The sequence below is a fragment of the Melozone crissalis genome, unplaced genomic scaffold (assembly GCF_028551555.1).
Source record: "Melozone crissalis strain CALT ecotype California unplaced genomic scaffold, PUWL_Pcris_2 ptg000096l_1, whole genome shotgun sequence".
In the NCBI taxonomy this organism is placed as follows: Eukaryota; Metazoa; Chordata; class Aves; order Passeriformes; family Passerellidae; genus Melozone; species Melozone crissalis.
Window position 1 is genome coordinate 1588709 of NW_026535873.1, and position 71252 is coordinate 1659960.

The following is a 71252-nucleotide window of genomic DNA, read 5'->3' on the forward strand; positions in this document are numbered from 1 at the left end:
GTCCTCCTCCTCTTCATCCTCCCCTCCTCATCCTCATCCTCGTCCTTGTCGTCCTCATCCTCATCTTTCTCATCCTCGTCCTCCTCATCCTCCTCATCCTCCTCATCCTCCTCCTTGTCCTCCTCATCCTCCTCATCCTCCTCGTCCTCCTCCTCGTCCTACTCATCCTCCCCCTCCTCATCCTCATCCTCATCCTTGTCATCCTCCTTTTCCTCATCCTCCTCCTCCCCCTCCTCCTCCACGCCCTCGTCATCGTCTTCGTCATCCTCCTCCTCCTCTTCCTCCTCCTCATCCTCCTCCTCCTCCTTTTCCTTTTCCTGCTCCTCCTTGTCCTCCTCCTCCTCCTCCTCCTCCTCCTCCTCCTCCTCGTCCTCATCCTCCGTCTGTCACCGACATCTTTTGTGAAAAATCCTTTCTTTAGGATTTTTCCCCCTTCTGAGAAGCTGTGGACTCAGCAACAAAATGAAAACCATGGTTATCTGCTGCTGTGGAATTCAACAGGTGGATCCGTGATTGGTCTCAGGACGACATTTGGATTTACTGACCACTCATGGCAGAGCTGGGTCTCACCCTCTGCTGAGACACAGAACTTTCTTATTCATTCCTATTGTATTCTTAGCTTAGCTAGCCTTCTGAGAATTTTTCCTTCTATTTCTTTTAGTAAAGTATAATGTAATATATATATCATAAAATAATAAATCAATCCTTCTGAACATGAGGTCAACATTCTCACCTCTCTCTTCATCCTGCAACCCTTGCAAGCCATGTGACAATTGGTGAACCCCAACTGAGGAGGACAAAACCATCAATTAGTGACCCCCAGAGGAGCAATTGCTGAACTGGGTAAACCCCGAATGTGTGGCATTGATGGTTGCTTCACTAGTGACCACAGAAGTGGATTCTAGCCAGGAGCTGAAAAACTGAAGATCCTGATTTGGACAGAGTTCACAGCAAGGCTGACCACAAAGAGAACCTACTGAAAAGCCTCCAGGAAGATGTTCGGACAGCTCAGCAGCACCATGGAGCTGGCCAGAGCATGCTGGACTCTTTCAAAAGGTATTGTTGGCTTTTCCCTTCCTGATGATCCCGGCCTTCCCAGGTTATGGCTGTAAAGGTGGTGGGGTATTCCCACCAAGGTTGAGGTTCCTTTCTTCCCTTCAGAGGAGAAACTTATTGCCCTCTGGCAAAAATGGAATGAAGAGGATGGAATTCTTGGAATTTTTCTGTCAGAAAGATATTTCTATGAGTTTTTCTGATGGGCAAACCTTTTTGGTTTTTTTACAAATGTGCTGTATGCTCTGGATGTTTTTGTATGGGAGGGCATGGAATCCATTTTCCAATTAGTTTTGGACCATGGGTTCAGACACCCCCGAATTTGCCTAACATTTAAGGCACTCTTTCCGGTCTTGGAACAAAGAGCAGATGCTTTTCCCTAGATTGCTAACTGCGATGAGCAAGCCCCATTTCCCCCGACTTCAGTGGGAGAAGACCCTTTGGAGGAAGACGACCTGCTGCTTCCCAGGCCCCCTGCATCCCGGTGGGGGGGGGAAAGTTTCAACTGGAGCCGAAGTTTTTTTTCTCTGTGTTTTCAGAGCACGCTCAGATGGAGCCATCCCTTTCTTCCCCTTCTCTCTCTCCGGGGGGATGGGAGTGGGCTGCGCCTCCCCTGATACCCCTGCAGGCCCCGCCCAGGCCGGCCTCCTTGACCCCACCCCACTCAGAGATGGGGGCGGCACCGGTCTCCGAGGCCCCCCTGCCTGCTGGGCCTGCGGGGCCGCCTCCCGGACCTGCCCTGCGGCCACCTCCCGGGCAGTCCCGCCTGCGCCTTCACCGGCTTCCACGCCTGCGCCTGAGAGCTCAGAAACACCGCTCTCTGCGCCTGCGCCGGTGTTGCGGGGCAAGAGCGATCCTCCGCCGCTGCCAGCTGCCCGCCCCAGCTGTTCCGCCGCCTCCCGTGCGCACTCCGCCGGCTTCTTTCATTGCGTCTCTGCAGCTAACCCCGGAGCCAGGGGCAGAAGACGCTGCCGACCCCGTGCCATGCCTGCTGCCACTCCCAGAGCCAAGCAACACAGCAGTGGCGTGTTCCCGCCTACCCCACCACCTCCATCGGCTGCCCCGGCAGTTCTGCCACCACTGGGGACTTTGTCCTCTGTATCTGCGTCACAGGCTGCCTTGGAACCGGCGGCAGGTTCGAGCTGGGACCGGCCTGGGCTGTTTGCCCTTGCAGCAGCGGCCCCGGCGGCTGGCCTCTCCTTCCGTGGAGGAGGCGGGGCTCGCCAGCTGGCTGTGGGTGCAGCCCGTCTGCTTGCGTTCAAAATAAGCATTCTCGGCGGGTTGGGGGATGTTTGGTTAGTTGCTGGCCCTTGGAGGTTGTCATCTCTGCCGCCCCTTGCGTGCCCCAGTGGCGAGGGGCAGGTGGGTCCCAAAAGTTCTGCCCTTGGTCCCCAGCCCAGAGGGGGTGGGGATGGTGCCGTGAGGCAGATGGGAGACACACCTGTTGCATTTGCATTGCAGAGGCAGAGGGCACAGCGGGAAGAGATCATGGCTTGCTTGCTGTGGGGAACAAACATTCCTAGACCCGAGATGAGGGTTCTTGGGGCTTCTTCTATTTCCCTGCTGCTGGCATGCCTTGGTGATTTTGGGGAAAAGAAGCGTCTCACCACCCGTTCTGCCATTGTACTGGCAGCAGGGTGCAGGCCTGTGGCAAGGCAGAGCCTGCCTCGTGAGTTGGGCCTGGGCTGTTGGGCTCGGGTCCCTGGGCCAGGGCCACCTCCTGGCCTCCTGATGGGTTTGGGGGTTTTGCTTTCCTCTTCTTGTCCTGGCCCACCCATTGTGGGCCAGATCTGGGGTTCCTGGTCCCTCTCCATGGGCCAGGGCCTCCCAGGGCCTTTCTCTGGCTACTCTGCTGCTGCTGCTCTTTTTGAACACAAAAAAAAAAAAAAAAAAAAAAAAAAAAAAAAAAAATTTAAATTAAATAAAGAGAGTTGAAACAGCTGGCCAGGACATTCCAGAAGTTGTCTCAAATGGTTTGAAACTGTTTGATGACTGTCAATGGACTTTTGATAACTATTGATGGACTTTTCTGCAGTGGACTTTCCTGCAGCAAGCCTGTTTCAGGATCAAAAAGGGAGTTTCAGAGACGGCAAAAAGGAACATGTTCAGTCCATGGACTTTTTCCTGAAACTCAGCTACAGTTTGGACTTGAATTTTCTTTGCAATGTTTTCGCATTTTCTTATAATGTAAGATTGTTGTGGTGATTTGATAGAATTGTATGTTCTTCAGATGAAGAAATTCCCTGTTCATTCCACACCAGGACTTGATTGAGATTTGGATTGGCAACAGATAACCTGTCAAGTGTTTGTTCTTTCTTCTGCATGTGCACAGCAGAGAAAATTACAAACATTTTTTCTATTTAATTTATAAAAATTTAAAGGGTGAAATGTCACCGACATCTTTTGTGAAAAATCCTTTCTTTAGGATTTTTCCCCCTTCTGAGAAGCTGTGGCCTCAGCAACAAAATGTAAACCATGGTTATCTGCTGCTGTGGAATTCAACAGGTGGATCCGTGATTGGTCTCGGGACGACATTTGGATTTACTGACCACTCATGGCAGAGCTGGGTCTCACCCTCTGCTGAGACACAGAACCTTCTTATTCATTCCTATTGGATTCTTAGCTTAGCTAGCCTTCTAAGGACTTTTCCTTCTAATTTTTTAGTACAGTTATACTGTAATATATATATCATAAAATTATAAATCAATCCTTCTGAACATGAGGTCAACATTCTCACCTCTCTCTTCATGTGCAACCCTTGCAAGCCCTGTGACATCTGTCTCCTCCTCGTCCTCCTCCTCCGCCTCGTCCTCCTACTCCTAGTACTCCTCCTCCCAGCATTCCTCCTCCTCGTCCTCCTCCTCCTCGTCCTCATTCTCATTCTCATCCTTCTCATCCTCCTGCTCCTCCTCATCCTCCTCCTCATCATGGTCTTCATCATTCTTGTCATCCTCCTCGTCCTCGTCCTCATCCTTGTCCTCCTCCTCGTCCTCATCCTCCTCCTCTTCCTCCTCGTCCTGGTCCTCCTCATCCTTTTCATCCTCCTCTTCCTCCTCATCCTCCTCGTCCTCGTCATCATCCTCGTTCGCCTCATACGCCCTGTCTTCCTCCTCCTCGTCCTACTCGTCCTCGTCCTCGTCTTCCTCCTCCTCCTCCTGATCCTCCTCCTCCTCCTCCGCCTCCTCCTCCTCCTCCTCCTCTTCCTCCTACTCCTCCTCCTCCTTGTCCTCCTCGTCCACCTCTTCCTCGTCCTCCTCCTTGTCCTCCTCCTACTCCTCCTCCTCCTCCTTCTCCTCATCCTCGTCCTCTTCCTCCTCCTCGTCCTCCTCCTCCTCGTCCTCCTCCTCCTCATCCTCCTCCTCATCCTTGTTCTCCTCATCCTCCTCCTCCTCATCCCCGTATTTCTCCTCCTCGTCCTCCTCTTCATCCTTATCCTCCTCCTCATCCTCCTCCTCCTTATCATCCTCCTCGTCCTCCTCCTTGTCTGCCTGCTCCTCCTCCTACTCCTCCTCCTCATCCTCGGCTTCCTCTATGTTCACCTACTCCTCCTCCTCCTCCTCATTCTCCTCGTACTCCTCCTCCTCCATGTCCTCATCCTTGTCCTCGTCCTCATCCAATGCCTCCGCCTCCTCCTCCTCCGCCTCCTCCTCCTCCTCTGCCTCTTTCCCATCATCCTCCTCCTTGTCATCCTTCTTGTCCTCCTCGTCCTTCTCCGTGTCCTTGTCGTCCTCCTCCTCCTCATCCTCCTTCCTGTCCTTGCCTTCCTCCTTCTCCTCCTCCTCCTCCTCATCCTCGTCCTCCTCCTCCTCCTCCTCGTCACTGGCCTAACCCTCCTTCACCTCCTCCTCCTCCTTGTCATTGTCCTCGTCCTCCCCGTCCTCCTTGTCCTGGTCCTTGTCCTCCTCGCTCTCCTCCTCCTCCTCCACCTCGTCCTCTTCCTCCTCAGCCTCCTCCTCGCCCTCCTTGTCCTCCTCCTCGTTCTCCTCTTCCTCAACCTCCTCATTCTCCTCCTGGTAGTGGTCATCGTCCTCCTCCTTCTCCTCCTCCTCGTTGTCCTCCTCCCTGTCCTTGTCTTCCTCCTTCTCCTCCTCCTCCTCCTCATTCTCCTCATCCTCCCCATCCTCCTCCTCATCCCTGGCCCCCCCCATATTTCTCTTTCTCTTCCTCCTCCTTGTCATCGTCCTTATCCTCGTCCTCCTTTTCCACCTCTTCTTCTTCGCCTGCCTCGTCCTCCTCGTAGTCCTTGTCCTTGTACTCCTCGCTCTCCTCCCTCTCCCCCGCCTCGTATTCCTCCTCCTCGTCCTCCTCCCTGTACTTGCCTACCTCTTTCTTCTCCTCCTCCTCCTTGTCGTCCTCTTCCTCGTCCTCCTCCTCTTCGTCCTCCTCGTACTTGTCCTCGTCCTCCTCCTCGTCCTCCTCGTCCCTGGCCTCCCCCTCCTTCACCTCCTCCTCCTCCTCCTTGTCATTGTCCTCGTCCTCCTCGTCCTCCTTGTCCTCCTCGCTCTCCTCCTCCTCCTCCGCCTCGTCCTCCTCGTCCTTCTCCTCGCCCTCCTTGTCCTCCTCCTCATCCTCCTCTTCCTCAACCTCCTCATTCTCCTCTTCGTACTGGTCATCGTCCTCCTCTTTGTCCTCCTCCTCCTTGTCCTCCTCCTTCTCATCCTCGTCCTCTCCCTTCTCGTCCTCATCCTCCTCCTTCTCGTCCTCCTTCTTGTCCTCCTCGTCCTCCTCCTCTTCGTCCTCCTCATGGTCCTCCTCATCCTCAACCTCCTCATTCTCCTCCTTGTCCTCGTCCTCCTCCTCCTTCTCCTCCTACTCGTCCTCTTCCCAGTCCTTCTCTTCCTCCTTCTCCTCCTCCTCCTCCTTGTCCTCCTCGTTCTCCTCATCCTCCTGCTCGTCCTCGTCGTGCTCCTCCTCATCCTCCTCCTCATCCTCCTCATCCCTGGCCCCAACATACTCCCCCCCTCCTCCTCCTCCTCCCTGTCCTCGTTCTCGTCCTCATCCTCGTCCTCCTCCTCCTCTTCCTCCTCCTCCTCCTCTTCCTCCTCCTCCTCCTCGTCTTCCTCTTCGTCCTCCACCCCTAGTCCTCCTCATCCTCCTCTTCCTCGTCCTTCTCGTCCTTCTCCTCATCCCCTTTTCCTCTTCCACATCCTCCTCATCCTCCTCCTCACCCTCTTTGTCATCCTCCTGCTCGTTCTGCTCCTTCTCCTTTTCCTCCTCGTCCTCCTCTACCTCGTCCTACACCACCCTGCATTCTGCATCCTCGTTCTCCTCGTCCTCCTCATCCTCTTCTTCCTCCTCCTCGTCATCCTCACACTCGTCCTCCTCCTTGACCTCTTCCTGCTTTTCCTGTCCTCCTCCTCGTCTCCTCCTCCTCCTAGTCCTTCTCCTCACCTCCTCCTCTTCCTCCTACCCCTCCATTTCGTCTTCCTCCTCCTTCTCCTCATCCTCCTTTTACTCCTCCTCCTCTGCGTCCTCCTCCTCCTCATCCTTCTCACACTCATTGTCCTCCTCCTTGCCCTCATCAGCCTCATCCTACTCCTCCACCTCGTCCTCCTTTTCATCCTATTCCTCCTTTTCCTGCTCCACGTCATCCTCGTCCTCCTCATCCTAGTCCTCCTCATTCTCCTCCTCCAACTCCTCCTCCCACACTTCCTCCTTCTCCTCATCCTCATCCTCCTTGTCCTTCTTGTCCTCCTTGTCCTCATTCTCCTCGTGCTTCTCGTCCTTCTCCTCATCCCCTTTTCCTCTTCCACATCCTCCTCATCCTCCTCCTCACCCTCTTTGTCATCCTCCTGCTCGTTCTGCTCCTTCTCCTTTTCCTCCTCGTCGTCCTCTACCTCGTCCTACACCACCCTGCATTCTGCATCCTTGTTCTCCTCGTCCTCCTCATCCTCTTCTTCCTCCTCCTCGTCATCCTCCTCTTCCTCCTTTTCCTCCTCTGCCTCGTCCTCCTTCTCCTCCTCCTCCTTGTCCTCCTCCTCCTCTATGTCCTTCTCCTTGTCCACCTCCTCCTCCCCTCGTCCTCCTCTTTTTCCTCATCCTCATCCTCCTCCTCGTCCGCCTCCTCCCCCTCCTTCTCCTCCTCCTCCTCCTCCTCCTCCTCCTCCTCCTCGCCCTGTACCTTCTCGTCCTCCTCCTCCTCGTCATCCTCCTCGTCCGCCTCATCCTCAACCTCCTCATTCTCCTCCTTGTCCTCGTCATCGTTTTCCTCATCCTCCTCGTCATCCTCTGCCTCGTCGTCCTCCTCCTCCTTTTCATTGTCTTCGTCCTCGTCCTCCTTTTCCACTTCCTCCTCCTCCTCCTCCTCTTCCTCCTCTTCCTCCTCCTCCTCCTCCTCTTCCTCCTCCTCTGCCTCCTCTTCCTCCTCTTTCTTGTCCTCCTCCTCATCCTCCTCCTCGTCCTTGTCCTCTTTGAACTCCTCATCCTCATCCTCATAATGCTTGTCTTCCTCTTGCTCCTCCTTCTCTTCCTTGTCCTACTCCTATTCATCGTCCTCCTCGTCTTCCTCATCCTACTCCTCGTCCTCCTCCTCCTCGTCTTCCACCTCTTCGTCGTCTTCTTCCTCCTCTTCCTCGTCCTCCTCCTCGTCCTCGTCTTCCTCCTCCTCTTTGTCATTTTCGTCCTTGTCCTCCTCGTCCGCCTCCTCCTCCTCGTCCTCCTCATCCTCGTCTTCTTCCTTGTCTTCCTCCTCCTCGTCCTCCTCGCCTTCGTCCTCATCCTCTTCCTCCTCCTCGTCCTCATCCGCCCCATCCTCCTCCTCCTCATCCTCGTCCTTCTCCTCCCTTGCTTCCTCCTCCTCCGCCTCCTCCTCTTCCTCCTCCTTGTCATCGTCCTTGTCCTCCTCCTCCAGCTTGTCTTCATTGACCTCCTTGTTCTCCTTGTCCTTGTCCTCCTCGCTCTCCTCCTCCTCCCCCGCCTCTTCCTCCTCCTCCTTGTCCTCCTCACCCTCCTTGTCCTCCTCCTCATCCTCCTCATCTTCCTCAACCCCCTCCTTGTCCTCCTCCTTGTCATAGTCCTCCTCCTCCTCCTCCTCCTCTTCCTCCTCGTCCTCATCCTCCTCCTCCTCATGCTCCTCCTCCTCTGCTCGTCCTCCTCCTCGTCTTCTTCCTGGTCATCCTCCTCGTTCTCGTCCTCATCCTCATCCTCGTGCTCTCCCTCCTCCTCCTCCTTCTCCTCCTCCTCGTCCTCTTCCTCCTCGTCCTCCTCCTCCTCCTCCTCTTTATCCTCCTCCTCGTCCTCCTCATCCTCAACCTCCTCATTCTCCTCCTCGTTCTCGTCATCGTCCTCCTCGTCCTCCTCCTCCTCGTCGTCCTCTTCCCCATCCTCAACCTTACATCGTCCTCCTCCTCGTCCTCTTCCTTGTCATCCTCCTCCTCCTCCTCCACCTCCTCCTCCTCCTCCACGTCCTCCTCCTCTTCCTCGTCCTCCTCCTCCTCTTCATCCTCCTACTCGTCCTCTTCATCCTCAACCTCCTCATTCTCCTCCTCGTCCTTCTCCTCATCTTCATCCACCTCTTTCTCCTCCTCCTCCTCATCCTCCTCCTTGTCCTCCTCCTCGTCCTTCTGCTTGTTCTCCTCATCCCTGCCCTCCCCGTACTCCCCCTCCTCCTCCTCCTCCTCCTTTTCATCGTCCTCATCCTCATCCTCTGTTTCCACCTCGTCTTCCTTGTCCTCCTCGTCCTCCCTGTCCTTGTCCTTCTCCTCCTCGCTCTCCTCCTCCTCCCCCACCTTGTCCTCCTCCTCGTCCTCCTCTTCCTCAACTTCCTCATTCTCCTCCTCGTCCTCCTCATCCTCCTCCTCCTCCTCGTCCTCTTCCTCCTCATCCTCCTCCTCGTCCTCCTCCTTCCTGGCCTCCCCCTTCTCCGTCTCCTTTTCCTCCTCCTTCTTGTCCTCCTCCTCATCCTCCTCCTCGTCCTTGTCCTCCTTGTACTCCTCATCCTTATCCTCCTTGTCTTCCTCTTGCTCCTCCTCCTCTTCCTCATCCTACTCCTATTCATCCTGGTCCCCATCCTCCTTTTTGTCCTCCTCATCCTTGTCCTCCTCCTCTTCATGGTCCTCGTCCTTCTCGTCCTCCTTTTCTGCGTCCTCCTCCTCCTCCTTTTTCTCCTTCTCCTCCTGCTCCTCTTCGTCCTCCGTGTCCTCGTCCTTGTCCTTCTCCTCCACCTCCAACTCCACCTCCTCCTACTCCTCCTCCTCCTCCTCCTCTTTGTCCTCCTCCTTGTCCCCCTCGTTCTCTTCATCCTCCTCGTACTCTTCATCATGCTCGTTCACCTCATACGCCTCGTCTTCATCCTCCTCGTCCTACTTGTCCTCGTCCTCGTCTTCCTCCTCCTCCTCCTGATCATCTTCCTCCTCCTCCTCCTCGTCCTCCTTCTCCTCCTCTTCTTCCTTCTCCTCCTCCTCCTCCTCGTCCACCAGCTCTTCCTCCGTGCCCTCCTCGTTGTGCTCCTCATCCCCGTTGTCCTCCTCTTTGTCTTCTTCCTCATCGTCCTGGTCCTCCTCCTCACAGGATCACGGAATCACAGAAATTCTAGGTTGGAAGAGACCTTTAAGATCATCGAGTCCAACCCATGTTCTAACACCTCAACTAGATCATGGCACCAAGTGCCACATCCAGTCTTTTTTAAACTCTTCGAGGGATGGTGACTCTACCATCTCCCTGGGTAGATGATTCCAGTATTTGACCACTCTTTCTGTAAAATACTTCCTCCTTAATTCTAGCCTATATCTCCCTTGGCGCAGCTTGAGACTGTGTCCTCTTGTTCTGTCTGTTGTTGCCCGGAGAAAGAGACTGACCCCCAGCTCACCACAGCCACCCTTCAGGAAGTTGAAGAGAGTGATAAGGTTACCCCTGAGTCTCCTTTTCTCCAGGCTGAACAACCCCAGCTCCCTCAGTCATTCTTCATATGGCATGTGTTCCAAGCCCCTCACCAGCTTCGTTGCTCTCCTTTGGACACACTCAAGCATCTCAACGTCCCTCCTAAAGTGAGGGGCCCAGAACTGGACGCAATACTCCAGGTGAGGCCTGACCAGTGCTGAGTACAGGGGAAGAATGACCTCCCTGCTCCTGCTGGCCACACCGTTCCTGATACTGGCCACGATGCCATTGGCCTTCTTGGCCACCTGGGCACACTGCTGGCTCATGTTCAGCCGACTGTCAACCAGCACCCCCAGGTCCCTTTCCACCTGAACACTGTCCAGCCACAACGTTCCTAGCTTATATCGTTGCAGGGGGTTATTGTGGCCAAAGTGCAGGACTCGGCACTTAGACTTGTTGAACTTCATCCCATTAGATTCTGCCCATCCATCCAACCGTTCCAAGTCCCTCTGCAAAGCCCTCTGTCCCTCTAACAGATCAACACACGTTCCCAGTTTAGTGTCATCTGCAAATTTGCTAATAAAGGACTCTAAACCCTCATCCATGTCATCAATAAAAATATTAAACAGAACTGGCCCCAGCACAGACCCCTGAGGGACACCACTGGTGACTGGTTGCCAGCTGGATGCAGCACCATTCACCACCACTCTCTGGGCCCGGCCATGCAGCCAGTTCTGAACCCAGCAAAGAGTGCTCCTGTCCAAGCCACGGCCTGCCAGTTTGTCTAGGAGAATGCTGTGGGAGACAGTGTCAAAAAAGGTGGTCATAAAAGGTGACCAGGTTGGTCAAACATGACCTACCCCTCCTAAATCCATGCTGGCTGGGTCTGATACCCTGGCCATCTTGTAAATTTTGTGTGATGGCGCTTAATAGAAACTGTTCCATTATTTTTCCAGGTACTGAGGTCAGGCTGACTGGTCTATAATTACCAGGATCTTCCTTTGCACCTTTTTTGTGAATGGGTATCACATTGGCCAGCTTCCAGTCATCCGGAACCTCACCAGTGAGCCAGGACTGTTGGTAAATGATGGAGAGTGGCTTTGCAAGCTCGTTTGCCAGCTCTCTCATTACCCTGGGGTGGATCCTGTCTGGTCCCATAGATTTATGAATATCCAAGCATTTCAGTAGTTCTATGATTGCCTCCTCTTGGATAATGGGGGGACTATTCTGCTCCCTGTCACCATCAACCACTCCAGGCAGGCAGGTGTCTTGAGGGCAAGTCATCTTCCCACTAAAAACTGAGGCAAAATAGGCATTAAGCACTTCTGCCTTTTCCTCATCTTCAGATACTAAGTTCCCTCCTTTGTCCAATAAAGAACAAAGGCTGGTCTTACCTTTCCTTCTACCATTAACGTATTTGTAAAAACATTTTTTATTATCCTTTACAGAAGTTGCCATTCTAAGTTCAAACTGAGCTTTGGCCTCCCTAATTTTTTTCTGCATGCTCTAGCAGCCTTCTTGAATACTTCCTTAGAGACCTGACCCTTCTTCCAACGCTGATACATCCTCTTTTTATTCTTAAGTTCCTCCAAAACCTCCTTGCCCAGCCAGGCTGGACGTTTACCCCGTTGACTGATCTTTCGGCACACAGGGATGGTCTGTTCCTGTGCCCATAAGATCTCTGTTTTGAGGTATGCCCACCCTTCCTGAACTCCTTTGTTTTTTAGGACTGCTTCCCAAGGGATGCTCTAAATAAGTCTCCTAAACAGGCCAAAGTCTGCCCTCTGGAAGTCCAATGCAAGAGTTTTACTGGTTCTCTTCCTGACTTCACCAAATATTGAGAACTCTATTATTTCGTGATCACTCTGCCCCAAGCGACCTCCAACCACCACATCTCCCACCAGCCTATCTCTATTTGCAAACAGCAGATCTAACATAGTCCCTCCCCTGGTGGGTTCACCCACCAGCTGCAACAAAAAGTTGTCCTCCATACATTCTAAGAATTTCCTGGACTGCCTCTTTATTGCTGTATTAAGTTCCCAGCAGATGTCTGATAGGTTGAAGTCACCCAAAAGAACAAGGGCTGATGATGTCCTCCAGCTTGTCTTCGTCGTCTTCCTCGTCCTCCTTCTCCTTGTCCTTGTCCTCCTCGCTCTCCTCCCCCTCTCCCGCTTCTTCCTCCTCCTCCTTGTCCTCCTCCTGGCCCTCCTTGTCCTCCTCCTCATCCTCAGCATCTTCCTCCACCCCCTCCTCGTCCTCCTTGTCCTAGTTCTCCTCCTCGTCCTCCTCGTCCTCGTCCTCCTCATCCTCTTCCTGGTCATCCTCTTTGTCCTCGTCCTCATCCTCATCCTCGTCCTCTTCCTCCTACTCCTCCTTCTGCTCCTCCTTGTCCTCCTCCTCGTCCTCCTCATCTTCAACCTCCTCATTCTCCTCCTCGTTCTCGTCATCGTCCACCTCGTCCTCGTCCTCCTCCTCGTCCACTTCCTCATCCTCCTCCTTACATCGTCCTCCTCCTTGCCCTCCTCCTTGTCATATTCCTCCTCCTCCTCCTCCTCCTCGTCTTCCTCCTCCTCGTCCTCCTCCTCCTTCTCCTTTTCATACTCCTCCTCGTCCTCCTCATCCTCAACCTCCTCATTCTCCTCCTCGTCATCATCCTCCTCGTCCTCCTCGTTCTCCAATGCCTCGTCCTCCTCCTCCTCGTCCTCCTCCCTGTCCTTGCCTTCCTCCTTCTCCTCCTCCTCCTCCTTGTCCTCATGTTCCTCGTCCTCCTCCTCTTCGTCCTCCTCATCCTCCTCCTCGTCCTCATCCCCCTCTTTCTCCTCCTCCTCCTCGTCCTCCTCCTCCTCGTCCTCCTCCCTGTCCTTGCCTTCCTCCTTCTCCTCCTCCTCCTCCTTGTCCTCATGTTCCTCGTCCTCCTCCTCTTCGTCCTCCTCATCCTCCTCCTCGTCCTCATCCCCCTCTTTCTCCTCCTCCTCCTCGTCCTCCTCATCCCTGGCCTCTCCCTACTTCACCTCCTCCTTGTCCTCCTCCTCACCCTCCTTGTCCTCCTCTTCCTCAACCTTCTCATTCTCCTCCTCGTACTAGTCATTGTCCTCCTTCTTCTCCTCCTCCTCCTCCTCATCCTCCTCCCTGTCCTTGTCTTCCTCATTCTCCTCGTCTTCCTCCTCGTCCTCCTCCACCTCCTCGTCCTCCTCCTAGTCCTCTTCATCCCTGTCCCCCCCATACTCCTCCTCCTCTATCCCTTCCTTGTCATCGTCCTCATCCTTGTCCTCCTTTTCCACCTCGTCTTCCTCATCTGCCTCGTCCTCCTTGTCCTCCTTGTCCTTGTCCTTGTCCTCCCTGCTCTCCTCCCTCTCCCCCGCCTCGTCCTTCTCCTTCTAATCCTCCTCCTCGGCCTCCTTGTCCTCCTCTTCCTCCTCCTCTTCCTCCTCCTCTTCCTCCTTGTGTTCCTCCTCCTCGTCCTCCTAGTCCTTGTCCTTGTCCTCCTCGCTTCCCTCCTCGTCCCCCGCCTCGTCCTCCTCCTCCATGTCCTCCTCCTCGCCCTCCTTGTCCACCTCCTCGTCCTCCTCATCTTCAGCCACCTCATTCTTCTCCTCGTCATCGTCCTCCTTCTCCACTTCCTCCTCCTCCGCCTCGTCCTCCTCCTTCTCCTCCTCCTCCTCCTCCTTCTCCTCCTCCTCCTCCTCCTCCCTATCCTTGGCTTCCTCCTCATCCTCCTGCTCATCCTCCTCGTCCTCCTCGTCGTCCTCATCTGCTTTTTCTCCTCCTCCTCCTTCTCATCCTCCTCCTCGTCTTCCTCACTGTCCTTGTCTTCCTCCTTCTCCTCCACCTCTTCCTCTTCCTCCACTCCCTCGTCGTCCTGCTGCTCATCCTCCTCGTCCTCCTCCTCGTCCTCATCCGCCTCTTTCTCCTCCTCCTCCTCGTCCTCCCCCTCGTCTTCCTCCTCGTCCTCCTCGTCCCTGGCCTCCCCCTCCTCCACCTCCTCCTCCTCCTTGTCATGGTCCTTGTCCTCCTCGCTGTCCTCCTCCTCCTGCAACCCGTCCTCCTCGCCCTCCTTGTCTTCCTCCTCATCCTCCTCATCCTCAACCTCCTCATTCTCCTCCTCGTCCTCCTCCTCTTCGTCATCCCCTTCCTTATCCTCCTCCTTACCTCGTCGTCCTCCTCATTCTCCTCCTCCGCCCCTCGTCATCCTCCTCCTCCTCCTTCTTGTCTTCCTCCTCCTCATCCTCCTCCTCATCTTCCTCCTCTTCGTCCTCCTCCTCGTCCTCCTCCTCGTCCTCCTCATCCTCAACCTCCTCATTCTCCTCCTCATCCTCGTCATCGTCCTCCTCGTCCTCCTCATCCTTTTCTGCCTCATCCTCCTCCTCCCTGTCCTTGCCTTCCTCCTTCTCCTCCTCCTCCTTGTCCTCCTCTTCCTTGTCATCCTCCTCTTAGTCCTCCTCCTCGTCCTCATCCCCCTCTTTCTCCTCCTCCTTGTCCTCCTCCTCCTTGTCCTCCTCCTCCTCATCCTCCTCGTCCCTGGCCTCCCCCTCCTTCACCTCCTCCTCCTCCTCCTCGCTCTCCTCCTCCTCCTCTGCCTCATCCTCCGCCTTCTCCTCCTCCTCGTCATCCGCCTCTTTCTCCTCCTCCTCCTCATCCTCCTCCTCGTCCTCCTCCTCGTCCTCCTCATCCCTGCCCTCCCCGTACTCCCCCTCCTTTTCATCGTCCTCGTCCTCCTTTTTCACCTCGTCTTCCTTGTCGTCCTTGTCCTCCCTGTCCTTGTCCTTCTCCTCCTCCTTGTCCTCCTCCTCCTCCCTCTCCTCATTCTCCTCCTCATTCTCGTTATCGTCCTCCTCGTCCTCCTCGTCCTCCTCCTCCCCCTCCTCCTCCTCTTTGTCATCGTCTTCGTTCTCCTCTTCCACCTCATCTTCCTCGTACTCCTTGTCCTCCTTGTCCTTTTCCTTGTCCTCCTTGCTCTCCTCCTCCTCCCTCACCATGTCCTCCTCCTCGCCCTCATTGTCCTTCTCCTCGTCCTCTTCATCCTCCTCGTCTTCCTGCGCCCCCTCCTCTTTCTCCTTCTTGTCTTAGTCCTCCTCCTCCTCCTCCTCCTCCTCCTCTTCGTCCTCCTCCTTGTCCTCCTCCTCATCATCCTCTTTCTCATCCTGCTCATCCTCCTCCTCTTCGTCTTCCCCCTCGTCCTCCTCATCCTCAACCTCCTCATTCTCCTCCTCGTCCTCGTCATTATCGTCCTCGTCCTCCTCATTCTCCTCCTCCTTCTCCGCCTCGTCCTCCTCCTGCTCGTCCTCCTTTTCCTCATCCTCCTCCTTGTCCTCCTCCTCGTCCTCCTCCTCCTCCTCCTTGTCCTCCTCTTTGTCCTTCTCGTCTTCCTCGTCCTCATCCTCCTTGTCTTCCCCCTCATCCTACTCCTCCTCATCCTCCTCCTCCCTGTCCTCCACCTCCTCATCCTCATCCTCGTCCTCCCCCTCCTCCTCCTCTTTGTTCTCCTCCTCGTCCTCATCCATTTCCTCCTCCTCCTTGTCCTCTTCGTTCTCCTCCTCGCCCTCCCTGTCCTCCTCCTCCTCCTCCTCATCCTCAACCTCCTCATTCTTCTCCTCGTCATCGTCCTCCTCATCCTCTTCCTCGTCCTCCTTTTCCTCATCCTCCTTCTCTCCCTCCTCCTCCTCGTTCTCATCCTTGTCTTTGTCCTCGTCCTCCTCCTCTTTGTTTTCCTCCCTGTCCTTGTCCTTGTCCTCCTCCTCCTGATTCTCATCCTCCTCCTCATCCTCCTCATCCTCCTCGTCCTCCTCATCATTCTCGTCCTTGTCCTCATCCTCCTCCTCCTCCTCATCCTCCTCCTCCTCCTCCTCATCCTCCTCGTCCTCCTCATCGTTGTCATCATTGTCCTCCTCCTCTTCCTTCTCCTCGTTCTCCTTGTCCTCCTCATCGTCCTCGTCCTCATCCTCCTCCTCCTCCTCATCCTCCTCATCCTCCTCGTCCTCCTCATCGTCGTCCTCCTCATCCTCCTCCTCGTACTCCTCCTCCTGATCTGTTTTCTTTGTTATTAAAGAAAAAAAAATTAAATTCTCAGCCTAACATTAGCTGTTCTTCAGTTTAGTCCCCACAAGCAAAAAGACGTTGTGAAACATGTCATTGTTTTTTACAAATTATCAAAAATACAAAGTCGTTTTCCCAGCAGAGTTCAAATTCCAGCTCTCCTCCACAATCCAAAGAACACGCCCCTTTCCCAACCCCTTTTAGCAGAGCTCCAGAAAGAGCGTAGTCCTTGACTGAGCCCTCCTCTCTCCCTCAGAGCAAAGCTCCAAAAAGGGCATGTTCTTTAAATGTCCCTACTCTTTTGCGGAGAAAAGAAGAAACCTCACAACTTTGTAAAAGTTGTAAAGCCTGGTATGCCTTTATTACGATGCGCGCCGGACACAAGCGCCCCCAAAAAGGCATGCGTACCTCTGAAGACCTCGGGTCTTCTTTTATCCCCCTTCCAAATGCATATGCATACAGTTTCACAATAAGTTCATACATATTCATTCCGCGTGACATTTAGCACCAGTTCTTCTTTATCAAAGGAATTTCTAGGTCGGGGCAGATTGACCTTGTGGTCATTTCTGTTTTTCTTTCTCTGTCTCCTTGTTGTCTCTGGAATGCGGCTTTTCCTTCAGCTTTGGCCCCACAGACCCCTCACCTCTTCCAGACACTTCACCTAATTCAGAATGGATCCCCACTCTGTCTCATTCCCCCCTTTCCTAGGAAATAAGTAAATTCTTTTACTTAAGGAAAACCTCCACAACAATAAGTGTCTTTTAACGCTTCACCATGTACGTTTGACAAAGAGGTTAGTACAGCTATTCGTTGTAGCATTCTACAGTTCCAAATTAACAATGTAATAGATAATCCTAAACTTATCCCAACTAATATTAGTAAAACTACAATGGGGTGGCACAACTTATTAAAGATTCCATTCGCAGTTGGTGACCACCCAAAGATCACATCCCACCAGTGATGATCCATATTTTGTTTTATTCTTTGTAGAACTCTGGTTATCTCCTTTGTATCATGTTGGACAGTAATTAAGGTTTTCTTTCCACTTTCTTGGATTTCTTTCAAGACTTCCAGTAGGTCTTTGTGCTTAATTAATTGTTTCACTAATGTAAGGTTCATCCCAATAGGGGGAGGTGGTAGTCTGTGATTCATTGTGTAATTGGCTTTAATCAGCTGGTGGGATGTTACTGGTACCAAATACGAAAAATCACACCCAATAATCTTAACAAAATTACAAATACAGAAATTAGAATGGTTTCTACTAGACAGAATAACATCATTGCTATCAATTTGTACAGCAGCACAAGCAGTTCTCAAGCATACACCCTTTTCCTGTATATACGAGCACAGTTTTCTGGTCAGTGACTGGATGAATTTCAAAGTGGCAAATACTCTTGTTCAGTGTCCAAACACACATCTTGGGCATTACGTATGGTAAGCACAAAGGCAGTGGCCATATTAGAAACAGGATCATAGGTGAAATTCACCATAGTCCACCAGGATTGAAACTTCCTTTCAAAATCAATTGCATTATCCCACACAATCTTCCGAATTTCAGCTGGAAAATTACCTTCAGTCCCTTCCCGTATGATCAGAGCTGCTGTTGCCTGCACCCATAACTGTGCTTGTATACAACTGAAGGCTAGAGACACGTTATCTTGAACTGTACTAAGTGCTTCTACTATTAGCTTGTAGTCTTGGTCCCCGGCCATTTCCCACTTTGACAGTACTTTTGAAATCTGCCACTGGCTAGTTCCTAATGCCAATAGAGATGCCTGTAAGGGTTGCTTCAATTTTGTTAGACTACCTGCTGCAGTGGCCAGTTTATTCATCAGTATTTCTGAATCAATTCCATTTAAAACTCCTAATCTTGTCCCTAATATGCCAGTTAGATGTTTGTTATGGGGAACAGGAACTGCTTTCTGTCCATGACCATCCCTCCCTGCCAGAGGGATGTGCTGGGCTCACACTGCAAATTCAGACACACTTCACAAGCATATCTGACAGAGGTTTAGGTCATACTTGAGGCAGATGTTTGTTCTGAAATGTAGAGACCTCAGGGAATCTAACCTCTCCTCCCCCCTCCAAAGCACCTGATTTCCCAGATGTGTGGCAAGCAGGAATGTCTCCCCTGGTCTACAAAACTTCACCCACCTTGCCCCTAGCTTCAGGTCCAAGCCTCAAGTAAATAATGAAGGGGAAATCTGAGAGAAGAGCCTAAATTCATTGCAGTGCCTCAGAAGAAACTGGGATCAGGTTTCTGCTGCTTGAAACACTCAGCACAAAAGTGATGCTCAAAATCCTACAGCCTGCTGCTGAGCTCTGAGGGGGGGTCTCTCTCTCTACCTCTTTTAAGCAGAATCCAACCGCCTCAGACTGGGACAATCACTGATCCAAATCTCAGTAGGAAAAGGGATAGCTATAAATAAAGAAAATCACCTTCCTTGCTTGGGTTAATTCACCACCTGCAGTTCAGCACCCTTTACCAGCCATTGCCTGAGTGTTCAGCCAACCAGCTTGGAAAATGACCTAAGGAAACTGATTTCCTGGTGTTCCTGGTTTTAGGCACCAGGAGAGCTGGCTCCTTCCTTTCTTGTTCTGCTCCTGAGATATGCCTGTTTTTGTAACCATGTTGTCCAGACCTCAAAGGAAATTTTTAGGAAGGAGGAGCAGGCTGGTTGGATTTTTGAGATGTTAATTTGCATTATCAACTCCACACATTTGAGAGACCATTCTGGATTGAATAATAGCTGTTGTTCAGTCACATTCTTTACTACGTTAGGTTCAAGTTTGGAGTTTGGGTAGAGTCTGAACTAGTATGGGGTGTATAAGGCCCTGCTGTGGTAAAGAGTGCAGTGTCCACTTTGAATTCAAATGAAAGTCTGATAGCAATTCGAGCTCAAAGGCAGGTCACTTCTACAGGCTGTATCAAGGTGAAATTACACCAACAGTCTGATTCGCTTAGGTTATCACAGACTTCCTGGTGTTCATATACACCAGGGGAGGTTCAGACACTAATTACATCTGGTCTCTCATAAGCCGTCCTATTGATGACCCAGCACTTTACTTTGATTTCTTCTCCTCAGATTCCTTGAAGTGTCCACAGTTCCTGTTCCTGCTATTCTTGCTCCTCACATACCTGATTCTCATGGATTACTACAGTAGAAATGTTTAACTCTTTTATCTCAGAAGGTTTTCCCATGGATCCAGTATACTGATTAAATGCCTGGGACCAAGGCCATTCAGCATTGCTTTGGGTAGAGGTACTCTCTAGTTCTAAAACTTCAGTTATAATTCCATACAAAACAATCCTGTAAACTAAAGTATGAATTACTCCCGACCGCAATATACTCATTTTGCCCAAGTAAGTTTTAGTCTCAGTTCATTGTCTCCTGGTGTCACTCTTGAAGGGGCTTCTGGGCCTTCTTCACCCGAGAGTGATGGATCCAGGCATTCTGCTTCTTGATTTTGATTGCAGTGAAGGTGGTGAGAAGTACTTGCAGTGGTCTCTCCCACTGTGGTTCCGAAGTCTTCTCTGTAAGAGACTTAACATATACATCATCCCCAGGCTATCTAACTCCCTGCTCCAGATGGCTATTAATCTGTTGCACTATTTTGGAAATGAAATGTGATTCTTTATCTGAGGATATTGTGGCTGGAACTCTGAAATGTGGTATTATTTCTTGTAAAAATAATCTGGTCACCTCTTGAGCTTTGACAGTTCTGGTGGGGAATGTTTCTGGCCACCCTGAAAATGTATCTACTAATACCAGTAAATACTGATACCCCCCTTTCCTTGGGAGTTCTGAAAAGTTGATTTGCCACTGCTGTACAGGCCCATGGCCTCTCCCAATCTGACCGAGTTTCGGCCGGGGGGTATTCTGGGGTTAGTCTGGAGGCAAGGATCACATTATCAGCTCACCTGAGTGATAGTGGCATATAAATTCCTGACAACGATACGATTCTTTCAATCAGATGTGTGTTCTAGAAAGCCTGTGGAAATTACTACTTCAAAGTCAACACTTCATTTCAATGCACTCTGCATCACTCGCAGCCTTGGTCATTTCGAGAAAGGAGCCACTCTATAAAAGGTTTTTAAGTAGTTAGGCCCTAGAGTGCTTTCTAGTGCCCTTCCTTCACTAGTAACCACGAAAATGGGAAGGGATTACTAGCTCTCTTTCAATGGTAGCCCACCCCTTGCAGTTGTACGTCCCTTTTGATTAGTATTATTGTATTATGGCTTACCTTCGAGGAAAATCTGTACCTCACCCTTTGCTGCTTTCTTTGTCTCTCCATCCGCCAGTTCATTTCTTTCCTCCAATTTTAAGCTCACTCTCTGGTGTGCCTTACTATGCCTTTTCAGGTAGCTGAAATGCTTCCAGCAGCTGGATTGTCTCTTCTTTCCCTGTGAGGTCAGCAGTCCCTTCTCCTTCCAGATGGCTCCATGTGCATACACAACTCTGAATGCCTTTTGCTGTTTCTAAGGCATGGGTCAATGCATTTATCTCAGCCTTCTGTGCAGAGGTCCCTGTTGGTAAGGGTCCAGACTCTATTACCTCTCTGCAGGTAGTCACTGCACGGTGAACTTTGCAATGTCGCTTTCCACTGGCAATGTAGGTGCTCCTGTAAGTGAACCAGGTCTCTGCATCGTCCGGAGGAGTGTCCTTTAAGTCTGGGCTGCTGGAGTAGGTAGCTTCAATGGTCTCTAGGCAATCATGGTGTACTGCTTCTTCTTGATTCCACTGAGAAAAGAAGCTGGGTTGACAAAATTAGTCACCACTATCTCTACATCATCTTGCTCTACCATGGTGGCCTGGTATTTCAGAAACCTCTGTGGTGAAAGCCAGTGGCCACCCTTTACTTCCAGTACTGCGGACACTGTGTGGGACACTAGCACAGTCATTTTTCTCCTAGGGTAGAATTGGGTGCCTCTTGAATATTCAGCACAACTGCTGCTACAGCTCTGAGGCAACCTGGTCATCCTTTGGCTGCTGCATCTAGTTGCTTAGACAAGTAAGCAACTACCCTCTGGTATGGACCCAAGTCTTGAGCCAATATTCCCAGGGCAATTCCTTGCGTGGAAAAATAGAAAGAATGCTTTACTTACATCTGGAAGTTTCAAAGCTGGAGCCGACATGAGGGCACTCTCTAGCTGGTGAAAGGCCCGTGTGGCGTCTCTTGTCCACTGGAGATCTCTGTTTCCATTGGCAATAAGAGCATAGAGGGGTCTGGGGAACAGTCCATAATTATAAACCCTCAACTGGCACTACCCTGCCATGCCTAAGAAGGTTTGGAGTTCTTTCATTGTCTGGGGTTTCAGGGTTTGGCATAGGGCTTCCATGCCTTAAAGTCTGCTGCTCAGCACTCACTTCTTACCACAGGTAGATTATCTTCCGTTTCACTACCTGTGCCTTTTTCTTTGAGACTCTGCGTCCTTGGAGTCCTAGGAAATTCAAAAGGCTTACCGTCCAGGCTTCTCTTGCTTCCCTCGTCCAAGTGGCTACTAGAAGATCATCCACGTACTGCAACAGCCTCCTTTCCTCTTGTGGAGCTTCCCGGGACTCTGGGTCTTTGAAAGCTGTTCTCCAATCGGAGTGGGGAATCTTGAAGCCTTCAGGCACATGGACTATGTGAGCTTGTGTTTGAATGCAAAAATTTTCTGGCTGGCTTCGTTGATAGGGAGGCAAAAGAAGGCATCTCTTAGGCCTAAAACAGTGAGCCAGGTTAGCTCAGGTGTTAAACAAGTTAGTAAGGTATATGGATTTGCTACCACAGGGTATAAATTCTGTGTTATCTTATTGACAGCCCTCAATCCGGTACTATCAATTATTGGGCTGATTCCTTCTTTATCTTCATTTTGAGGGTGCTACTAAACTCTCACTGGTTATGTTCTTTCCTTAAGCTTGATTACCATGGGGGGCATTTTTCACTCTCCCTGGTACAGCAGAGGCCCGTACTCTTGAAAACACTTATTTACTTATTCTAATATCTCCTTACTAATGTCTTTCTTAATTTCAGTGTCTGTTAATGTTAAGCCTAACATCTTTATATCATTTGCCTCCAGAGTAACCTTTCTCATTTGAGAATGTTTAGCGAATTGAGCGAATTGTACAAAAGATTCTAAGTACACATAGTACACATGTTACTTTAAAGGTTTGCACAAGTATGCCTTCTCAGACTGGCCAGTTGTTCAGTTGTTCCCCACACTACAACATAAACATTCTCCACAGGTACTAAAGCTTTATTTAAAACTGAATATATGGCCCTTGTGTAGACTAAAATTCTTCCCTTTTGGGGAGGTCATCTTTATCCTTCCTCCCTTTCCTTGGGAGGAGCCTTTAACAAATCATATGTACTCATTTTGTGAACTAATCGCTTTGCATTTCAGCATGATAATCTCTGCTTGACTTCATATGTTGCTATCTTATGCTCCATGCTGAACAACACGTTTGATTTGCTTTCTCTTTGCCTTGTTTTCCTTTTCAAGGGCCAAGACCAGAGGGTGGTCTGATCTCACAGTCTCTTTGCCATTCTGGGTGATTTCTTAAAACAAAAAGACATATCAGCATACAAAAAACCCTATCCCATTTATCTTCCTATTTTAAAACAGTACTAACTGCAATGAAGTATTATAAATCTTTTTATTTTCCTAGCTGTTCTTACTGGCAACCTTCTCCCAGTGAGCCCCTCCTAAAAGGGGCTAATTTAGGAACTTCTTTACTCTGGTCAGTTCTCATTATCTCTTTCTCCTTGCCCTATCTCACTTCCACTGCAACTTCTCTTTACAAAGCTTCAGAGTAGTTTCTCAGTCTTCCTCCTACACACACACAGCTCCAGGCAGCAGGTATCAGATGTGATTTCCACACACGAGCCTTAAGATCTTAGGTTCTGAATCAGCTTGATCAGAAACCTTTAATTTACACCTGGGGCATGTGCCCTGATGCTTATTAGAACAGCAATACCAGTGTTTCTAACAAACACTGCAGTGCAATAATACTTGCACATCCACCTTTTGCCCACAGGTCATTCCCATGTTCCTGGGGAAACAGGGCAGCCAGAGCTGTCCCTGTGCTCAGGGGACATCCACTGTCACCTCACGCAGTGTGCCAGCCTCTTGATGCACCAAAGGCTCCCCAAAATTGCCCGCAAAGGCAGGCTATTCTGTTTGTTACAGAGAACTTTAAATCCCTACAGCAGGCTGTTCCCAGTCCAGAGTTGCTATGGTAAACTAATTCATCTCTTCTATCTAAACTCTGCTTTACAAAATATCAGTCTTTTCTAGTTCTCTTCTTGCACAATATAATTAAGCACTGTGTCTACTTACACTTGTTTTACTGCCTTGCAAAAAGGCTGTGCTTGTCACAGCTGAAACTCTGATATGCCCACAGACACAGACACATATGCACTCTCCCCACCTCTATCACAAATTCACTAGAGCCAAGGCTTGAATTGCTGTGAGGGGGAGAATTCTTGGAATTCCTTTAATTCGCTTTATTGTAGTTAAGCATAAATCACCATACCATAGTCCTTCTGTGTAAAATGTTGCTTTTGTTGCAAACAAAATCTTAAAATCTTCACAAACACCACTATACAATCTGAGAATCAAATTACCACAATGCAGTGGAAGAAAATCACCACACAAAATCACTGGGAAAGGGCATATCTCTCAAAGTGCCCACTCTTCTCAACACAACACAGCATACCATAATTCAGCATTTACTCACATCAATTTTTCCTGGACATAATCAAAATAACAGCACACAGTCTAGAGATCATGTCCAAACATCCAGGGCAAAGGAACTCCCTGAGCTCGTACTCACGGTTAAAATGTACCAAATTTACACAAATCACTACATTTAAATACAATAAATACCATCACTGACCTTCCTCCACTCGCTTCTCCGCGGGGCACAACTCTCCCTACCCCCACAGCCTGCTGCAGCCAGTGCCTCAGGCCTCACCCGGCTGCTTCAAACACAGGTAGTACTGACCCCCCCGCACTGTAGGGCACTGTAGATCTACTCTTTTTTATACACCATGCACTTATACACTTGCTCGATTACAAACACAGTGCACTGACCACACAATGCATTAACCATACAGCGACACAGTGTCCGGACACCACACACACACACACACACACACACACAAACAAAAAACACATGGGCTCAGCAGCTCTGCTCTGTCAGAACAATGAACCCCCAATACATACATACACAGGTCCACCCGACCCACGCCTAGGGTCGCTAGCGGTCTGCCCTATCAGAACTATGAACCCTGTCTCTACTGTAGCTGCACCATCAGCTGTACCCAGATGTCTCTGAGTGATTTACTCCCTAACTCTCTTTTCTCCCGGAGGTCCCTCAGTACATACCATATCTTCCTCCGCAGGCCAGCAGGTCTTTGTCTGTCCTCGCAGGAGGCAAGTCGAGACGAGCAGAGCCCCACCAGGAAAAAAATCCTAGGGTGCGCCTTGGAGGTCCGCCTATCCCCCCTGCCCCTGCGGGGACAGAGAACTTCTGACTGGCTCGCCATAATGTTTTGCGGAGAAAAGAAGAAACCTCACAACTTTATAAAAGTTGTAAAGCTTGCTATGTTTATTACGGCGCCAGACGCATGCGGAGGATGCTCTCCTTAAAAGGCATGCGTACCTCTCAGGATTTCAGGTCTCCTTTTTTCTCCCCTTCCAAATACATATGCATACAGTTTCACAATAGGTTCATACATATTCATTCCGCATAACATTTATCGCCAGTTCCTCTTCATCAAAAGAATTTGTAGGTCAGGGCAGATCGACCTTGTGGTCGTTTCTGTTTTTTCTCTCTGTCTCCTCACTATCTCTGTCCTGTAGTTTTTCCCTTCAGCTTTGGCCTCACAGACTTTTCACCTCTCCTAGACATTTTACCTAATTCAAAATGGATTTTTACTCTCAGGTGTCTCAGGTAGTTCCAGAGAATCACAGAATCAGCAAGGTTGGAAAAGAGCTTGGAGATCATCAAGTCCAACCTGTGCCCTGACACTGCCTTGTCTCCCCTGAGCCTCCTCTTCTCCAGGATAAACAACCCCCCTCCCTCAGCTTCTCCTTACAGGACTTGTGTTCAGGATCCCTCACCAGCCTTGTTGCCCTTCTCTGGACACGCTTCAGCCCCTCCATGGCCTTCCTTAATTGGGGCCCAGAACTGGACACAGCACTCGAGGTGTGGCCTCACCAGTGCTGAGTGCAGGGGAAGAATCCCTGCCCTGCTCCTGCTGGCCACACCATTCCTGATCCAGACCAGTAGCCACTGGCCTTTTTGCCCACCTGGGCACACTGCTGGCTCATGTCCAGCCTACTGTCCACCAGTGCCCCCAGGTCCCTTTCTGCCTGGCCGCTGTCCAGCCCTCGGCCATCCTGTGGGTGCCCTGTGATGACACTCAAGGTGATCTGTTCCATAACCTTGCCAGGCATCCATAACCAGGTCAGGCTGACAGGCCTGGAGTTGCCCAGCTCCTCCTTCCAGCCCTTCTTGGGGATGGGCTCACATTGGCACCTCCAGTCCTCTGGGACCTCCCTGCTGAGCCAGCACTGATGGTAAATGATGGAGAGCAGCTTGGGGAGCTCGTCCACCAGCTCCCTCATTCCTCTGGGATGGATCCCATCTGCTCCCAGAGACACGTGTGAGCATCTGAGTGGCTCAGCAGGTCCCCAGCTGCTTCCTCCTGGATTACAGGGGGGCTGTTCTGCTCCCTGTGCCCATCCACCAGCTCAGGAGAACACTGAGGCAACTTTCACTTATTCTTGAAAATTGAGGCAAAGAGGGTGTTAAGTACCTCAGCCTTTCCCACATATTTGGTAACCATATCTCCCCTAATAATGAATGGATATTGTCCTTGTACCTCCTTTTGCCATTAATGTATTTATAGAAACATTTTTATTATCCTTCACAGAAGTGGCCTGGTTAAACCTTAAGCATTCACCTCTCTTCTTTCTGCATGACCTAACAACATCCCTAAACATTTCCTGAGTTACCTGCCTCTCTGTCCAAAGGTGATGCACCTTCTTTTTTGCCCCAAGTTCCTGCAAAAGGCCCATCACATACAGAATGTGATCTGTTGTCTAAATTATGCCTCCGAGGAGGAAAATACAAGAGTCTATAAATTAAAAGAGGGAAAGCAAGCTAGGAAAGTAAAAGAACAAGAGGCTGGGAAGGCTGACTCTCTTGACCACTTACCTCCTCCTACCCTTGCAGTACCTCAAATCCATCCTCCAATTCCTCTTTCTGTGGATCCAGTTCCTCCTCCTCTCCCAGCTGTCATTCCTTTACCACCTCCTACCCCAGTTATACCTCCACCATCTTCCCCTCAACCCTCTCCTTACTCTCTTTAGCTTCACTACTGTTCCCTTACCTCAACCATCTCATGCACCCCTTATTCACCAGCAAGTTCCTGTTCTGCCTCCCCCAGCACAAATGAGAAGCCAAACAACATCTCAGAATCTCATGCCCAAGAGTGAAGTTAACCAGTCAGCCTCCTCAGCTGATGTTGCTTTAGCCTATTAAGCCATGTTGCTGGGGTCTCGGCTTTTTCCTGGGTGCCGTCAAATGCTAACCTGGTATTACTCCCTCTAGGGACACCTGGTCCAAAGTGGCTAAAGTGGAAAAATTGTTCCCCCTCAGAGAAGTTCCCATGGGTGGGGTGGCCAGTGAGATTTGGTTTGTAAATGCTCCCTTGAATGCGTCCAAAGTTAGAAACTTTAAGAAAGAATTGTGAAATTTAGTGGAAGACTCAGTATGGAATAGCAAATCAAACTGATCCAATTTTAGCCCCTAATATTTATACATGGGGAGAACTGAACTCCATCTTTAATATTCTATTTTCCCCAGAAGAGACTCGATTAATAAGAACTGAAGGAATGAAAATCTTGGAGCGAGAAGACCAGCCTGGGCCCCCAGGTGACCAAAAAATGCCTTCAGTGGAGCCTGACTGGGGCCTTAATCAAGAAGAGGGGAGAAGGAATATGAGAGATTACAGGTCCCTGATGACCAGAGGGATGAAAGAATCAGTCCCTAGAGGGAGTAATACCAGGTTAGCGTTTGACGGCGCTCAGGAAAAAGCCGAGACCCCAGCACCATGGCTTAATAGGCTAAAGCAAAACTTCCAGATTTACTCTAATGTTGACCCAGACAGCCCAGAAGGACAATCTCAGGTTCCCTGTGGTCAGAGATGATTCTGAGAATCCTTTTTTCCCAGCCCGGTGTTTCGAAGAAGGAGTCTGAATTCTTTGGCTCTGGATTCCAAGGTTGTTTATTGTTTCTTACCTATGGCATTTTTTCTCTGGCCTACCAGAGGTCAGACAGAGGCCCACTCCCCATTCCAGGGCTGGTGTCTACATTTTATACTATGAACTTTGTGTACTTTATTTATCATTATTTTCCAGTACCTAAAGACACACAGCAGGGGACATTCAATCAAAACAAATGCACCTTTTATTGAGTGCCCACAGCAGATGTAACAGAAAGATTAGAAAGGAGATAAAGGACAGAGAGAGAGAGAAAGGAGGGTTGGCTGGGGAATAGCTACCAAAAGAGAGATGAAATCCTCATGGTCCAGCAATAAATCCGTCTGGTCACGTCGGGGAGAATCTCAAAGTCTTTGGTTAACTCAGGGCTCTGTTATAATCTACTGTGGGGAGGGGAGAAGGACGGCACTTCAAGGGCACAGTGGAGAAAATATCCATTGAGAACAGGTACAGACAGTCCAGTTCTGAACAGCACAAACCAGTGCCAGCCGTGAGCCGGGCCCGTTGTTTCAGGACTGGTTCCTTTGGGAAACCTCCCGCTTCCTATGGCAAACATCTCACTCCAGTCAGGCCAGCACCCCTGGGTGAGAATTATAAGTGTGTCATCTCAGTCCTTGGGGAGGGCTTAAATCTCTGTCCTTGCGGTTGTGAGGCAGATGAGGGATCTTTGGACCATCTCTTACAGAATGACATCCCAAAGCATAAAAAAATTATGCATTTTCCCATAAAATTAAATGTAATGAATGAATGATAACTAATTTTTCTTATTTATAATAGTATTATTCTATATTTGTATTACCAAATGTTAATATTTTTATTAAAAAATCCATACCGTTTTAGCAAGGAAAAAAATTATTGATCATTGTTTCTAAGTAACACAATTCCCTTCATTAATTCATTGACCAGTGTGCTATTGATTTCTCTTTCTTTATGGTAATTAGTCCTATTTTAAATTCTTTTGTCATCTTTTTTATCATTTTCACACACAGGGCAAAAGACACAACTTTGGGGTCCCTTGAGACATTTCTGGGGAAAATTTGGGGCAGTTTTGGGTCTGGGGAGGGAATTCTGAAAGAACTTGAGGGTATGGAAGACACTTGGGAGTCGAGTGGGCTCTTGGAGGGGCACTCAGGGATTCTGAGGGACAGTTCAGGGTTCAGGGCAGCACTTGGGGGTCAAGGGGGGCCCTTGGAGGTCAGGGAGGGGAATCTGGGGCCCTTCAGGGTCCGGGCGAGCCCCTGGGGGGCTCGAACGGGGCTGTCTGGGGCGCAGGGGGCAGGGGGTCATGGGAGTTGTAGGTGCGGGTATCATATAGTTTAACGGGGCCACGGAGCATCATGGGAGTTCTGTGCGCAGCTGCAATGGCTCTCGATGGGGTGCGGGGCATAACGGGGGATGAAGTCCCGGCTGGAATAGTGCTGGACGCGCACCGCAGAGCATGCTGGGAGCTGTAGTCCCAGAAATGGCTTGAACACGATGTTTGGGGGTCCGGGAAGGTGCTTGGGGGACACTTTTGCATCCGAGTCATGACTTGAGATCCTTGGGGGAACTTAAACAGTTCGGGAGTGCTTGAGGGGAGCTCGGGGAGCTCTAACCGGGCTCTTTAGGGCACGGGGCACAGCAGGAGTTTTAGGCGCGGGACTGTGTTCTGAGGGGCTCTGGGGCCGCAGGGGATGAGAGGAAATGAATTCCCAGAAGTGGCTGTACCGGACATCTGTGGGATTGGGAACACTCAGGGGGTCTGGGGACGCTTTGGGGGCTCCCGAATGGGCGCTGAGTGGGCATTGAGGGATCCTGGAGGATCTGGGGGACAATTATGGGACAGATGGGGGCGGATGCTGGGGTTCTGTGGAGGGCGGGGTATGACGGGCGTTGTATTTCCGGCTGCAATGGGGCTCAAATGGGCTGTGGGGCATGATGAGAATTGTATGCAAAAATAAAAGATGGCACTTACCTCAGGCACTGCCCTCAAAGCTCCATTCCCACCGCTGATTGGCTGATGGAAGTGAATGGCAGGACACTCGGCAAATGGGAGGTGGGAAGAGCCAACTCGGCTTCCTCCAGTCCCTCCCAGCACAGCCCAGTTTATTCCCAGTACAACCCAGTTTAACCCCAGTGCCTCTCCAGGCCTTCCCAGTACAGACCAGTCTCTCCCAATACACTTGAGTTTATTTCCTGTCCCTTCCAGTTCCCTCCCAATGTCATCCACAGGATGCCCCATGTGAGATGCAAAACTGTGTTTTGTGTCAGGTACAAGCAGGCGACGCGTGCACTTGTGAATGAGAAATGTGTGGACATCGATAATGGGACAGTTGCAAATTCTAATAATTACTGAGGAAAATAAAGCATGGAAAAAGGCCTTTGAACCTATCTTTTGTTTGCAATTAACCCTGGTTGATTTAGGAGCATTGGAACTTTTTGCTTGCATTTAATCCATAAAAAAGCTCTGCAATAATAACCTTTTAAAGTATAATTTTAGAATATTACTTGTATCCTTGAAACTACAGCTTTGGAATATATATAAAGGAAATATGCTTATCTCATGCCTTATTGTAGCAGAGAAAAACAGCTTGAGAAAGGCAGATGAACATCACCGCAAGAGTTTATGGTTTCGACCAAAGGGAAACTAGACATCACTGTTATGAGATTTATAATTAAATTAATTATAAATTAAAAAGTGGACACATCTGGGAAGCTGGACTCCACCAGATGGGATTCGTCTTTCTTCTTTCGGAAACTGGACCATCACCATCTGGGGATACTCCTTTCAGAATATATCCTGAGAATTAAAATCTCAATAGTGTATAGAATTGTGAGGTAAAAATTTGGAACAAAAATTGCTGATGAGTAAAAATTGGAAATAGAAACTGCTGAAAAAAACTGATGAGTACCCCTATAAATACCTGTAACCATCAATTATCAGTGTGCAGTTGGAGGGAAAACTTCCGCCACTGTACCCAGCGCTGTATTGCTCTTACTTTACCGTATAAAATAATAAATTGATTGCTGCTTGAATGTTGGCCTAGTCAAGCTTCTTATTCATAACAAATTTGGTGCATTGGCCAGGAATTTCCAAATCCATTTCCAAATCCCTGAGACTCCTGATCTCAGGGAGGCACCCCACCTTGGAGGCTTCTGCCTCCAAGGTAAATTATGAGCAAAGAATTTTGAGCTCCCAGAGTAGACTGCAGTAAATTCACCTGTAAAAACTTGTTCACAAAGACCCAGGCAAGAAAAGGAGGCTGTAAGTGTCACTTGGTGTGGTGGGATAAGAACGGGTGTAGGTGTGTAAGAGTGTGAATGGTGTGTGTATGAGACGTGACCTGGTCACGACACATATGTTTGTGGTAGAACAATCAGCTTCAGCCTGGGCCCCTTGGAGAATAGAATGCTGACCCAGCGGCAAAGAAGTTTCCTGTCTCCAGGGACATCCGCCCTATACCCTATCCCTACAGCCATGTAAGGCAATATCTTGTTAACCCTACTATTGGTCACTTATGGTCACTCTAACACCTTTGCCATTGGTCAGGATTGGATCTGGGCCAAGGGTATAAAAGTAGCATACTGTACCCCTACTAACTTTGAAGATGAAGAGCTGAGACCCTTCACGGACCCTCCAATAAAGCCATACTCGTGGAACAGCCGGTGTCTTCTTCTTCTCCTCTCTCTATCGTCTGCTGGAGCCTTAGGCCAAGGGAAAAAGCTACCTAGCAAGCAAAGCTGAAATCACAAGAGCTGCCTAATCACTAAGAGCTGAATACTCCCTGCTTGCTAGGGGGCTGACCTGTGGCCTTGGTCTGACAGCGAGCTGGCCTCTGGCACTCAGTCCCCCTGGGAGCTGAGCTCTGGAGCTGTAATAGCTTGCATAGGACAAGACCAAGTAAGGCTCATTTAAGTGAGGAGTTCTTCTAACCTCGGTTTCGCTACTCCGCGAGGGGCGCGGCAGGTGAAGGAACAAAGCGTGTAGAAAAGGATTCTCTGTATGTAAAAGGTTGGGGGTAGTGAGATAAGATAATAGTTACGGAGAGGAATTTGTTTTCTTTTCCCAGTAGAGAATCAGAGGCGGGAGGCGTTAGAAGAGACTTGTTATTAAAGGAATTCCTGACAAGAAAGGACTAAAGTCTGAACGAGTGAGGTCAGAGTGAGTGAGGGTACACCTATTCGCTGGAAAATTGGGTCAATGCCAGAGCAAATACCCAGGAGCTGGTATAAACCAGCAGGAAAATAAAGGTACTGAAAGTACTGGAAAAAGAGGGAGCATTTTGCCAGATATACCCCAGGACAACCCCCTTGGGGTAATGTTAAAATTGTAGGACAAATGTGAATCCAAGAGAGGAAAAAGTAAAGAGAAAATGATACAATATTGTATAGTAGAATAGACTAAAGAAATGATACGACCTGATAATTTATACTGGCCAATGTACGAGTCATCTGAAGGGTGGATCTGTAAGGCCTTGAATGCCTACGTAAATAAAAAAGACCCTATTAACCAAGAAGAAAGTGATTATGCTGCTTTATGGCATGGGTCCTGGCCTACTCCTCTGTATGCATTAAAAACCAAAAAGAAAAGGGATCAGTGGGATCCCTTAGATAACCTTCCCCCCCCTTATCTACCACAGCCAGCTGCACTGGCAGAGGTGCCTCATCCAGCACCTAACCCAGCACCCTTTGCACCCATTCCAGCACCCTTCGCACCACAAGCCCCGGTGGCTCCACTCCCGCCGCCACAAGCCCTGGTGGCTCCACGGACACTGCCACAAGCCCCGGTGGCTCCGCTCCTGGTACTTGATTCACCACCAGCACGCAGAATGAGAATCCAGGAAAGGGCACGAGCAGAAAGCAGTGGGGTTAGCAATAAAGAAGGGAAGGGGGGGCAGCTGTACCCATTGAGGGAAGTACCATTAGTAGGAACTCAAGGGAGACCAGTCATCGGGTATGTGTCAGCACCCCTGAACACCAAAGATGTAAGAGTTTTAAAAAAGAAATGGGAAGGTTACTTGAAGATCCCCTGGGGGTGTCTGAAAAGTTAAATCAGTTTCTAGGACCCAGTATTTACACCTAGACAGAGATTCAGTCAATTTTAAGTATTTTATTTACATCAACGGAGAGGCAGCTGATGAGACAGGTTGGCATGAGAATTTAAGATAGAGATCACCAGCAGGGACCTTTAAGAGAAATGAAATGGCCCCTGGCAGTCCCTAACTGGGGCCATAACAATGACCAAGATAAACAAAATATAGTAGATCTCAAGAACATAATTATTCAGGGAATTCGAGAAGCAGTCCCTAGAGAGCAAAATATTAGCAAGGCCCTGAATGAAACGTCAGGGGAAAGATGAGTCAATCATAGATTGGTTAGAAAGAATAAGGTAGAGTATACAAATGTATTTGGGATTAGATCCTGATACAGCTGTTAACACTGGGGAAGCATTAATCAAAACTCCGTTTGTGGTGAAATCATGAGAGGAAATTAGAAAGAAACTTAGAAAGTTAGATGGCAGGCAGGAGAAAGGTTTGCAAGAATTGTTAAAGGAAGCACAGAGAGAGAGATGAAGAGAAGGCGAAAGCTAAAGCTAAGGTTTTCATGGCTGCAGTAAAAGAGGTTCAGAACAGTACTGCATCTTCAAGTAATGCTAAAAGCATGAGAAAAATAACAGGTGAGGGTTCTAAAAGACCTACCTGCTTTTACTGTAGTATGGAAGGACATGTTAAAAGAGTTTGCAGGAAGTGAGAGGCAGATCAAAAACTGTTTGTAGAGGAAAATTAAGAGTAATTCCCCAAGGTGAAGAAGTCACCCTTTTAGTAGATACGGCTGCTGAAAGACCAACAGTGCAAAGATTACCAAAAAGATGCAAAATCAGCCTGAAAACAGCTCAAGTAATTAGAGCAAAAGGGGAGGCCCTTAAAGTTCCCATTATTGAACAAGTACTAATTGAAGCAAAAGGAAAAGTGGATATTAGTGATCTATTACTAGTTTCAGAAACAGAATGCAATCTTTTGAGAAGGGACCTGATTATTTCATTAAGAAAAGATAAGGTGAGGACAATTTACACACTCAAAATATGCTTTTAGAATTGTGCACACATCTAGGTAGAAAGAAGTTTCATAAACATTCAAGGGAAGAAACTGATCCATCAGGAGTTAATAATCAGAGTGCTTTAAGCCCTGAAAGGACCCAAGAGAATAGCAGTAGTAAATGTAAGAAGTCATCAACGAGGGTCAAGCTACTTAACGAAAGGAAACAACACAGCTACCAAGCTGCCAAGGATGCAGCATGTAAACTAAAAGAGACTATCCAGCTGAACGCTATAGCAGAAATTCAAGAGAAGCTGCCAAAAAGCTATAGTACTCAAGAAGAAAAAACTATAAAAAAATCAGAAGCTAAGAAAGAGCTGAGAAAATAAATACTATCAGATGAGAGAGAGATTTTACCTAAAAGTTATGCTAGAAAGATTTTAAGCCAGTTACACCAATGCACTCATGGGCAACAAGAGTCTTATGTGATCATTTTTTAAATATTATAGATGTATTGGAATTTTTGAGATAGCAAAACAAATAACACAGGGGTGTTTGACTTGTCAAAAGGTTAACAAAAAGGTAATGAGACAAGCTCCAGCCGGGGGTAAAAAAATAGCCTACCGACCATTGGAAAGAGTTCAGGTAGATTTTACTGAATTACCAAGGGTAGGCAGAGGAAATACTTGTTAGTATTAGTAGATCAACTGACTCATTGGGTGGAAGCCTACTCAGCTGCCCAAGCCATGGCAAAGTTTGTAGTTAAAATACTGTTAGAACAAATCATTCCTCGATTTGGGGTTATCAGGGCCATTGATTCTGATCAGGGCTCCCACTTTACTTCCAGCATTTTAAAAAGAGTAATATAAGCTATGGGTATTTCCTGGGAATATCAGACCCCTTAGCACCCCCAAAGCTCTGGGAGGGTGGAAAGAATGAACCAAACTATAAAACAGCAGTTATAAAAATTTATGATTGAGACCCAAATGTCATGGATAAAATGTTTACCTTTAGCATTGCTTAATATAAGGACACTTCCAAATGCAGATACAAGACTTTCTGCATATGAGATTCTTTATAGAATGCCTTATTCCCAGGAAGTACCCCAAACATCAGTAGTCGTAGCCGATATGACTATTCAAAAATACATCCAGAAGATGAGACAACATGTCCTAGAACTAAGAGAGAAAAAAAGTAATTGCTCACTCAGCCCCTCTCAGATTTAGCATACATCAAATAAAACTGGGTGACTGGGTGCTGATTAAAAGCTAGAAAGAAGAAAGTTTGTCTCCCAGGTGGGAAGGTCCATAGTTAACTCTGCTGACCACTGATACAGCTGTCCAACTGCGGTAAAAGGCTGAACCCACATGTCGCGGGTCAAAGGACCAGCAGAACCACCGACAGAGACGGAACCACTGGCAGAGACGCCTGCTGAATCCCAGTGGAGAATTGCATCTACCCCCGGAGAACTGAAAACCAAATTAGAAAAGACTGATATATGTCACAAAAACGCTCCTACCTTAAGCTGCAAAACCAATTGTACTCACGAGAGGTAGAATATACTAATCCAAACTGTAAGTGTTATCCATGAGGTTGTTTTAAGTGTATAGAGTGTGAAGAATTTTGGTATACAAACCTACCAAGGAGACAGATCCCTAATGCTCTCTGCTGTAATTGTATGAAAGAAATAGAGAAAGAAACTGAAAAACTTTGTGGGCTGCAGTAAGGAAAGGATATATTAAAACAGGTGATAAAGATTGGTGGAGAACTTGGATACATGGAACAAGAGCAGGAACTGATTTACAGGAAGTACCAAAGGCCAAATTAGAAAAAAACAGAGTGTGACAAGGGCAATTGGATACCTGACGAATATCAAATGAAAGCAAAAGAGTGGCAGGAAGTCAAGTATCACTGGAAGAGGGGGAGGCACATGCACCAACCCTATTGCAGTCACACATCCCCCAAACTTAGGGGTCAATTAACCTAAATTAAAAAGAATCAGGCCACAACCACAATAAATAGAGATCTGAAGGCTCATGAGGTGAAAGGCAAAAATGAAACGGAAGATACTAGTGACTAAATCCCAAGGTATAAACTCTGCTACAGAGAAGATCTACATCTTGGCCCTTGGATGCAACCCAAGGAGCCTTGAGAGAGGTAGAGAGTTAAACCCCCTGAGGATTATTTTCACTGTATTGATCATTGCATCCCAGGCAATAGGCCTTAATAGCCTCACTCCTGAACTCCACATAATCCACGAGCGAGCTGCAGGATCAGAGCCTATTGCTCCGGCTGTCTGTGACAAATGCAATCATACATCTGGATTGGGAAAAGAATGGAATCAATGTTCATGGCACATTCCCATGTTAGTGAAGTGTGCTATGACCACAATCAATTAAAGATGTGCACTATGGGTGGCAAATTATACTGGGTTGGAGAGAATTTAAAACATGGACTGAAGGTTTCTCCCAAGGATGGGCCCGTGTTAACCAACCTTCTCAAAGATGATGATGAACGAATTTGTCTGCGATATGCCAAATTCTTTTGTTTAGCAAGGGACAGAGAAGGAAGAGACCCAGAGAGCAGAATGAAACAAATTACTCAAAAACTACAAAAGCAAGAATCAGAAGCAAAAAAGAAAAGAGTAGAACAAGAAAAGCTAAATAAATTAAGTCAACAAGACAAACAGTTAGAACAGTTAGAACAGTTAGAACAGTATATTGATTGAGGTTTTCTGACTTCAAATAGGAACCTTTTTGTAGATGTAATGCAAGAAATTGCCACAGAATTAGAGTTATCCAATTGTTGGATTTGTGGGGGATTAAAATCAGCTGAAAAATGGCCATGGAGAGGTGATAGTCTAGCTCCAGAGCAATTCCTAAAATAGAACCATACTCAAATTTCCAAAAGATTGAAATGGCCCGAAGGATGGATTTTAAATCACCAAATAATTGGAACAGTTTGCATCAGCAGGAGGGGAGAAAATATACTGAAGTGGTAGGGTATACTCCCTGCACGTCTACTTTAGCAGTAAATTCAAACAATAACACTAGAACTTGGCAGCCAACACCTCCTGCTGGATACTGGAGCCTAAATAAAGAGAAAAATTGTGAATGGAACAACCAGATAAAGTTGTGCTGGCATAAAAGTCCTGGAGCTAACCCTTACCAATCCCTGGAGACACTAGCAATGTACTAGGAAAAACCCTGAGGCTGTAAATGACCCATAGAAATCCCCAAATGGGATATATTTGATTTGTGGACCAAAGGCTTGCTGCAACTGGCCCGTAGATGGAAAGGATCCTGTACATTAGGGATTATGCAACCCTCCTTCTTTGTACTATCAAAGTCCAAGAGTAACCTGTTAGGAGCACACTTATATGCAAACCTAAACAGAGAAAAAAGATAATTAAAACTTGAGTTTCCAAGGGCAGGAGTGGACCAAAAATGGGGAGAAGAAGAGTGGCTGGCAGAAAGAATAATAGACTATTATGAGCCAGCCACTTGGGCTCAAGATGGAAGCTGGGGATATACAACCTCAATTTACCTAATGAACTGATAGATTAGACTACAGACAGTGGTAGAATCACTCCTCGGAGGCCCTGGACTTGTTAAGCCGGCAGCACACTCAGGTGCGGGCTTTTGTGCATCAGAATCGAATAGCATTAGACTATTTGCTGGCCGAAGAGGGGGGAGTATGTGGAAAATCCAGTGATTCAGAATGCTGCATTGAGACTGACAATTACGGAGAAACCATCAGAGGTTTAGCAGCAGAGATCAAAAGGGTGGCTCATGTCCCAGTCCAAAAATGGGATTCCATCCTTCCAGCCTCATGGTGGGACCAGATGCTTGGAGGGGGAACTTGGTGGAAGAAAATAGGGTTCATGATATTGTGTTCATTAGCTGGCTTATTCTTTCTACCTTGCCTTATTCCATGTTTTATCTGACTAATCCACTCAGTTATTCAAAGCATGCAGATTGCTATGGTAGACCTGGAATTGGCTACAGGAGAGGTTGGCCAACTTGAGAAAACAGCTAAGATATAAAAAAAAAAGAGATTAAAGAAAGAAGACCAAAAGGGAAAAGCTTCCAAACTTTCGGCCAGATTTGAAGCCCAGACACGAATGAGTAAGATAAATCAAAATTTATACAAGTAGGGGGGGGACTGTGAAATACAAAGCTGTGTATCGTGTCAGGTACATACAGGCAATGTGTGTATTTGTGATTGCAATATGGAGACCAACAATGGGACAGTTGCCGATTCCAATAATAACTGAGGAAAGTAAGGCATGGAAGAAGGCCTTTGAACCTATCTTTTGTTTGCAATTAACCTTGGTTGATTTAGGAGCATTTGAATTAAAGCCTTAAGGATGTTGCTCTTTGCTTGTAGTTAAGCCTTAAAGAGTTCTGCAATAATAACCTTTTGAAGTATAATTTTAGACTATTGCTTGTATACTTGAAGCTATAGCTTTGGAATATATAAAAAGGAAATATGCTTATCTCATGCCTTAATAAAGCAGAGAAAAGCAGCTTGAGAAAGGAAGATGAACATGACCTCAAGGATTTATAGTTTCTACCAAGGAAAGCTGGACATCACTGTTATGAAATGTATAGTATCTGCAACTAAAAGGTGGACCCACTTCTGGGGAGCTGGACTCCACCAGATGAGATTCATCTTCCTTCTTTTGGAAACTGGACCATCACTAGCTGGGGATACTCCTTTTGGGACACATCCTGAGAAAAATTAAATCACAATAGTGTATGGAATTGTGACGTAAAAACTGGGAGAAGAAACTGCTGATGAGTAAAAATTAGAATAGAAACTGCTGAGAAAGCTTATGCGTACCCCTATAAATATCTGCAAGCCTCAACTATCAGTGTGCAGGTGGAGGGAAAACTTCCGCCACTGTACCCAGTGCTGTATTGCTCACACTTTACCATATAATTTAATAAATAGATTGCTGCTTGAATATTGGCCTAGTCAAGCTTCTCATTTATAACAGGTGCAGGGCAGGGACACTGTAGGACAGCCTGGGCTGCACAGGGCACAGGCATGTGCAGCAGCTGCAAAACAGCCCTGCCAGAGCCAACTTGGGCAGCACTTTGGCCATGGCTGCTGGGCCTGGGCCTGAGGCAGGAGCAGGAGACAAGTGACCCTTGCAGGCCTGGGGCCTCATTGCCTCCTTGTCCCTGCTCAGCAGCCTGGCAGGGGCCGCCCCATGCTCCTGCCCTTGCCATTGCACATCCCCACATGCCAGTGTCCATCCCGGCAAGAGCCCTGAGCAAGGAGGGAGGGACAGCATCTGCCTGGCCAGGGGCTGGGGCTCAGGCCTTGGCCCTTTGCATTCCTCAAACACATCCAGCTTTGCTCAGCACCAGAGACATCTTTGCCTTGTTTGTCCCCAGCTGTCACCACTGCTTCCAGTATTCTGCTCTAACTGGAACCTGGGACACTTTCCCAGTTGTGTCCATTTGTGGGACTCATTTAAACTTCAAGAAACTTCAGAGTTTAATTTTAACTTTGAGTTCTTGAGAAGTTTTTTAAGCACTCTCTCAGGGACTGAGTTTGATATAAACAACACCAAATCCCCGAGATGCTCAATAAAGTCCTTGTGCTGTGTCTGGGCTGCTGAGCTTTAAAGGAACAGCTCTTCCCAGGACCAGCTCCACTCCCAGCCCAGCAGGGCTGAGGGCTCTGCCTGCAGGCACTGAGGGGACAGGAGCCAGGCAGAGACAGGCTGAAGGCAATCAGGATTGGGAAGACATTGAGCTGAGACCTCACTTGTGGAAACACTTTCACAGCCCTGTGCATGGTGAGTGTGTGGGTGCAGGGCAATGTCCCCTGTGCTCCTGAAGGGATCTCCTGAAGCTGACCTTCACAGGACTGATGTGACTGTAAGGATGGCTCTGCTGCCGTTTCTTTTTGGGGGAGGATGTGCTGCAGAGCGGGGCTGCACTGGGCACGGTCAGAGGGAGAGGTGAGGGCGGCTCCTGCTGCCCGGGACAGCTCAGGGGGTGAAGCTGGGGCTGCAGCCAGGGCTCCTCAGAGTTCCAGCCCATGCCCAGCTCATTTCTGAGTGGACTTTTCATGAGCTCATTCAGGGCAGGAGTTTCCTGCCTGGGTCTCTGCTTTCCTGAATCTCTGCTCCCACTTTTCCCTGGCTCAGCTTGGGGGCAATAGAAACTCAGCTGTGCAGGGCAGAGGAGGGGCTGAGGCTCTTAAACCATCACACTGAGGATTCCTGGGCACCTCAGCAAGGGCCTCCACCTGCCCAGCCTCCAGATCCATGCAGCATCACCTTTCCATGGTGCCCAGGCTGGGGGAGCTGTTCTTTAATCCCTGCAGGGCCCAGCAGCTGCAGGGCAGGGCTGGCCCAGGGGCTGAGCTGAGCTCTGGCAGCTCTGGCAGGGAAGGAGCCTGGGGCCACAGGAGCAGCTGGGGCTGGGACAGCTGCAGCAGCAGAGCCGTGGGCAGGCAGGGAGGGAGGCAGTGCTGAGGGAAGCCCTGCTGCAGGGCAAATGTGGCACCTGCCAGGCCTGCCCTGCAGGGCAGACACTGCCCTGAGCAGCAGAGCTCTTGTGTCCCCTCGCAGCCAGCACAGCCCTCAGCCCGGGGTCTCGGGGCCCTCAGTCCCTCCTGGGCCGGCACAGCAGCCCCAGAGATGAAGGGCATCTCTGCGGCCATGTGCCCATTCCCTGCTGACCAGGGCCTGAGGGCCACTGTCCTGCCCTGCTGCTGCCTGGCAGGGGCTGGGCAGGGCTGGCCAGGGAAAGGCTTTTCCTCGGGCCCGGCTCTCTCTCTCTCTCCTTGCCTTGCCCAGGTGCTGCTGGCATTGCTGAGGGGCTCTCTGCAATGGCAGTTCCAGCTGCAGGGCCAGGCCCAGCCCTTGGGCTCCTCCTGTGCAGGCTGAGCACAGCAATGGGGTGTCCCAGCTCCCTGTGCCCGGGCAGCTCTGGGCAGGGCAGCCTGGGAGGCTGGCAATGAGCCCACTCTCCTGACTCTGGGAAAGGCAGGAGCCCCTTTGTGTGCCAGGGATCCCTCTGATCTCAGCAGTGTCTCCTGGCTGTCCAGGGTAACACAGGAGTGGTTTTCAGAAAGGTACAAGTCCAGGACAGCTGGAAAAGGTCACCTGGACAGAGCAGCTCCCCTCAGTCTGCACTAAGCCTCAGACAACCCTCCTGCCTCCCTGGACTCTTGTTCTCCCCAGGTGCAGCAGAATCTCTCGTTCTGCCTTCTGGTTTCCTCATCCCTTCACCCAGGCAGTTCTTCTACTTTAGGGGAACATTCTTTATTCAAGTCCCAACACTAGGACTGGTCCCTGCCCTCACTGTTCCCCTGCACAAACTGGGGGTCAGGGCTGACTCCCAGATGTCCTGCAGACCGAGGTCCATCTCCTCACACAACATTGGCCAGCAGCAATCAGGGCTCCAGCAACAAAGGTGAAGGAAGATCTCCTAGACATAGAAAGGGTGAGGTGTTCAGTGGCAGGAAAGGGTATATGAGAAAGGGCTTTGACTTTTCTGAGAGAAACCACCCCTCAGTTATCACTGTGATTCCTTTTTCAAAAGGTTCCACTGTCCAGAGACAGCAAATGTCCAACAGCAGCTCCATCAGGCACTTCCTCCTGCTGGCATTGGCAGACACGCGGCAGCTGCAGCTCCTGCACTTCTGCCTCTTGCTGGCCATCTCCCTGGCTGCCCTCCTGGGCAACGGCCTCATCATCAGCGCCGTAGCCTGCGGCCACCGCCTGCACACACCCATGTTCTTCTTCCTGCTCAACCTGGCCCTCAGCGATATGGGCTCCATCTGCACCACTGTCCCCAAAGCCATGCACAATTCCCTCCGGCACACCAGGGCCATCTCCTACTCAGGATGTGCTGTTCAGCTCTTTCTGTTTGTCTTTTTCATTTCAGCAGAGTTTTCCCTGCTGACCGTCATGTGCTATGACCGCTACGTGTCCATCTGCAAACCCCTGCGCTACGGGACCCTCCTGGGCAGCAGAGCTTGTGCCCACATGGCAGCAGCTGCCTGGGCCAGTGCCTTTCTCTATGCTCTGCTGCACACAGCCAATACATTTTCCCTGCCCCTGTGCCATGGCAATGCCCTGGGCCAGTTCTTCTGTGAGGTTCCTCAGATCCTCAAACTCTCCTGCTCACACTCCTACTTCAGGGAAGCTGGGCTTCTTGCTCTTAGTGCCTGTTAAGCATTTGGTTGTTTTGTGTTCATTGTTTTCTCCTATGTGCAGATCTTCAGGGCTGTGCTGAGGATCCCCTCTGAACAGGGACAGCACAAAGCCTTTTCCATCTGCCTCCCTCACCTGGCTGTGGTCTGCCTGTTTGTCACCACTGGTATATTTTCCTACATAAAGCCTCCGTCCATCTCCTCCCCATCCCTGGATCCGGCCCTGTCAGTTCTGTACTCGGTGTTGCCTCCAGCCCTGAACCCCCTCTTCTACAGCCTGAGGAACCAGGAGCTCAAGGGTAGTGTGGACACTGATGACGGGATGGTTTCAGAAACATTTAACTGCTGGCCAATTGCTGCAAATCACTTGTAATAAAATGAATGTTCAATACTTCTTCTTAGTATTATTTTGGAGGTTTTTTATATTTGTTTTAAATTTTAAATATTTTCTACAAAGTGATGTCATTGTTTCTGCCAACTTGGTCTTGCCAGTGCTGCTGCCGTGGCCCTGCCCTGCTGCCCTGGTGGCCCTGGTGTTGCTGCAGGGCCTGAGTGCTCTCGGGGCCGGGCACAGCCCTGGGGGTGGCAGTGCCGGGGCTGCAGCAGGGACAGGCCATGGGCACTGCTGGGGCAGCGCTGACACCTCAGCCCAGGGCCTGGGGGCTCCAGGCTCCTTGCCCAGGCTCTCTCAAGAACACACCCAGGCCAAGGCTCAGCACAGAAAAGCCCCGTGAGCAGCCCCAGGCTGGTTGTGGGCAGGCTGGGGGCAAACAGCATGGCTGGGGCTCTGCAAATGCCCTGGGGCAGAAGGGAAGGAGCAGCAGAGCAGGGGCTGATCTATCCCCAGTGCGCTGGACAGCCCAGGGCAGCGTCCCAGAGCGTCCTCATGGAGCTGCCAACAACATCCCCCCTCTGCAGCCCTGGCCTCTCCCCCAGCTCACACAGGTGCCCCATCCTTGCAGGCACAGACACGGCAGCACTGGCTCAGCAGCCCCTGTTTGCATTGCACAGAGCAGGGGGAGCACCCTCATGCTGTTGGTGTGGGGACATGAACCTGAGGGAGCACAAATGCCATCAGCCCCTGGGGCCAGCAAGGGCTGGGGGATGGCAGGGAAACCACTCAGCTTTGTCGTGGCCTCTGCAGTCAGCCAGAAAGTTTGTTCCCATCAGCTGGGAGTTTCCTGTCCCACTGCAGATGCTGTTGCTCAGAGCCAGGGCTGCCTGGCAGCCACCCCCAAACTGCCCTGAGCATTTCCTTGGTTTTTTTCTTTGCTTTCTTTCCTCTTTCCTGATCCAGATTTCTTCCTATTGCCCATCCCTGTCCCCTCCCCAGCAAACAGCCCATCCCTGTTTGTCCTTTCCTCTCTGGCCCCACTCCCCATTGCAGTTCCTGACTTGGCACCATGGGAACGTCCCTTGGGCAGCAGGATCATCCTACAAGTGCTGCAGGAATTGTCTGCAGGCTTCTGCAGTGCCTCGTGCTGCTCCCTTGCCAGCGGCACCCCCGGCCAGGGGGGCACATCTGGGCTGCTGTGTCTGGCTCTGGGGCTCCCTGTTGCGGGCAGTGAGGAGGAGCTGCAGAGGCTCTGCAGGACTGACAGGATGGGCTTTGGGGCTGGCAGGAGAAGCTGAGGGACCTGGGCTGCTGGAGCTTCTGAAGAGGAGGCCCAGGGCTCCTCCTGCAACTGCTCCAAGGGTGGTTCCAGAGAATCCCAGAATCAGCAAGGGTGGAACAGGCCATGGAGATCATCAAGTCCAACCTGTGCCCTGACACTGCCTTGTCTCCCCTGAGCCTCTACTTCTCCAGGATAAACAACCCCAGCTCCCTCAGCCACTCCTGACAGGACTTGTGTTCCAGACCCCTCACCAGCCCTGTTGCCCTTCTCTGGACACGCTCCAGCCCCTCCATGGCCTTCCTAAATTGGGGGCCCAGAACTGGACACAGCGCTCCAGGTGTGGCCTCACCAGTGCTGAGTGCAGGGGAAGAATCAGTGCCCTGCTTCTGCTGGTCACACCATTCCTGATCCAGGCCAGGAGCCATTGGCCTCCTTGTCCACCTGGGCACACTTCTGCCTCATGTCCAGCCTGCTGTCCATCAGTGCCCCAGGTCCCTTTCTGCCTGGCTGCTGTCCAGCCACTCTGTCCCCAGCCTGTAGCACTGCAGGGGTTGTTGTGGCCAAAGTGCAGGACCCAGCACTTGGTCTTGTTCAACCTCACCTTGCTGGTTTTGGGCCCTGGATCCAGCCTCTCCAGGGCCCTCTGCAGAGCCCTCCTACCCTCCAGCAGATCTACACTCACACCCACCTTGGTGTCATCTGCAAATTTGCTGATGCTGGACTCAGTCCCCTCATGCAGATCATCAGAGCAGATATTGAAATCCACGCTGGCTGGCTCTGATCCCTCGGCCATCCTGTGGGTGGCCTGGGATGGCACTCAAGGTGATCTGTTCCATAACCTTGCCAGGCACCCAGGTCAGGCTGACAGGCCTGGAGTTCCCCAGCTCCTTCTTCCAGCCCTTCTTGGGGATGGGCTCACATGGGCACCTCCACTGCTCTGGGACCTCCCTGCTGAGCCAGCACTGATGGTAAATGATGGAGAGCAGCTTGGGGAGCTCATCCACCAGCTCCCTCATTCCTCTGGGATGGATCCTATTCTCTCCCAGAGACACGTGTGAGCATCTGAGTGGCTCAGCAGGTCCCCAGCTGCTTCCTCCTGGATTACAGGGGGCTCTTCTGCTCCCTGTACCCATCTACAGCTCAGGAGAGCACTTGAGGAAAACCTGTCTTATCGTTGAAAATTGAGACATGCAAGATGTTAAGCACCTCAGCCTTTTCCTTATATTTAGTTACCATCATTCCCCCACTGCATCAAATAGACAGCAGATATTCTCCTAATCCCTCCTTTTGCTAGTAATTTATTTCTGAACAAGTTTTTTTTCTTTTTCCCAGAAGTGGCCAGGTTAAGTCCTATTTGAGCTTTCATCACTCTACTTTTTTTTCTCCATGACCTAACAACATCCTTAAACACTTCCTGAGATGCCTGATCTTCTGACCGAAGGTGATGCACCCTCTTTTTTCCCTCAGTTCCCACAAAAGATCCATGCCCAGCCAGGACAATAATTAGCTGGCTCAACTTTAGCACAGAGGCTGCTCCTTCTCCCTCAAGTTTTCTTTCTTGAGGTGTCTCCATCCTTCCTGGACACTTTTGTTTTTAAGGACTATTTCCCTTATAAAATCAGTACCTGATTCAGTACTCTCCAAATCTGCATCCTGAATCCAAGGTCTGCCCTGCATAATTCCAGTGATGAAGTTTTCTTGCTGCCCCTCCTTCTTTCACAGAATATTGGAAAGTTGATTATTTCATGGTGACTTTCCCTCAGGCAGCCTCCAAGCACCACATCTCCCACCAGCCCTTCTCTGTTTGTGAAGAGCAGGAGACAGAGTTTTGCTTGGGAGTGGGAGTGGTACCAAAAACTTGGCAAAATAATAAAACTCCATAACCCCAATGTAGCATTAAGAAGCAGCATTCTTTATTTGGCCAGATCCACAGGGGGATAGCTCCTCCCAAAGCCATGCATGCTGAGTGCTGGAAAGTTTCTGTTTATATTCTGTATTTTGCACACATATTCATTGATTGTCCTGGACTAGACACACATATGGTAATAATTTCCCCAAAATCATTAACATATTTCCCCTCCCCTTTACCCATGCATTCTCCTGTCCTGGGGGTCTCTCTGGTGGTCCCTGGTGCTTGTGGGTCCCAATGTTCCCGTGGGCCTGGCTGAGCTGGCAGGACACTGAGGCTGGTGAATTTCAGTTCCCCTTCTCACACAATGGGCATTGTGTGGTTTCCATAGGCCTGGGGTTTTGGAGAACCAGCATTGTGTGTGCTCACCTGGTGCAGACAATTTATCATCTGGTAATATGAGACCACAGAGTGGGCTATGACATCACAGAGTGGTTTATGTGAGGTCACTGGGCAACTACAGCATCATAGACTGTGACGTCACAACATCAGCTGTGGCATCACAGGGCAGAGGACTGACATCACAGGGCAGACAATGACATCACAGAGTTGGCTGTGACATCAGAGACCAGCTGTGTGACATTAGAGAACAGGCTGTGACATCACAGAGCAGGCTGTGACTTCACAGGAGGGCTGTGTGAGGTCACTGGGTTGGTCACTCTGCCCCAGACCCCCCTCACAGTTTCCCTCCAGAAGTCCAAAGCTGTTCATGCCCAGCAGGGTCCCTGTCCCCTGGGATCCCCCTGGCCCACCTGGAACTGCAGCCTCCCCCAAGGATACTCCACAAGATCAACCCCAAAACCTGACACAGGTACAAGGGGCTGGGCTGTGTGACCAGGACATCAAGGATGTGAATTATCCAGGTCACTGTGGCCTGGTTTGGGGTCCCCAGGGCAGGAAAGATGTCTGGCAGCTGGAGCAGGGCCTGGGAAGGGCCTCCAAGGTGGGGCTGGAGCCCTTGGGCTGTGAGCAGAGGCTGAGGGAGCTGGGCTTGTCCAGCCCAGAGCAGGGAAGGCTGAGGGGCTCCTCATCCCAGCCTGGCAGTGCCAGTGAGGAGGGGATGGACAGCACAGACCCCCTGTGTGTCTCAGGCAGCTTCTTCTGCAAAAAAGAAGGTGGGAGTTGATGCCAAAGGAGCTGAAAGCTGCAGGTGCAGCCTGCAGCGGAGGAAGCTCAGATTGGCACAAGGCTGCTCAGGGCCCTAGGGGTTGCATGAGGGAAATAGTGGGGGGGGGGATCGGGAAAAAGTCTGATTGATTGTCAGCCACAAAGAGTCCTGATGTTCATGTCTATTCACACTGCATTAGGATGTGCTAAGATCAATATCAACAGGAAATTGCTGGTATCAATCTACAAACAGGAAAAGAAAATTAACAGGAAAAAATACTATCTTTGCATTGTTTTCAATATAGTAGATTCAGTTCAAATACAACTCTGAAATCTGTCTAATTAACCACAAAAATCTGTAGACCTTAAATGAAATTATTCCTAAGGGCTTGTCTTGTCAGAGTGTTTTAAAATGTTAATGAGCCCTCCAGCTCTGAATTCCTGAACTGAAAAGCTGAAGATGGAACAAGCCTCTGGAGAAGCAAAATTCGTATGGGAAACTCCAAGGTGCTGAAGATCCATCCTGATCAGAGCAGGAATGAGCAGAAACAGGCACAGCTTTGTGGTTGCCCCAGCTTTGGGATGGGCCTTGGGTCTGGAGCAGGAGCAGCTCTTGAGGGCCCCAAGGCCAGGGCTCTTGTGCTGCCCTGGGCAGATGGGATGGCAGCAGGGGCTGCAGAGCTCTCAGCATCTCCTGCAGAGGAGAGCAGGGCACCCAGGGAGCCTCCTTTCCCTTGGCCAGGCACATTCCCCCATGGCTGGGGCTGAGTCCTGTGGCAGCTGCAGCTGCTGCTGTGCCCCTGCCAGGGGCTGAAACCGTGGGGCAGTGCCCAGAGCAGTCTGGCCTGAGCAGAGCTGTGGGGCCAGAGCTGGCTGGGCTGGGCTGGGGAGAGGCCCTTGGTGCTGCCCAGAGCTCAGGGCAGCTGGCAGAGCTTGCAGGGAGCTGGGCTGGGCTCAGAGAGCCTGGCCCAGAAACCATCAGTGTCCATCTCAGCCTGGCTGAGCGTGCAGGGGCCAAGAAGAGCATCCCAGGGTCAGCAAGTTCTCTGGGTAGGAGCTGAGCTTGTGAGCCCCTGAGCCCTGCCAAGTGCTGGGGCTGCACCTCCAGCTCCTGAGGAGATGGGACAGATGGGAGCAGGGACAAATCATTCCTGCTGGATTCTTTCTTGTGTTTGCTTATACAGGTGACTTGGATCCATATGTTTAGGAGGTGTTTTGTGTCAGATAACACTGGTAGAGTTAGAAGAATAATACTGCCTGACTGAAAATAATATTTCATGCATAATACACGATGAAATAAAAAAGGCACATATGATCAGAAGATCATTTGAGTTTTTCTGAGGAGGACAGACTCATTGATGTTCCAGTGGTCAAACCTGTTCAAATACTTTCCTCAGGGCTTCCTTGAGATGAGAGTTGACCAGCAGAGGACAAGGCCAGCCAGAGCTCTCTGTCCTGGCAGCTTTTGTCTGGGAGAACCCTTGTAGATAGGGAATTATTCTGTGGGAGTATCAGTTTTGGCCTTGGGCACCTGGAAAGATAGTTGGCTCTTTTCCATAGGAAGGAAAGCACAGAGCCTCAGTTCTTCAAGAACTGATGAGAATCAGCCCCCAGCATTTCAAGATCAGCTGGACCTGTCAGGTGGCCCCTGGGAAGCCAAACCAGCCTGACCTGTTCCATGTTCCCTTGGTTCCATGAGGCCCTGTAGTGTCACAATATTCTCCTTGCTTCTGCAGTGTCACAATGGCCCTGTGCTTCCATGAGGCCCTGCAGGGTCACAGTGGCCCTTTGGTTCCATGGGGCCCCACAGTGTCACAATGGTCTCCATGATTCCATGGGGCCTTGCAATTCCACAATGCTCTCCATGGATCCATGGTGCCCTGCAGGATCACAAGGCCCTTTGGTTCCACAAAGCCCTGGAATGCAGCAATGGCCTCTTGGTTCCACAAAGCCCTGCTGCTTCACACTGGCCCCTTGGGACCAGACGGCCTAGCAGAGCCACAGTGATGGCCTTGGTACCATGAGGCCCCACAGTATCACAGTGGTCTCCACAGGAAAGAAACAACCAGGGCCAGGAGACCAAGGGCAGACATATTGGACAGTGCTGGCAGATTTCATCTGGGAGCAATTGTTACGTCATGTGTGGGGGGTGAGGGGCACGGAGACCCAGACAACTCATCTCAATGACCTTGTGGCACAGAGGAAGTTTATTTTCCAGGCTACCCTTTATAGAGAACATTTGAAAGACCAGTGTGGATATTCTCATTGGTCTGAACTCCACACCCCCTCAGGATCTGGCCAGTGAAATGCTTGCAGCTTCATAACAGACCTGACTGGAAGAAGCCCCTGCCAGTCAGTCCTAGGGCTTGGTAGCAAATATGCTATTTGGTAAAAAGCAATCTCCAGATATTTGGAGTTTAAGAGGCAGAATATCAATTTTGGCCATGCCTGCCTGGAGGTGAAGGACGGTTCTTTTCCATAGGAAGGAAAGCATGGAACACCAGTGTTTCAGGGGCAGATGAAAGGTGGCAATCAGAGGCCAAGGCCAGCCAGACCTCTCTACCCTGGTAGCTTTTGTCTGAGACCAACCCTTGGATATAGGGAATTTTTCAGGTGGAACCCTACATTTGGCCATTTTTGCTTAGGTGAGAAGGATGAGAAGGTGAGAAGCACAGAGCCCAAATGTTTCAAAGACAGAAGAGTAGACAGGTGGCTCCCAGGTAGCCAAGCCAGCCAGACCTGTTTTCTAGGCAGCTTTTGTCACCGAGAAATCCTTGGATATACAGAATTTGGGGGGCTGAGTTTCAATTTCAGCCCTGGACATGCTGATGAAAAGGATAGTTCTTTTCCATTGGAAGGAAAGCACCGAGCCCCAGTGTTTCAAAAGCAGGTGAGAGGCAGCCCCCAAGAGGCCAAGGGCAGCCAGACCTGTCTGTCCTGGCAGCTTTCACCTGGGAGCAATCCTTGGATGGATAGAGTTTTGGAGGTGGAATCCCAGTTTCAGCCATGAGCACCTGGTCAAGGTGGATGGTTTTTCCAGAGGAAAGAAAAGTGCAAAGCCAAGTGTTTTGGAAGAAGATGAGAGGTGGCCAGGCATGGGCCAAGAGAGCCAGACACCTCCTGAAATCTTTCATCTGGGGCAAATCTTTGGATATAGGGAATTTTGGAGGTGGAGTCTCAGTTTTGGTTGTGGGTGCCTGGCCAGGAAGGAGAGTTCTTTTCATTAGGAAAGCCCAGAACCCCAGTGTTTCAAAGGCAGATGAGAGACAGCCCTCAGGAAGCCAAGGCCAGCCAGATTTCTATCTTCTAGTATCTTCTAGCAGGTTTTGTCTGGGGTATATGCTTGGATATAAGGAATTCTGGAGGTGGGTTCCCAGCATTGGCCATGGAGACCTGGACATGAAAAGTGCTTTTTTCCCATAGGAAAGAAAAGCACATGGCCCCAAGGTTTCAAAGGCAGATGAGAGATGGACTCAGGGTAGCCAAGCCAGAAAGATCTGTCTGTTCTGGCAGGTTTCATCTGGAAACAATCTTTGCATATAAGGAAAAAAGGAGAAAGAATCCCAATTTTGGCCATGGACACCAGGAAAGAGGGACAGTTCTTTCCATAGGAAGGAGAGCCCAGAGCCCCAGTGCTTCAGGGGCTAATGAGAAGCAGCCCTTGACATGCCAAGGTCAGCCAGACCTGTCAGGTGGCCCCCAGAAGGCCAAGCCTGTCAAACAGTCAAGACCTGTTCCATGTTCCCTGGATTCCACGGGCCCCACTCCTTGGTTCCCTGAGTCCCTCTAGTGTGACAATGTTCTCCTTGTCACAATGTTCTCTTTGCTTCTGTAGAGTCACAATGGATCTTTGCTTCCATGAGGTCCTGCATTGTCACAATGGCTTCTTGGTTCCACAAAGTCCTGAGGTGTCACAATGTCCCTTCGGCTCCATGTGGCCCCCCTGTGTAACAATGGCTCCTTGGTTCTATGGCCCCACATCTACATCCTTGACCCTTGGTTCCATAGGGTCTCTGAGTTTCACAATGGTCTCCTTGATTCCATGAGGTTCCAGAGTGTCTCCATGGTGTCCTTGGATCCACATTGCCACAATGGCCCCTTGGTTCCATGAGATTCTGTACTGTCAACATGCCTGTGCCCTGTGCAGCCCAGGCTGTCCCACGGTGTCCCTGCCCTGCGCCTCTGTCCCTGCAGGCGTCCCCCGGCTGCCCCACCTGGCTGGGCCCTTCCTTTGCTGACAGCTCTGCCTCCTGCCTGCCTCTGCCTGCCCACACAAAGGCTGGGGCTGATACCAAAAGGGTTCATTCCATTTTTACCCTGCCTGTGAACTTTCAGCACAGGAACAAGACATGCAGGGGCTGCTTTCCCAGCAAGGATGGTTGGAAGAGAAGACATCTGGCTCAAGGGTGCAGGGATAGAGAAAACAAGGAGTGAATGTGGGAACTTGGGGTGGGTTTTATGAAAATGAGTAAATTGTAATTCGCATTTAGTGACTGTGTATAAGCAACATACTGGTAGAATCACATGTCCATGTAAAGTTAGCAGTTATCCCTCACCAGACCTCAGGCCTGAATAAATGACACCCTCTGAAATAGCAAATTAGTGTTAGGGAGCCTTATTCTGATATTTCAGAGGTTTGCTGACCATGGTTCCTCACAGAACCAAGGAGTCAGCTGTGACACTGTGCAAACTCATGGAACAAAGGGTCCATGGTGACACAGCAGAACCCCATGGAACCAAAATCCATTTTGGCACATTGGGGCCACATTGAACCAATGGTCTGTTGTGATACTGCAGATCCAAGGAGACCATTGTGATCCTGAGAAACCTCTTGGAACCAAGGGGCCATCGTGACACAGACAAGGCCTGGTGGAACCATGGGTCCATTGTAACACTGCAGAACCTCAAGGAACCAAGGTGAGCGTGTTCTACTGCGGACCCTCATGGAACAAAGTGTCCATGGTGACACTGCAGAACCAAGGAGACTGCTGCTGGCAGTGTGAGAGCTCATGGAACCACAAGTCCATTGTGACACAGCAAGGCCTGATGGATCCAAGGGTCCGTTGTTAAACTGTGTGGCCTCATGGAACCATGAGCCATTGTAACACAGCAGGGCCTCATGGAACCATGGAGGCCATTTTTACACTTGGAGGCCTTGTGGAACCAAAGGGCCATTGTGGCACTTCAGAGCCTTGTGGAGCCAAGGGGACCACAGTGACACTGTGGGGCTCCATGAAACCAATGGTCTGTTGTGACACTGCAAGGCCTTATGGGATCATGGAGACCATTGTGACACTACAAGGCCTCATGGAAGCAAGGAACCATTGTGACACTGTGGGGTCTTGGCAGGCTAAGGGGCAGTTGTCACACTGTGTGGCACCATGGAAAACCAAGGATTCCATTGTGACACTCCAGGGCCCCATGGAACTAAGGATTCATGGAACAGTGCAGGAGCCCATGGAACCAAAGGTGCATTGTGACACTGTGGGGCTTAATGGAATCCTGGAGGCCATGATGACACTTGGAGGCCTCGTTGAATCAAGGTGCTCTGCAGGGCCTCATGGAACCAAGGAGACCCTTCTGACATTGTGAGTCTCCATGGAACCAAGGGTCCATTGTGACACTCTGTCACCAAGGAGACCCCTGTGACACTGCAAGGCCTCATGGAAGCCAGGGACCATTGTGATACTCTGGTGCCCCATGGAAACAAGAGGCCAGTGTGACACATCTGGGCCTGATGGAACCAAGAATCCAATATGACACCACCACTGTGACCCTGCAGGGCCCCATGGAAACAAGGGAACAGGGAACAGGTCTGGTTGGCTTGGCCTGACTGCTCCAACTGCCCTTGGCATGTCGAGGGTCTCTTCTCATGTAGCCCTGAAACCCTGGGGCTCTGGGCTTTCTTCAAATGGAAAAGAACTGCCCTTCTCATTCAAGCGTCCATAGCCAAAACAGGATTCCCCCTCCAAAATTCCCAATATCCAGGGATTTCTCCCACATAAAAGCTGCCATTTCCAACATGTCTGACTGACCTTGTCTTCCTGAGAGCTGGGTCTCACCTGCCTTCAAACACTGAGGCTCTGTGTTTTCCGTCCTATGGAAAAGAATCGTCCCTCCTGCACAGGCACCCATGGCCAAAACTGGTACTTGTTCTCCAAAATTCCTGCATTCAAGGGTTTTTTCTCCCAGACAAGATCTCTCATTAAAGACAGGTCTGGCTGGCCTTGGCTTCTGGTGGTTGCCAGAATTCTGCCCTGAAACACTGGGGCTCTGCCCTTTCCATCCTAAGGAAAACAACCATTCTTCACCAGGTGCCCATGGTTGAAATTGTGTTTCCACCACAAAAAGTCCGATATCCAATTAGTGCCCCTACACAAAAGCTGCCATTACAGACAGGTCTGGCTGGCCTTGGTCTCTGCTGCCTGCAGTTCATCAGCCCCTGAAGCACTGGGGTTCTGTGCTTTCCTTCCTATGGAAAAGAATCTTCTTATTCCTCCTTGGCCACAATTGCTACTCCTCCTAAAATATTGACTTCATGATGGGTTTCTCCCAGACAAAACCTGCCAGCTCTGGCTGGCACTGTGGGCTCTGATGGCCTCCTGTCATCTACCCCTGACACACTGGGGCTCTCTGCCTTCCTTCCCATGGAAATAGAACAGTCTCCTTGTCCAGGGGCCATGGCCAAATTTGAGATCTGGCCCCTAAATTTCATATATCCAAGGATAGCTCCCAATCAAAAGCTGCCAGGAGAGACAAGTTTGGCTAGCTTGGCCTCCCAGGGGCAGCTTCTTATCTACCATCAAACCCTGGGGCCTCTCTGCTTTCCTTCAGATGGAAAAGAAATGGCCTTTTCATCAAGGGACCAGTGGTCAAAACTTGTATTCTACCTCCCAAATTATGTGTATCCAAGGATTTCTCTCCGGCACAAGCTGCAATTCCAGAAAGGTCTGGCTCGCCTTGGCTCTTGGTGGCTGCTGCTCATCTGCCCCTGAAACACCGGGCCTCTGTTTTCCTTCCAATGGAAGAGAATCATTGTTCACATCAAAGTGCCCATGGGCAAAACTGAAATTTGGCCTAAAAAATTCTGTCTATCCAAGGAAATTCAGCCTAAAAAAATCTGTCTATCCAAATTCTGCTTCAAGACAAAAGTAGCCAGGACACAAAGATCTGACGGGTCTTGTCCTGAGGTGATATTCTTAGTCTATGAGCAGAAAGTTTTCATTTGCCAACACCTTGGAGAGGGCTGAGAGATCTCCCAAGGTGGGGTTTGGAGGCGTCAAGCACATGACCACAAGATAGGGACAAAGCATCTCTGTGCTCAGTGGGGTAGAGACTGAGGACAGCAGAGGAGAGGCCTGGGAGGGACTAAAGGGTGGTTTCAGAGATGGTGGATCCTTTTAACATAGTAGAGAATAGACAGAGAAAGAAAGAATTAATGCAAGGGGCAGATAGGGAGGGCCAGACGGGACCCAAAGAGAAAGGAATTTCCCTCCTAGGGCAGGGCTGGGGTGCAACACGGCCCTCAGAAGGAGCCTGGGTCAGCCCCAACCTTTGTGTGGGCAGGCAGAGGCAGGCAGGAGGCAGAGCTGTCAGCAAAGGAAGGGCCCAGCCAGGTGGGGCAGCCGGGGGACGCCTGCAGGGACAGAGGCGCAGGGCAGGGACACCGTGGGACAGCCTGGGCTGCACAGGGCACAGGCATGTGCAGCAGCTGCAAGACAGCCCTGCCAGAGCCACCTTGGGCAGCATTTTGGCCATGGCTGCTGGGCCTGGGCCTGAGGTGGGAGCAGGAGACAAGTGACCCTTGCAGGCCTGGGGCCTCATTGCCTCCTTGTCCCTCCTCAGCAGCCTGGCAGGGGCCACCCCATGCTCCTGCCCTTGCCATTGCACATCCCCACATGCCAGTGCCCATCCTGGGAACAGCCCTGAGCAAGGAGGGAGGGACAGCATCTGCCTGGCCAGGGGCTGGGGCTCAGGCCTTGGCGCTTTGCATTCCTCAAACACATCCAGCTTTGCTCAGCACCAGAGACACCTTGGCCTTGTTTGTCCCCAGCTGTCATCACTGCCTCCAGTGTTCTGTTTTTTGTGGAACCTGGGGACACTTTCTCAGTTGTGTCCCTCAGTGGAACCCATTTAAACTTCAAGAAACTTTGGAGTTTCAATTTAACTTTGAATTCTTGAGAGGTTTTTTGAATACTCTCTCAGGGACTGAGTCTGATGTAAACTGTTGGAGAATGAAGGGAGAATCGACCATACTTTATGCATCGAAACTCGACTTTATTGATCAATCGATCACCTTATATAACAATACTAACGAACTTCATGAATATTCTGTAATCCAATTTCATGATATGCTAACAGAGAAAACTCTAACCACACCTTTTGTTTTAGAATACCTACAATTGTTTATCATAAGCAGAAACCAAAACAGAAACCAGAAACTAAAACAGAAACTAGTGTTCCCAAAACCTCTACATCTGTTCTCAGGATAACAGGCCTTCCCAAGGACGGTGTTCTGCTTGCCATGGGAAGACAAGCTGAGAACTTTATTGTTTATAGAATGATGCCTGAGAGAGTCTAATTGTTTACACTAATCAGAAGGCTGAGAGCTGTTAGAAACTGCTTTTACTTTTACCTCTTACTTTTCTCTCAATTGTATGTCTCATGGCCTTTTTCTTTAAGCCATTCTTGAACCAACCTCTCCACAGTAAACAACACCAAAACCCCGAGAGGGTCATTAAAATCCCTGTGCTGTGTCTGTGCTGCTGAGCTGGGCTGGGCTCCTGGCACAGAGGCAGCTCCTTGAAAACCAAAAAGAGCTTCAAAAAGACATTTCTGCTGAGGACCAGCTCCTCTCCCAGCCCAGCCAGGCTGGGGCACTGCCTGCAGCCACCCCGGGCACAGCACAGAGGCACAGAGAGCTTCAATCAGTCTGGGCTGGGAAGGTGCTGAGAAGTGCCTGGGGCAGAATCACTGCCAGCCCTTGGCACAGGAACCTCTGGCTGCAGGACAATGCAGCTGCAGCTCCTGGAGCCATCTCCTAAAGCTGGAACATCCCAATGCCTTCAGACTCTCTGAGTAAAACTCTGAATATTTCTGGTGCAGGGGTGGGAGAAATGCTCATGAAGCTTTGACATGCTGAGGAATGCTGGTCAGTCATAAAATATTTCCAATGCAAGGATTTCCTTAAAAATTAGGACATTTCCAAAGACTTTGTATTCAGTTTCCTAGTACTGAAGAATGGCAGGGAGCGGGGGGATTAATAATAAAGATTGATTATGGATTAATAATTATGAAATTTAAAAAGTTCCTGAGACATTGGAACTGTTATTTTAGTGTTCCGTAGATTCACAGGAGATCCCTAATGTATTTTCAGCAACTCTGCCCATGGACAGCACCAGCATCCCCTTTGCTGGACCCATCAGGCTCAGTCTGAGCTGTCCTTTTTCCCACCTGCAAACAGAACCTGTCCCAGCCAGTGCCCTGCAAACAGGCAGGGTCCTGTAGGGCCAAGGAGAGGGCACAGAGATTTGAGGGGTCTGTGAGTGCTGGCAGGGAGAGATCAGGCACAGGGAAACAGCTGCAGGAGGGAAATCTCCAGGAAGCAGAGAGAAGATTGGGCAATGAGAGAAAACAAAACCCAGCAATGCTGTGGCAGGGAGAGCTTAGAGATGCCCACAGGATCCCCTCCAGTGCAGCCCCTCCCTCTGAACAAGCCCCCTCCCTCCTGTGCCCCAGCCCAGCCTCTGCCCTCAGGGCCGGGGCTCCAAGGCGTGCAGCCCCTCCTGTGCAGGCAGAGCTGCAGCAGAGCCATGGGGCAGCTCTGCAGCCCCGGGCCCAGTTCCCCCTGCAGAGCACAGGGCTGGGAGCAGCTGCCCGGCCCTGGGGGCTCTGGAGGGGACACAGCTGGCTCAGGGTGACGCTGTCCCCAGTGCCCGGCTCTGGGCAATGCTGTCAGGGCAGCCAGGGAAGGAGCTGCATCTCCCTTCATCCAATGCCATTAGAAGGACACTTGGAAGTCTCTGAGATTTCAGTCTCCAAGCTGGGAGCTTCAATCCAGGGTGCAAACCTGTCCTAGAGCATCTCTGAGTTATAAGATTGATGGGGAGAGGCAGAGGTCTTGTGACACTGAAAATGCTGCTGGGTTGGTTAAATGAGCAACATGAGTCCTTGGCTACAAATGTGGAGCTGGGCTGTGGTGGATCCATCTCTTCTCAGCAGAACCTCGTGACATTTTAGGGAAAACATGGGAAGATGATCACTCTCCAAGTGAGAAAGGTTAAAGCCCAGAGAAATTCTGAATAGGTCAGAATGAGAGACAATCTGCCCTCACTCTCCTCTCATTATTTTGTCTCACAGAACTTGCTCTGTTCTCCCTGAGTGCAGAAACAATGTAGAGGGTTTCTGATATCCAAGAATACCAGGAGACAAATCGGGAGAGCTCAAAAAGAAAATCTGAGAACTCTTAAATACAGAAGCCTGTTAATTAATAATTAAAATAATCCATGTGTGTTACAGAGGAGGGTGTATAGGAAATGGCTTTGATTTTGGTTACAAATTTCTCCTCTAACACTTTACTCTGCTTTTCTCCATGAAGAGATCCCCATATCTAGCCACGGCAAATGTCCAACAGCAGCTCCATCAGGCACTTCCTCCTGCTGGCATTGGCAGACACGCGGCAGCTGCAGCTCCTGCACTTCTGCCTCTTGCTGGGCATCTCCCTGGCTGCCCTCCTGGGCAACGGCCTCATCATCAGCGCCGTAGCCTGCGGCCACCACCTGCACACACCCATGTTCTTCTTCCTGCTCAACCTGGCCCTCAGCGACCTGGGCATGATCTGCACCACTGTCCCCAAAGCCATGCACAATTCCCTCTGGGACACCAGGAACATCTCCTACTCAGGATGTGCTGTTCAGCTCTTTCTGTTTGTCTTTTTCATTTCAGCAGAGTTTTCCCTGCTGACCGTCATGCGCTATGACCGCTACGTGTCCATCTGCAAACCCCTGCACTACGGGACCCTCCTGGGCAGCAGAGCTTGTGCCCACATGGCAGCAGCTGCCTGGGCCAGCGCCTTTCTCAATGCTCTGCTGCACACAGCCAATATATTTTCCCTGCCCCTGTGCCATGGCAATGCCCTGGGCCAGTTCTTCTGTGAAATCCCACAGCTCCTCAAGCTCTCCTGCTCCAAATCCTACCTCAGGGAACTTGGGCTTCTTGTGTTTTCCATTTTTTTTAGCTTTTGTCTGTTTTGTGTTCATTGTTTTCTCCTATGTGCAGATCTTCAGGGCTGTGCTGAGGATCCCCTCTGAGCAGGTACGGCACAGAGCCTTTTCCACCTGCCTCCCTCACCTGGCTGTGGTTTCCCATTTCTTCAGCACTGGCTTTTTTGCTTACCTGAAGCCCCCCTCCATCTCTTTGCCATCCCTGGATCTGGCCCTGTCAGTTCTGTACTCGGTGTTGCCTCCAGCCCTGAACCCCCTCATCTACAGCCTGAGGAACCAGGAGCTCAAGGCTGCAGTGTGGACACTGATGACTGAATGGTTTCAGAAACATTGAACTGCTGGCCAGTTTCTGTAAATCACTTATAATAAAAGTCATTTTTGATAGTAGTTTTTTTTTCTTGTGGGGTTTTTTTACTTTTGTTTCAGTCCATTAATCTTGTCCACACAATAGGACCATTGTTTATGTCACTTCTTCTTTTTTGTTTCTCTCCATCATTGCTGTGGCCCCAAAGTGTGTCAATGAAGAGCTGTTCTCTCAGTGGGTTTCAATGAACTAAAGGATCTCCCAGCAAACTTTTCACAGGAGATCCCCCTTTTTTCCCCTTCTCTGGAGCAGCTGCAGCAATGTCTATGTGCAGAGTAGGGGCAGGTTAGGGGCAGCACAGCAGCTCTGTTCCTGCTGGCCACACCATTCCTGATCCAGGCCAGGAGCCATTGGCCTTCTTTCCCACCTGGGCACACTGCTGGCTCATGTCCAGCCTGCTGTCCATCAGTGCCCCAGGTCCCTTTCTGCCTGGCCGCTGTCCAGCCACTCTGTCCCCAGCCTGTAGCACTGCAGGGGTTGTTGTGGCCAAAGTGCAGGACCTGGGACTTGGTCTTGTTCAACCTCACCTTGTTGGATTTGGGCCCTGGATCCAGCCTGTCCAGGGCCCTGTGCAGAGCTTTTCTACCCTCCAGCAGAACAACACTTGCAGCTATTTTGGTCGCCCCAGTTCTATGAGGCCCTAAAGTGTCACAAAGGCCCCTTTTTCCCATGAGACCTCTTGGTGTCAAAAAGTCCTTTGGATCCTTGAGCTCTTCAGTGTCATAATGGATCCATGGTTCCATGAGCTCTCGCAGTGCAGCCATGCTCTCCTTGGTTCCACAGTGTCGCGATGGCCTCTTGGGTCCCAAGGGGCCATCACGGTGTCCCTCTAAGGGACTCATTGGCCCCTTGGTTCCATGGGGCCCCGCAGTTTCACAATGGCCCCATAATTGCACGAGGTCCTGCAGTGTCACAATGGCCTCCATGGTTCCACAAGGTCACGCAGTGTCACAGTGGTCCCTTGGCTCCATGAGGGCCCAGAGTGCCCCAATGGATTCCCTGGTGGTGCAGTGTCACAATGGACCCCTGCTTACACAAGATCCTGCAGTGTCATGAGGGACACTTGGTTCCATGGGGCACCAGAGTGTCACAATTGTTCCCTTATGTGATGGTTTTGCATTAATTGACATTTGGTGAGGAGGGAAGAAGCCACCCATAGAAATGATTATTCTGAGAAGAGCTGCTGAGAGCTTCCTCTGTGCCTGAAAGCAGCAATCAGTGACCGGTTTTGAATACTGACACCTTGTTAAACCACTAGAAAGCTGAACATGCCTCTATGAACACACATGTTAAAAATGAACAAACCCCAGGAAGAGCTCTCTTTTCTTTCCAGCCTGGGAACAGGTAACAAGGCCGGCCTGTTTCCCGTCTCAGCCAGGCACCAGGCAGGATGGGCATTGCCAAAGTTCTGGGCCCTTTCTCAGGGACCCTGCCCAGCCCTGTCCCAGCAGAGCCGGGCACCAGCAGCTGCCAGGCAGGGGGAGGGGAGGCCATCAGCCCGTGGTGTGTTCCGGCTGAGATCTCAGCCATTTCCCCCCAGTGTGGCCCTGCACGAGATCATGTGGCTGAGACCAGAGGCGGCCTTGTAGCCCACACAGAGAGTGGCCCTGTGCCTGGAATTGAACGCAGCAGGGGCCAGAGACCGGCCATGGGGCTGATCCTGACACAGCCGCCAGGGCAGCCTGAAAAATCCATCACCACAATTGCTTCAGCTGCGACACGGCAGGAATCACATGAGCATCTGCAGGCCCCGGGTGAGATATTAACTGTTTCAGTGCATAGATGAGGCTTACAGACCTGCAGTCCTGCCTCAGGTGAGAGAAAAGGACAGACTGAAGACATGTAGAGAACAACATGAGACATGAAAGTCAGTTAGAAGAAGTCAAGTCCCAGATGGGAGTGTTGAGTAGATGCCTCAGTCCTGGGATGAAATCTTCTTGTAAGGCTATGGAGAAAATATAACTGATACATCAGACTCTTTTTTTCCTGTAACTTATTGAAAGTATGGGGGGATGGAAGTGTTCAAATTGTAGATATGAGCAAAGGCATTTCTGCTGAAGCAAGCAGATGTTGAAGTACCTGTCATCCTTAGACAGAGTAGAAATTCTCCAGAGTAGAAATCCATTTTGATTTAGCTGAAATGTACATCTTTGAGTTAGATCTGTAGTTTGAAAACATAGCTATTTAGCCTGACTGCAAAAAGCCTAGGCTCAGAGAAACTGCTTCAGTGAAGGGCAGACATAAGGCGAGGGGAGAGAGAGGGTGATAAAGAGAGACAGAGACTGCTGTGTGAGCAGTTCAACCTGACATAGGAATTCTTTCATATAAAGAAGAACTAGTGGGAAATGACACACGAAATCCATAAAAATGAATATGCATGAACCTATTGTGAAATTGTATGCATATATATTTGAGAGGGGAATAAAAAGGGACCTGAAGTCTCTAGAAGTACTTGTGTCTTTTAAGGAGAGTAATCTCCAGATGTGTCCAGGCTGTAATAAACATACCGGCTTTACAACTTTCACAAAGTTGTGGAGTTTTGTTTATCTCCGCAAAACAATCCCATGAGAAGTTTGAACAGAGAGAGAGTGTGATGAAGATCCTTTGCCCCCAGGAAAAGAAGAACACCTCTGTTCATCTTAGATGAAGATTATCTCAGAAATAGATAAAGAAATCTTTTGCTCTTGAACAGTTCATCCTTAAATTAATAGACCATAAGGTGACGTAGCTCACAAACACAGCTGTGGGAAGGCTGCTAAAAGATGGGAGGGATTCACAATTGCAGATTCCAGGGTAGCTGCTGTTCATGGAAATTAAAAGCCAAGAGAGAACTGTTTTCTTGTGGAGAAGTCTCCATAAAATGACATGAGGAACTCCTCTCCCTAAGTGAACTGAAGAGGGGCTAATCTAGAGGTGATAAACTGACTGAATTGTTTCTGTACATTGTTAGTGGGAAAGAAAAGGTTGTAGGAGGGAGGAGAAGTGTTCTAAAAGTTTTATTCTGATAGTTACTATTTTTATTTTAGTTACTATTAATAAAGTTTTCTTTAGGCCCTTTTAAAGTCTAAGCCTGTTTTCCCTTCCTCCTAATCCTATCTCACAGCAGAAAATGAGTAAAGTATATTTTAGTGGGTACAGTGGCATTTAGCCAGCACTGAATCCACCACACCTTAGTTCCACGAGTCCCTGCAGTGTCACAATGGCCCCTTGGTTCCATGGGGCCCCAGGGTCTTACAAGAGTCTCTTCGGTTCTGTAGTGTCACAATGGCCCCTCAGTTCAACAAGGCCCTGCAGTGTCACAGTGGCCTCCATGGTTTCACCAGGACCCAGAGTGTCGCACTGCACTCCTTGCTTGCATTCAGCCCCACAGTGTCACAGTGGGGCCTTGGTTCTACAGTGCCTTCAGCACACAGTGTCACTGTGATCCTCTTAGTTCCACGAGGCCCTGCAGTGTCACAATGGCCCCTTGCTTCCCCAGGGCCCTGCAGTGTCACAATCATCACAGAATCACAGAATTAACCAGGTTGGAAAAGGCCTTGGAGATCAGCAACTCCAACCTGTGACCCAACACCACCTTGTCACCCAGACCATTGCACCGAGTGCCACATCCAGTCTTTGCTTAAACACCTCCAGGGACAGTGACTCCACCATCTCCCTGGGCAGCCTCTTCCAATGCCCAATAGACCTTTCCGTGAAGAATATTTCCTCATTTCCAGCTCAAGTGTCCCATGGTGCACGTTAATGCTGTACCCTCCTGTCCTGTCACTGTTCCCTGTGAGAAGAGCCCGACCCCCCTGGCTGCACCCTCCTGTCAGGGAGTTGCAGAGAGTGATGAGGTCTCTCCTGAGCCTCCTTTTCTCCAGGATAAACAACCCCAGCACCCTCAGCCTCTCCTCACAGGACTTGTGTTCCAGACCCCTCCCCAGCCTTGTTGCCCTTCTCTGGACATGCTCCAGCCCCTCCATGGCCTTCCTAATTTGGGGGCTGTCGGAGAAAGGAGACCCAGACACCAGTTGGTTCATCCAAGTCCAATTTATTGATCGAATACGGCGGATTAAATATAGTTCTTAATAAGCTTCATACATATTGCAAAAGTTGAGCTCAGGATTGGTTAGTTACATATCAGCAACTACACCTACTTCTACATTCTTGTGCTTATTCTTCTGTTACATTCTGCAGATATTCAGGACTAAACTCACCTCCCTTTCCTCATGTTGCAGCAAGGCCATCCGGCATTCTTGCCTGTCAGCAGTCACTGAATCAGAGACTGCTGACCTCCCTCTTTCAGCTTAACCAGTGGCATTATGTCAGTATGGCCTTTCTCAGCTAACCAACTCTTAATAAAATCCTCCAAATTTCCCCCGTTTTCTTCTTGAGCAAGAAGACTAGTCTGCATTTTTGCTATCATACGACTGACCATGTTTTGAATACAATTAAAGACACAAGGCAAAATAAGCAAAAACAGTAAAACTACACCCAGTAGTCCTATAGCATAGATCACAAGGTTCCTCAGCCATGGCCCAAGTCCTAAGTTTTTAAGCCATTCATCAATTCCTAAACCTTCTTCTTCCTTGAGATTGTGAAGTTCTTGTTGCAGTTCTTTTATCTTAGTGTGAATGGACACCGAATGATCAGACAAATTCATACAACACATTCCCTCAAATTCTTCACATCCATGCCCTTGTGCTAAGAGCAAAAAATCTACAGCAGCTCTATTTTGCAAAACAGCATGGTTAACACTCTGCACATCTGCGGTTAACATGTCTAGAATTTGGGATGTTTTGTTCAGCTCATTTTTTGCCCAGCACCCTAATTGCTTTGCTAAATTTATAGCCTTATTGGCAGATCCTCCTGGTAAAATAGTTGAAACTACTACTTGCCTGAATGTACCCCAAAACTTTGGATCTCCTATCTGGCTGCAGTCCAAGTCATGTATACTACGCTTTTTCCTGTTTGATGTTTGACTGAGCTGCATTAGCAAGGATACATTAGGGTGAAACAAGGACAATTTTCCCAAATAACAGGGTCCACCCTGTGGCTTAGCTGGTACACCATTCCATGCCCTGTCTCCACAAATTAAAAATATTCCTGTAGGTAATTTCATTGGTGCCGTGATGTTTGTGCCGTTACATTGACTAATGCTGTGGAGAGAATTCACTCAAATTCAGGGATGAATCTAAGGTGGCCCATGTGTCTTTAGGTTGATTTAAATTTTGAACATCCAAGGGTTTGAAACTAAACTATCCTCCAGCTGTAGTGTTAGGCATACTGGCATTTGCACTTCCAAAAAGATCCAATTCCTCAGGAGGAGAATGCAAGGAAGTGTTAAGTGATTGGATTAGTAAGCATTGGTGATAGCCATCACTGACCTGCAGTATACCCTTGTTGCACTGGCAATGTGATGTTTGACATGTTAGACATACATAAAGTTCGATTATTTATCAAACCGCAAAATTCTCCTGGAGACCACATCGGAAGTCCTACCAGGCATGTTCGAAATGGGTTAGTGACTCCTCCAAGACTAAGACAAAGCGACGATTGCTTAATTTGATTAGCAAGTGTTACCCATAGATTTTCTCTTGGCTGACTGAAATGTGTTATTCCTACTGCTTTAATCGCTACAGCGTTAAGCAGTATAATAAAAACAAACTTCATTTTTCTTTCCTTTTTGCCTGTTTTTTCTTCCTCCGCTGTCTTTTACCTGATTTGTTAGGCTGATTAAAATGGACCTGAGTCAGTCTTTGAATACACTGATCTAACTCCAAATCAGCATCCTTGCTCACAGGTATAGCATATGGCAAGTTTAAAGGCAAATCAGCTTTACAGCGAGCTGCTATAATGCGTGAGGCACTAGTAACTTCAAGCTCTCTAAGTGCTTGCTGCAACTTCCATCTAATATATGCTATAACCACTTGTTCTGCACTCTCAAAAAGCTCCAATCCTGCCCTTCCTGGCAGGCCAGTACTTTGTTCAAGAGCTCTAACCCAGACAAAATCTTGAATCCACTTCCCGAAACAAGGTCCACACCATAAATTTGCTATTGTCTTTTGTGAGTACCAATAAATCTTATTACAACCTGCACAAAGCAAAGCTATCCGTGCATAGCACTTATCAGCATCCATTTTGCAAACATAACAAGGAAGTGTATATAGGAAAGGATCAGTATTAAAGTTTGTCTGTGTGATCCAATCCAACCAGTTCAATGGTGGTGATTGCAAAGCCTCTTCAGCTTTCTTACTATATACAGCTACCAATTCAAGCTCCTTCTTTAATACAAAATGTATCTTATCTCGTAATCGCTGTTCTTGTTCTTCAACACCTATAGCATGCCACGAAGTAGGGTCCCATGGAGCTACAGCATCCCACAAGGCAGGGTCCCATAGATGTGAAATTGCCCTAATCATAGAAAACTAATTAGCAATCACTAATAGCCTTATTTAGATGAGGTCGTTCCCTATCTTACCTTCTTTTTCTTATCTGTTTTCAGTTTTGCTGCTCCTAACTTTACTGGTACTGTTACTTGCAAACTTAATTTTTGCAACTTTTCAATGCAGCAGTCTAGTGCTCTTTCAGGATTCCCTCTGAAGGGCCCTACAATCGAACGTTGCCTTAAAGGTACTAATTTTCTACACCTTACAGAGACTATACGTGATTTACTTTGAACCTCAATTCTATTTACAACACATTGTACTTCCCATTGATAATAAGCAAGAATTTTCTGTTCAGGAGACTCATGTCTCCTTAATTCATCTTGCCAGTTTTTACCCCACGTGTGCTCGTGCTCACAAGCATGACACCATAAATCCCATAATAATGATTGTTCTATCCAAAAAGTTCTATCACAACCCCCACAACGTAGGGCTATCCAGGCAGCACAATGTGGATCGTGACAGTCAAGGCAATGTTCCTTTGCTGGATTTGTTAAACGAAAAGTTGATAATGAGTCAATAAAACCAATCAGCTCCTGGGCCGTCCGATAGTGACGTGTCAGTGCTTTGTCCAACACTTTCGAGTGTCCCTTCAACTGTAACAGTAGTGGTCGTAGGACTAGAAACAGTTTCTTCCCCAGTCACTCCCTGTCCTCTTCCGTGAGGCAGTCCACCAGAGGCTGCATCAAAAACAGGTTTAGTCCACTTAGCAGGCACCCACAAAGGCCCTGTAGGTGAGGAAACACAAAGATATCCCCGACCCTAGTATAATACTTTTGCAGGTTTTTCCCATAATCCTGTAGTTGGGTTTTAATTTCCTGACCTGACCTCGGATGATGTTTAATTGCAGGAGGGATATCGTCTTCCCCAAAAATACATAAATGATTGATCACATACAGAACCTTAGCCAAACATGATTGTGGGTCCTTTATATCTTGATGCTTTTCAATATACTGCTTAAGGGTACCATTTTCTCTTTCCACTATTGCCTATCCAGTAGGAGAGTGTGGAATACCTGTCACATGCTTAACAGACCACTGATTCAAGAATTTCTGGACCCTAGCACTCACATAAGCTCGACCATTATCCGTTTTGATACTCTTTGGGACTCCCATGACAGCAAAGCAACTTAACAGGTGCCTGATAACATGTGTAGCTTTTTCCCCGGCCTAAGCCGTAGCCCATATGCAATGACTATATGTATCTATAGTGACATGCACACACTTAACTTTACCAAATCTAGCTATATGTGTAACATCCATTTGCCATTTCTCATTTATTTCTAAACCTCGAAGATTAACTCTAATGCCTAAACCTATTCCACCATTATGATAACTACATGTTGGACATGCTCTAACAATAGCCTTAGCTTCTGACAAACACCTCAAAGTGCTTTGCTAATCCCTTTGCATTTTGATGATATTTACTATGTGCTTCTCTGGCCAATGTATGCTTATCAATAGGACAAGAGTTATCAATGGGTAAGGTAACCAATTTGTCTGCACGTTCATTCCCTTCTCCTAAACCTTCAGACCATTTATGGCTCCTAATATGAATCACAGAATACGCTGCATTTCTTTCTCGTAAAGCTTTCCTTAATTGTATCAATAACTCATACAATCGTTTATTATTCACTTCCTTAATTGCTGCTTCCTCTATTCGTCTGGCTACTCCGGCAACATACATAGAGTCTGTGACCACATTTAAAGGCTCCTGTAAATTAGACACTGCCCATACTACTGCCAACAATTCCAAAGTTTGTAAACTATCTGCAGGATCTGCTGTAAGAAGTTGATGCTTCCATTGTCCTTTTTCTTGCCAGGTGACAGCAGCACGCCTTGATTTCTTTCCCGCATCTGTAAAAGCTGTAATAGCTCCTTCTATAGGGCGTTCTTCTCTCAATGGTCGAGTAATCCAGTTCCATTCTGTCATCCATTGCAAAACTTTAGGCACTAATTTTCTGGTTTCTACTTTAGCAGATGATGCTAATAATGCTTCCTGCAAGTTCTTTGAATTAATCAAGTACCAGTCCAAAGTCTCTTTCTCCATAGGCAATCTAATGGTAGCAGGTTCTCGACCATCCACTTCAATAATTCTGAGACGCCCTTTTTTGACTAACACAGCCAATTGTTCAATTTTTGAGAATATTGTTCTCTTATGTTGTAGTGATGGTGACAACCATTCCAGAACTCGTATCTCCCCCGTTTTCTCCTGTTGTTGAGAGAGAGCACCAAGGAAATGGCAAGGACTATTCCAAATAGTAAGGTCAATAGGGCAGTCGAGTTGTCGACGAGACACATATCCCTGTTGTACACAATTACTAATTTGTTGCAAGGCAAGGTGGTGCTCCTTTGTCAGGTGTACAGGAGTAGTAGGATCGATACCCTTTAACAAAGGCCGTAGGGTTTCTAATAAATGATTTGGTATTCCCACGATAGGTTTTAACCACTGTAAATCTCCCAGCAACTTCTGTGCATCATGCAAAGTTTTAATGTCCAATTGTAATTCCAATTTTTGAGGTATTACTTTTTGATCCGTTAAAGTCCATCCCAGATATTTCCATGGTGTGGTGGTCTGAATTTTCTCAGCAGCAATAACAAGCGAATATGCTGAAAGAGTATCTCTAATATTGTCAATCTGCAGAGAGGAGAATGGTTGTTGCTGTGCAAACAAAATATCGTCCATGTAATGATATATTATAGTTGCTGGCCACTTACGACGTAGTGGCTGTAATGCAGCATCAACATAAAGCTGACACAACATCGGGGAATTCCGCATGCCTTGCGGAAGAGTCGTCCATTCAAATCTTTTATCTGGCTCTCCACGATTTATTGCCGGTAAAGTAAAAGCAAATCTCTTCATATCATCAGGATGCAGCCCAATAGTGAAAAAACAATCCTTTAGATCAATAATTAAAAGTGGCCAGTGTTCTGGGATCATAGCTGGATTTGGAAGACCAGGCTGTAAGGCCCCCATTGGTTCCATTTGTTCATTTACAGCCCGTAAATCATGTATCAAACGATATTTCCCTGATTTCTTCTTGATAACAAAAATAGGTGTATTCCAAGGGCTCGTAGAAAGTCGTAAGTGTCCCTGTGAATATTGTTCCTTTACCAATTCATGGGCATGCATAAGACTCTCCCCTTTTAATGGCCATTGCTTAACCATCACTGGTGTGTCCCTTTTCCAGGTGAGTGGAATGGGGAAAGTCCAAGCAATGGCAATTACCCCAAAGGGTGATGATTAGTTAACACCACTCCCAATTGTGTTAAAATGTCCCTTCCAATTAAACAAGAAACTGTAGGAGGTAATTGAACAACTGAAAACACAGCAGATACTTGTTGATCATCAATACACACAAACAAAAGTGGTGATCTACTTGCTAATGTAAATCCTCCTACTCCGGTGAGCATATTTGATGATGGGAATAGAGGCCAATGTTGTGGCCATGCTTCTGGAGAAATAATGCTGGTATCTGCTCCTGTATCCAATAATCCATAAAGGGTTATGCTTTGATGTCCATGGGTAATTTCCACCTTTTGTTTTGGTCTATTTTGTAAATCCACAGTTAAAAGTGTAACACCAGTAGAGCCAAAACCCTTTTCATCCCGCGTTTGTCCAGTAAATGATGGTATACCAGATGTCATTTGTGATAGTGGTATTAATTGTGCAATGCGTTGTCCTTTTGTTATTTTAATAGGAGGATAAAGGGTGTAAACCATGATTTGTATTTCCCCTGTATAATCCGCATCAATAACACCAGGCAATACAAATAATCCCAGCATAGTTATTGAAGAACGTCCTAATAACAATGCTCCACATCTTTATCCATTTAATATAAGAGGACCCTTTACTCCAGTTTGTATCCTCTCAGGCCGGTTCGTCATTAGTGTGACGTCTACTGCTGCTGATAAGTCCAAGTCGAGGCTCCCTGCTGTGGCTGGTTGCAGACAGGAGGTGACAGCGATGTTGCGTCGGCAGCTGGTGTCTCCGATGTCACGGCAGCTACTTGTGTCTGGGCGCGTATGTCCCTCATTGCCGCATCAGTAACACTCGATGAATGGTCTCGAGCTCTGCGTGTCTGCCAGTGAGCCGCTTCGGAGAGGAGCAAGAGCAGCTAACACCTGATTCTGAGCAGCTAACACCTGATTTTGAGTAGACTCTGCTTGCTTTTGTAACCCTAATCCTAATTCCTTTAAAGTTTCTGCTATAAATGCCTGTGAAACTGTTGGCATTAATGCCATTCGCTCTAAAGCTTCCTCAATAGTCCAATTTGCCCCTAAAGTAGCTAACACTCTTGCATTTGCCTAACAGGTTCACTTTTTACTCCAAACTAACCGTAGAACGTAATTGAGCTAACATCCTCCAATCTAAGGGAGTATATTCCGCTGTATTATGCGTAAGGTTCCCCTGTGCATCCTACTGTGGTGTGCATGTGACCGGACATGCAAGATTAGAAACTATTTCCACCGCCTCGCCATCCCCCATTTGCATTACTTCTTTTGCCACAGCAGCCCAAGCTTCCCTCCTCTGTTTAGCCATCTCCCCCCATAGATCATGGTGTGCCCCTGGGATGGGATCTGGCCCTTTAAGGGTGCTATGCTGCTGGCACTTCGGTACAGAGACCGAGTTCTCGCACGGGGAAGGCGGTGGAGCAGGAGCCGGCTCGCGCGGGGGAAGCGGCCCCACCGCTGCACTTCTTTCCGCTGCTGGAGCTGACAGTGAAACCGGAGACGACTCGCGCGGGGGAAGTGGCCCCCCCGCGGAGGCGGCCCACTCGGGGGAAGCGGCGGAGGCAAAGGTGGCGGCGGAGGCGCAGCTGGCTTGCTCCCACCCCCACCATCCGACCCGCCCTCCCCCTCTGACAGGAAGGGTGCAGATGGTTCCACTGTATCTAAGGGAAAGTTTTCCACACCATTTTGCTGGGGACCCTTAGGCATAAGTATCTGAGTTACAGAAGGTGCTAAGGGATCATCCTCACGACCATACCCTATATTCCTCTTATGAGCTTCTGTTGCCCTTTCTGCTGCCTTTCTCTCAGAGACCTGCTGAAGTAACGTATTATACACCACCCGCCATAACTTGCCAAATTTCTTTGCTGACTTATCATCATCTAACACTGCATCCCACAGGATATCCCCAAACTTTTTCCACTCTACTATCTCATGAACTGTATGTGGGTTAGAAAAAATCCCTTTAGAATAACCATAAGCTAATAACCCTGGTAATTCCTTTTTTAAATCTATCCCTTTTACTCCTCGCTTTTCTAAATATGAGGAGAAGGAATCGTATGTCGCTTGCCTATCCATACCTATATATCAGCGCGCGCTGTTGCAGCCCTTCCAGGCTCCTGCGACATGTAGAGACTTGAGATACCTTTTGTAATCCTCAAGGGTGCTTTTAAAATCCGGCACCGTCCCGGCTGCAAGGACTCTCACCCAACTTCCTCGACCGTGGCGAGTTTATAATCCAAAACAGCGAACGTTCAGAGTGCTTGCCCGCATTCTACACCATTTGTCGGAGGAAGGAGACCCAGACACCAGTTGGTTCATCCAAGTCCAATTTATTGATCGAATACGGCGGGTTAAATATAGTTCTTAATAAGCTTCATACATATTGCAAAAGTTGAGCTCAGGATTGGTTAGTTACATATCAGCAACTACACCTACTTCTACATTCTTGTGCTTATTCTTCTGTTACATTCTGCAGATATTCAGGACTAAACTCACCTCCCTTTCCTCATGTTGCAGCAAGGCCATCCGGCATTCTTGCCTGTCAGCAGTCACTGAATCAGAGACTGCTGACCTCCCTCTTTCAGCTTAACCAGTGGCATTATGTCAGTATGGCCTTTCTCAGCTAACCAACTCTTAATAAAATCCTCCACAGGGGGCCCAGAATTGGACACAGCACTCAAGGTGTGGCCTCAGCAGTGCCGAGTGCAGGGGAAGAATCATTGCCCTGCTCCTTCTGGCCACACCATTCCTGATCCAGGCCAGGAGCCATTGGCCTTCTTGCCCACCTGGCTCAGCAGGTCCCCAGCTGCTTCCTTCTGGATTACAGGGGGCTGTTCTGCTCCCTGTCCCCATCCACCAGCTCAGGAGAACACTTGTCCTGAGGACAACCTGTCCTAATGTTGAAAACTGGGGCAAAGAAGGTGTTAAGTAGCTCAGCTTTTCCTTATCCTTAGTTACTCTATTCCTCACTGCATCCAATAAAGAGTAGGTGTTTTACTTCTCTCTCCTTTTGCTTTTAGTTTTTTTTAAAAACATTTTTTATTATTTTTCACAGAAGTGGCCAGGTTAAGATCTAATTGACCTTTCACCACTCTGTTTTTCTTTCTGCAGAATCTAACAATGTCCTTAACCACTTCCTAAGATGCCTGACCTTCTGTCCAATGGTAACGCACCCTCTTTTTTCCTGATTTCCCACAAAAAGCTCATACCCAGCCAGAACAGTCATTTTCCTCTCAGGCTCAACTTCCGCACAGAGGCACAGGTTGCTCCTTCCCCATTAAGACTCCTTTCTTGAGGGGTGTCCATCCTTCCTGGACACTTTTGTTTTTAAGGACTATTTCCCTTATAAAATCAGTACCTGATTCAGTACTCTCCAAATCTGCATCCTGAATCCAAGGTCTGCCCTGCATAATTCCAGTGATGAAATTTTCTTGCTGCCCCTCCTTCTTTCACAGAATATTGGAAAGTTGATTATTTCATGGTGACTTTGCCTCAGGTAGCCTCCAAGCACCACATCTCCCACCAGCCCTTCTCTGTTTGTGAAGAGCAGGAGACAGAGTTTTGCTTGGGAGTGGGAGTGGTACCAAAAACTTGGCAAAATAATAAAACTCCATAACCCCAATTAAGAAGCAGCATTCTTTATTTGGCCAGATCCACAGGGGGATAGCTCCTCCCAAAGCCATGCATGCTGAGTGCTGGAAAGTTTCTGTTTATATTCTGTATTTTGCACACATATTCATTGATTGTCCTGGACTAGACACACATATGGTAATAATTTCCCCAAAATCATTAACATATTTCCCCTCCCCTTTACCCATGCATTCTCCTGTCCTGGGGGTCTCTCTGGTGGTCCCTGGTGCTTGTGGGTCCCAATGTTCCCATGGGCCTGGCTGAGCTGGCAGGACACTGAGGCTGGTGAATTTCAGTTCCCCTTCTCACACAAAGGGCATTGTGTGGTTTCCATAGGCCTAGGGTTTTGGAGAACCAGCATTGTGTG

At 49.1% G+C, this 71252-nt stretch overlaps 1 protein-coding gene across 1 annotated transcript; it reads left to right on the forward strand.

Annotated features, from left to right (window-relative positions):
- Positions 1 to 7784: 7784 nt before the first annotated feature.
- On the forward strand, positions 7785 to 59183 carry LOC128947319 (uncharacterized protein DDB_G0271670-like; the record flags this gene model as incomplete). The annotated part of the gene is made up of 5 exons (XM_054291572.1): positions 7785 to 7850; positions 12050 to 12132; positions 13448 to 13505; positions 14701 to 14783; positions 59135 to 59183. Coding segments are annotated over 5 exons (339 nt in total), but the record flags the coding sequence as incomplete, so codon positions are not given.
- Between the last annotated feature and the right edge of the window lie 12069 nt (positions 59184 to 71252).